Here is a 61,285-nt window from a genome sequence, read left to right as displayed (position 1 = left end):
TTAGAAAAAAAATAGAATAACTATTCAGAATATGATTTTTTGAGACTTTATTAATTATATTGCTTGATCCAAGTTTAAGGACATTTTCAATCAATACATGTTTTATCATTTATAACTTTAAATGAAAGTCTCATCCCTTTAATAATAATGACATAACTGTATCTCTTTAAATGCAGAAAAATTATAAGTCTCAACATATCAATATACTACTGTCTTTAGAAGATATACATGTATGCACATAACATTAATAATTCCCAGTTTATATTAAATAAATATGAAATCCTAACATTAACATGCTTTTGATGACCTTACAACTGGTGAATTATATACAACAAAAATAGTATTATAAGTAATACCTTAGATAGACAGAAAAGGACAAATAATTTAGTAAACATGAGTTACTTCCCCTTAAAATAAAGAAAACCTGAAACCCAAAAGAACACCCTAAACAGCAAAATTATGAAATGCTGCAGGTTCAGTTTTATCAAGCCATGCAAATTAATGGTAAAGTATTCATAAAAAAATAGATGGCCATGTGTCAGCAGTAATTGCAGAAAATCGGATAGCTTTCAACATCCGGATACTGGTACACTTTGTAAAAACAACCATTCTGCGCAACAGATAAATGTAATAAGGATAATATCAATAGGATAATCGTTTACAACAGTTCCATTACCTATACCTATCCTTATACTCAATTGCAGGTGAACTTTCTTCTTGTAGGAAAATTTTGAAAATGTATAAATGAATGAATGAACTGATACGGCCTCAATCTAGACCACAACGATATTCGAAATCCGGGTTTTAGTATTGTCATTAAAACTAAGGGACAAGCTGTTAAACTTAACCTGCAATTTCGGGAAAATAATATCACAATGCACATGCTTTTTACATAAAGTTATTAAATACAAATATAACAACACATTTGTTTACTTGATTTTTACGAATCAAAATAAAACTAATTAACACAACATGAAATTAACTGCTAATAATAACAGCTCCTTCCATAGGCAAAAATAAAAAGCGTTCCATAATAGACGACGCCGCTCACCGGCGTCGCCAATGACTAGCAATTATTGTTTCCCTTGGTACAAGTCCAGCAATCAGCAATATAACACAAGTTCATACATTTTCATGTTGAATATCATTATTTTCCCCCAACCAGCCACATGTCTAGACCTTAAAAACCATCGTAATGATTTTATATGTTTCCATGCTTTATGTATTTGTCCCTAAGGCCAACTTCCAACATTCTTAACAGAAAAAGTTAGGAGATTTCGACAGTTTTTATTCACATGAATATAATATTTTGTATCATTTAAAACTACCAAGTAAATGCATAATTATAGATATCCAATGATAAATTTAAGTGCAGAATTCTTTATCTACATTTAGTTACAATACTGCAATAACAATTTATGTTTCTTATCAGTCAAATAAGAAGAAATTGTGAAATTTCAATAACAAATCTTTAACATAACAAATATTCTTTTTTAATATTTTTGTACATTATGTAATGTTAAAATTCTGGAAGACGAAGTTCATTTCCTGACTGTAAGTTTATTGTCGGATATCTGCATACTTGCATACTGATTTATTTCTGGTGGAGAAAATGGAATGAAAATTCTTTTATGCATAAAACAATGTCAGGCATATGGTTTCGTTCAATATAGGATTTTAAATTAATTTCATTCAAATTCAAACATGTTTTACTAATGAATCTTGTACAATTTTTTTGGCATATTTTCTAGGATTTTGAGTAAACCAAATGCAGCAGCTGATAATGGAACTTTCTTATCTATAAAGAAATCATCAAAACATACATGTGAGTGCATGTGGTATTTCCTTTCATTGAATCAATTTCAATAATGATAACAGTAGAATCTGGGAGAGAGAAAGACAGTAAAACAACCACATTCAGCTGGTGTTATTAGAATGTCAATATAACTTCAGGACAGAGTTAACTAGAAATTACATTCTGTTTTGATGATCAAAACTTACAACAACAGATACAATCTGTAATCTTGTTGATAACTATAGAGTGCAAGACCCATTGCTCCTTTTGTTTTACATAATCCAATTAAAACACCAGGTTACAATGTACATGTCATGTCTTATCTTCTTTAATTAGGTGATTTTTCTTGGATTTTGGTCTTTACTGACTACTCAGGCAACTTTGGTGTAAATCAAGATGTATTCAAAGCCAGCTTTGATAAAGATTGGTTTCATGCTAAAATCCACAGTATTACCAGCAGGGAGAAGTTCTGACACTGTCAGATGATGAGGGTACCCCCTTAGTTTTTGTACTAGGATAAGAAATATCATTTATTTTTTTCCTTTAGAAAAATTTCTTTATATATAAATGTATAAATATCATATGGATAAATAGATAGATCAAATCAACGTGACAAGCACCATTGCTCATGATTCCTGATGAAAACATAAAACTTGCAAATCAAAACTTATTTAAAGAGAAACATTTTAAACATTCAAAAGCATTGAATGACCAGCTAAACTACAAACAAAATCATACAAGTACTATAAAAAATGGGGAAAAAAACACTAGATAAAAGATTAAGGACTGACAAGGAGAAAATATTAATTTTGTTACCTCATCAAAGAGAAATGGAAGAGGATAATATTCATTATGGTCACAGAAGAATGTAATAAGAATGTAATGGAAATATTCATTTTGTTAAAAGCCCTTCTTTATTCTATAAAGATTATAACTTATAGAGCATCTAAAGAACCCACAAAGAATGGGTCATTACATTATGCTTGCAAAATCTTTCTGTTTCAAAGCACCAAAGTCATTTTGATTCTTGCCAAACCTACTGGTATCTAATCAGATATTTCTTTAATGTCTCCATGATTATTTAAAGCATAATGTTAAGAATCTCTCTGATCAAAAAATAAACAATCAAGGTAACCTGTACAAAATGATAGTGACTAAAAATCTAAGAGGATATCTAGAAAATTGATCATTTAAGTTGATAAAGTGGATTCAAAAAATGAATCATTAATAATAATAACATCATGACTTTTATGTTCAACACAACTTCTAAGTGGCCAGAATTGCACTTAGAAACCACCATAATTCAATTACAAGAAGTGTATAAGATTGTTAAAGATCTTGATAAAGATAATGATAAATCACTATAAAAAAGAAAAGAAGAACATTAACACATTTTAATATTACAATGTAACAGACCCCATTACTGATCACTTTCCTGAACAAAAATACTTTTTAAAAATATTTAGGAAAAGGTTCAGACATCCAGGAAAAAAAACCCTTCTATCATCATATTGTGCTTGTGCTACTGACAAAATATAAAACATGCCAAAATGTTCGTCAAATCTTTCCAAATTTACATCAATGACTCACATTGTTTCCATTTTAAATGCCAGCTTAGAAATGTTAACATAAAAAAGTTTAATATACTTACCACAGAAACAATGAATTATAAACTTTCCAAACTTTTTTGCCACAGAAAACTTTCTGTATATCAAAATATCAAAGGGATCAGCAATTGTTTAATCTCTAAGGCACTTGAAATAATCACTGCTCCCTGGTGTCTGTGATATTTAAAATCACCATGAAGAATTGTTAAAAGAACAACAACAAAATATTCTTTTTTTTTTCCACACAAACTTCTTAATATACTGATGTTTTTATAGTGATATAACTATCATGTAATAAGATCCAAAAAATCAAACAAAAAGAGTTATGAAAGCAGACGGCACAGTAAAACAGTAGAAAGTCTGTTGTATGCTAAAAACAAATGTTTACGAGCTTTACAAAGAGTTCCATTGGCACTCAGGCACTGTTTTGTGAATCAACACAACATATACTGTGAGTTTTCAGAGTGGAGAGTAGGAAATGTCTATTTTTAGTAACAACTTTTACATACAAAGTCCCTTAGACTTGCTCCAGTCATAAAAATTTCCCTAGTAAATTTTCTAAACCATTTTCTTTTAAAATATTTCTTGTTTTTTTTTGTAGGAATATTAAACCACATGTTTTGGCAAGTCATATATCTTTTCTACAGATGGAGGCATACAGTAAGTTTAAGCATTTTCCATGATTTATTTAGTTTCCATCAAAGATTTGGGTTAAATAAATTCTAAATAAACAGATACAAAGAATATACAAAATATATATTTATCTTCACAGGACTTAATTCTATGTTGTTATTGAAGTATAAATTTATCTACTCTGAAATTTTGCTCATTTGAAAACAGAAAGGCAATAAATATAAATAATTTCTCCTAAATATGCATTGATATGAAAGAGAATTTAACTGTAAAACAATAAATTCTGAACCCTTGAAGGGCTCCACTAAGGTTTAGCCCTTTAAAGTGTTTTGACATAACATGCAGGACTGAAATACTTTTTGACATATATTTTACCTTTTGATAACATTTCAGATAATTTACTCTCACTCTTTTCTTTCCAGAATAATAATTTCTATTGTAAGTGTGAAATGGACAAAAACTGATAAGCTGTTTGACTTAAATCAGAATCACACAAAATTTATTTTAGTTTTCATTCAGAGTGTTTTTTGTGTTTTAGGTGACCCAGTTAATCTATGAAAGAATTTTAAAATTCCTGCATTAACGCTTTTGGACCTCAGTGAAAGTGTAACAAGCATAAAAACTTAACCATTAAACAAGTATAAAATAATATTACCAATTAACATTCAGTGTAAAATCATAAACAATTGTAAAAACATAACCAAAAAATAAGCGTATAATAATAACCAAGAAACAAGTGTAAAATAATAACCAAAAATAAGCGTAAAATAATAACCAATAAACAAGTGTAAAATCATAACTTACAACTAAACAAAAGTAAAATCATAAACAATAAACAAGACTTTTAATATCAATAAATCAAAAACCAATGGACAGGAAAATCATAACCAAGTAAACTAAACTAAGCAATAGATAGGAGTAAATCATAACAAGGAATTAATTGATATATCAATATAATAGTATAAAATCAGAATAGTGTCACAGGGTGAGAAAAATGTGCAGCCTGACCGGGACTCGAACCCGGGACCCTCGGAATACCGTACCGCGGCTCTACCGACTGAGCTATCCGGCCGCTTACACATCTTCTCCCCTAAATAGTGAACAGTTCTGAAGCGTGACAATAGTACAAAGTTTTAAACATCTAACAAGCATTACCATAACCATGTCAAACTTTAAGTCACACCTGCACAGTGAAGGTCATAATTATGTTGACTTCCCAGCTTTACTAGTGGAGGAAGTCATCAAGTGCCCTTTGGCCATTATTTTGGGCTCAAGCAGGCAGGAGCAAAACAACCAACATTCCAAAGAATTCAATGTCTCCGACAGGATTTGAACAAACAGTGGTGAAGGTCAAGTCATTTGAAGTTAGCTACCGTAACCACTGAGGTCCCATCACCATCCAAGTTAATTTATCCTTACATATATATTTGACATATTTGTATTGCATTTATGTAACAGTAATTTCCATAAAAATTAGATAAGTAAGTAAATAAATAAGCAGAATCCAACTTGACTTTAAACCATGAGGCTGGAGGGATGGAAGGCAGTGCTTTACTTTGAGGTAGGAATTATTGAACAGAGGGAGGGTTTCACTTCTAATCAAAATCTAGAACTATATATCTCCAAACATGCTACAACTTTCATCACGATGGTTCACCGCTTGTCAAATCCTAAAAAAGCATCATAATGTCTATCTGACAACAGAACTGAAGAAAGCAATGGATTTGGAAAACTCTGAGACTGATGAATAATGGTTTTTAATAGACAATGAAAGCCAATTGGCCTGCTGTCAAGTTGGTATGCTGGTGTAACAAGAAAATGTGCTTCCAATTTTTTGATTCCCAGATGCAGCTTTATGCTTATTATGCAGCAAAAACTCCATGTTTATAAGATCATTAGTTGTCTGTCAATTAAATTAACAAGAAAGAAGTAAAAACAAATAATAGGTGTTTGTAAACGATATAGACTTTTACTTTTTTCAATTATCTACTTGATTCAGCGACTTCCTCTTTTCTCTGAACAAATATTTTATTTGGAATAGGTATTATTTTTATTACATTACTGTTTGGTTTCTGAAGACTGATATTCTTTAAATTTTGTACTTTTGTAACACTATGAACTTCTTATACCTATTTAATACTCAGAAATAAGTTTTGAAATGTGATCCAAGTTTAAACTATAGTAGGCAGCAGAGGGAATGAAGGTCCATATTATTTATATCATCTGCAGAAGGAATAATATTCTATGTTACTACCCCTAACTTTTTCCATAATGATAATTTACGATACGTCACTGGGAGTTATTCAATTATACTGTGAATGCAAGTGTACCATGTGACTAAGAAATTTGTACTGTAACAGGGTACCAGTATTTTTAACAGTAAAAAATCTGGTCATTTGGTCTATGTTTCTTAAGAAAATAAAATAAAATGGCCGCCTTTTTTTCTCGACTCAGTCTCAGTTTGACATTAAGTTGACAATTTGAGATCATCACGGGTAATGCCTCGGATAACAGTATTTTCCTTGGGATGATATTTTTACTGTTGTGTTATTTATATAATGCTATAAACAGTCAATACTTACTTTATTGGTTTTGTCTAGCTTTGAATCTGGGACATAATCTTTTTTAAGTTTAAGTTATTTTAAAAAATCAAGTGGCCAACAATATATGATTTGGCTGGGCTCTAAACAAGTAAAATTGCAAATAGATAACTGAGCATGGCCATTGCTGAGACAAGCTTAAAAGTCTTCATTTTCTTCTACAACTATATCTCTTGTTTTCTGCAAGTCATACTATGGTAAAAAGTTAATTTTAAGCACTTCAGTACCTTATGAGATATAATTCTGCAGCACTTGCATAATCAGGTAAAAACAAACAATACTTGCCATTACTTATTGCATAAATATATAGTAAACTAATTACTACAGCATTTTATTAAGCCATCACTAATCCCAATTCTAAAATGGTCCACATTCTTCCACAGTGCATTGTCCTAGGAAATATGTCACAGAGAGACTGTTTAGGTAGCCATCCTCAAGCAATGCACTATTCAATCAACATCTTTAACCCCTTAAGAGGTACCTTAGGGGATGCAGCCCAGGTCACACTCCATCCAGAACGACAAGGCACCGAAATCAGAATCAGATGAGGACACAAGGGCTGCGACAGGTGGGGACGGACATGTAATAAGTGAAATGATTAGAACTAAAAGGGGCCGATATGGGCCGGTATGATACCAGTGCCATTCAGTTGAGGCAATGCAGGTTGGATTGGTCATTGAAATGTGTCTGCCTCTCAACTGAGACATCTTGGGTTAGACATAGTTAGTTCACAGAAGCAGATTTTGGATTAGTCCAAAATAAATTCTAAGGTTAAATAACAATGAAGCTAAAGTAAATATATTTCGTTTAAGAAAGTATATTAGTTATTATCTTGCTATATGTTCAATCTTTAAATGCACCCTGTTATTTACTTAAATTTATGAAAATATGAAGAAATTACAAGTCATAATTCATCCTGCAGTGTGACTGGCAGAATTTGAGTGTTTGTACTATTTCTGTCATTACATTAAAGTTATTGCTTCTCTTAGTCTAAAGGTAAAATAATAAGTTTGCCCCTTTCCAAAAGCTGGTTTAATGAACAGTAGATAATTGAATATTTTCATGCAAATGTCAATATTAGCTTTAATCAAAAATAGCATTTCATACTTTTAGGAAAATTTATGACACCTGTATTGATTAAATCTGTACTTTTATTACAAGCATAGGAAAATCTATTCATTTAGACACAGGAGTGAATATCAAACTTAAAAAGTTATGAATAGAAAATATTGAATTTATTAAATATTTCATTGAGTCAAGTCCTGTCAGATCATTAAATGTTGTGCATTTTTTTCCTCAATTGATTTCATACAAAGGGTTTGGGTATTAACACAAGCCAGGGGATCAAATTGTCGTTTAAAAGCTTAAATGCCTGTGAAACGACATTCATTTTCAAAAAGGGAGATGCCCATAAAGTAGACATCGATATGAAGTTTGCATTATTATTTATGACAGTCAATTTTCATTGATCTCTTTTTAAGTATTCACTAATTTTACAGAGAGCCTTGATCTGTAAGGTGGAATTCACTTACTAGTAAAAAAAAATATTTAGAAGTCCTTGAATGATAATAAGGTATGATATCACTGATAATGACCTTAAAATTAAACATAAAACTGAAGAGACTTTTTAGGAGGTAGATGTATATTTCAATCAAAAGTATTTATTTATGGCTATACTAGACTGGCCTTTTCAGCTACAGTCTCACTAACATCCCGACAGAGCCCTGGTAGACGTCCGGGGTGATCCCGGAACGACCGGGGTACGACCGGGAACAACCGGAGTACATCCGTAACTCTACCGGCAACGTCCGGGATGATCCAGGAACATCTGGCATTCGACCCCGGATGGAATAAAATATTTAATATCACCGGGGTGGTCTGGGATGATCCGGGAAGGTATAGCTTTGCCTGCTTCATCCTTAGCTCTGCCTGGAACAAACAGGGTTCCACCGGGGAAGCACCGTAGCTCTGCCGGTACAAACCTGGGATGATCCGGGGCATGATATAGCTGGTAGAGCTATGAAAGAGCCCTGGTGAATGTTGGCAGAGCCCTGGTGAAGGCCCACAGAGCCCGAGGAATGCCTGCAGTGCCCCGGAGGATGCCAGGAGAGCCCCGGAAGATGACAATGGAGATACGGGTTGATCCCGATAGAGCCCCGGCAAAGCCTGGTTCATTTCAAAAGAATCATGAAAATTTGCGATGATATCACTTGTTTGTATTAAAACCCTTCCCATTTTCAGAAAATCATCATGAATTACTGTTCTGGAACAATAGATATAAAATTAAATAAAAATTATGTATCAATGTAATCATTTTCGCGCGGTTTAAATCCACCGGAGTTCTACTGGGACTCTGTCTGGATCGTCCTGGGCTCTGCCGGGGCTCTGCCTGGATCGACTGGGGCTCTGCCTTAGTCAACCGGGTATCTTCCAGCGTCATCTGGGAACGACCGGGGAAGCACCGGCATAAACCGTAGCTTCACCTGGGCTCTGCCTGGATTTTCCGGAGCACATCCTTGGTGGTTAGTTGGGAATTACTGTAGTGCAGCCAGGGTAAGTGTGACTGCAACAATAATTTCACCCCCGATCGTCCCGGATCATCCCGGTAACTTATCGGGGTGGTCCTTGGCTCTGCCGGGAGTAAGTGAGACCGCAGCTTTACTTCTGTAGGGTTGTTGACCTCACTTATTTCATATGGAAAAGCTTGCAGATAGTTGGTGGTTGTACTGGGGGTGCCTTATTTAGTCTTATGATACAGTAACATCAAAGGTCTTTCTTCATCAGTCTAGCTGTATAGTCAAATAATATTATTTTTTAAACCTGCCAAATATCCAGGATGGACTTATCCAAAATTTCAGTTTGAATCAATGACCTCAACTAGAACACATTTATATGCAGACTGATCTTGCTCTATACTTGGGTAGCAGATCACTTTTGGTTTTCAGCATTATAAAGATTAGTAGTGAATATGACTTGTGTCAAAAATAAAAAACTTGAATCATTATTAATGAATATGATATCATATCTAGTATAATTATATTTCTTTCCTAAAATCCATGCAGTGTCATCACTTTTATCGATGAATCTTGGTTGGTTTATAGAAGAACTTATACAGCAATCAAAATATTTTTTTTCGTGCCTTATATTTCATTGCTATACCATCTTAATACTAAAATAATGACCATGACAATTTTTTTTATATATCTATCAGAAAGTATGTGATATAAAACAGGAATGGATGATTAAAGATATACATCTCTCTCTTTGATCTCCTATCATTTATACTATCAAATTATTTAGCAATCAATCTTTCAGTGTGTTTTAGAAATACCAGATGGCTTACTTCTCCCCCCCCCCCACACACACACCTCCCCCAGAACCTCTCCCAAATTCCTCTATCCATTCTCAAAGCAGTAAAGTTTTGATTATTTAGGTGTTTCTTCATACAGGGAGCAATTCTTTCAGGGGGAGCAAATGGTCCGAGGCTAAAAGGACATTTTGCTTATGCTTCAATAATTTGGTTACGAATAAACTAAACTCATAAATTTTCTGGTTTATGATTACTAAATTGGTATTGCTTCTTATCACATTACTATTTCTTAGCTCAATTAAGTTGTCATCTTATGACAGTGCTTTCAATCACAACCAATTTTAAATTTCCGGGGTATATATGTACATTGTATGCTGTTTCCATGATGTGATACGATTATAAATACATCATGAACGTGACACAACAATAATGCTTCCATTTTTCAATGAAAAAAAAAAAAATCTCACATAAACTTTAAGCCTTTGGAAAATAATGTAAGGTACTTTGTCAATTCAGAAAATTTACAGCTTTTTGTGTATCATATCATCTTTGTGCTGTAGTATAAATAAAACAAACAAAGATAAATCATGTAGGCGGCATAAATTGCAGAGAGAAATAAACATAGATTAATATAACATATCTGTAATTGCATGGTCCTCCTTACATTCACACGCACCTTACCACATTATAATGTTAGTTCTTGACTTTTTATACCCTCAAAACGAAGTTCGGGGTTGGGGGGGGGGGGTGTATAGGAGTCAACCGGTGGTTGCTCGGTCCAACGGTCCGTTGTATTTTCCTTGTCCCGAGCATAACTTGAATACTAATCAGTCTAATGGTTGGAATTTAATACAACTTCATACAATGGTCAAGCACATTGCAAGGAAGTACAGTGCACAAGAACCATAACTCTATCTTGACTAATAACAAAGTTATTGCCCTTTGTTACTTTTCCTTGTCCGGAGCATAACTTAAAAACTAATGGTTGGAATTCATAACAGATTCATACAATGGTCAAGCACAATATGGGGAAGTGCAGTGCACAAGAACCATAACTCTATCTAAAGTAATTACAGGGTTATTGCCCTTTGTTACTTTTCCATTGCTTTCTTTTGTCAGGAGCATAACTTGAAGACTAATGGTTTGCAATACAATTTCATACAATGGTCAAACACATTTAGAGGAAATGCAGTGCACAAGAACCATAACTCTTTCTTGACTAATTACAGAGTTATTGCCCTTTGTTACTTTTTGTTGTCCAGTGCATAACTTGAAAATTAATGGTTGGTATTCAATGAAACTTCATACAATGGTCAAGTGAAGTGAGATGAAGTGCAGTGCACAAGAGCTATAACTATATTTGGACTTATTACATAGTTATTGCCCTTTGTTACTTTTTTGTCCAGTGCATACTTTGAAAACTAGTATTTAATGAAGAGCACTATCACATTCTATCATAAAATACCTTTAGTAAAATAACAAATATGACAGCTCAAAAAATGACAACATAAATGATGAAAACATATGGTCAATTTATGATACAAGTAAAAAATCTTCCATATATGACCTCATGTTACCTTTAATGACATGGTTTATTAATTATCCAATCAAAATATCACCTGACATATTTGAGTTGAGAGACCTTACTGTCTAAGTATCTCATTCCTGCATTAATCACAGGACAAGTAATTAATGCTCTAACATTACAGTGTTACTTTACACACTATATTTTTGGAGAATTTCGATTTATTTTAGAAGGGTTACAATTTATTTTGGAGGATTTCTGAGCATTGTTGAATTACAAAGGCACCCACCCCCTACATCAATTAATGACATGGGTAAGCTTAAGTATACCCATCTAATTTTCATGTATGTTCAAAAAGAGCCAGCCTCCTTAGCCACATAGTGCAGACTTATTTCTTACCTGATAAGGGTTTGAACTTTGAATGTTAGTCTTTTATTAGGTGAAGCCATCAAGATGGGTAATGGATGGGTTTTAAGACACACCACACATTTAAAGTCATATTGAGAATTTTCAGGTTTACTGGTGGAAAAAAGTGTAAGAAGGTGTCTATGTACATTATTTCAGGCACAAGTTGGCGCCTGAGAAGAACTACCAATGTTTCATAAGCTGGCCGGATAGCTTTCTCACATGAAGGAATACGAAGTCCCTAGAAAAATTTGAACCCACAGCAGTGTAATTCGAAGTATTTTTGGATATTATAAGTAGTTTCACCAAGATGCCCTTATTATTTATTAAAATATCTGCACTGAGCATTGAGAATCTATGAAGCCCCTTCATGCGTTATTTCATGAAAGGTTCCTGCAGTTTAAAGAATTTATTGAAGTGTACTGCTGGCAATTGTACATGTAAAATGCCCTCTAACTTCATACAATGTCCAGCACACCTACAAAACTATTCTTCTCTTACAAGAAGCTGGGTCCAACTAATGTGCAAGTTTAATTTAAAGCTAAATCATTATAACGTTATGCAACCTTGCAAAAATAAAAGCAACATAACAACAAATGAATAATATTTATTACATACAAGGTCATAAAAAGAAATTAACTACATAGAAATCTTTTCTCTTACCTTTGGTAATAAAGAAATATCACACACAGATACAAAAATACACAGATATAATAATATGCAATTAATATGTTTATAGTATAAAAGACATAATGGAAACAATGACAAAAATGTTTTGAATGTATCAGATATTCAAACTGGAGTCTTCTTTTAATTTTAAAGGTATTTTCTGTCTGGTAAAATTAGGTAAAATGGATTTGTGCTTTGATTTAAGACAGTAGTATTAACTGACAAGAAAATTTGATACGTTTTACTACCAAATTCCTATAAGGCCATGAATGCACATAGCTAAGATCTTTAAAAAATGTGATTTAAATCCCTCAATTAAAAATGTATGGTGTGCAGTAAGGGACAAGTCAAAACTTTTTTGTTGTTAAAGCTAATTAGTAATTAAATTCTCATAAGACAGGACTTGCATTAAATTTAGGATACTCTTTCGTATCTATATAATAAAAGACATTGGTTACACATTTAATTTCTATCCATCTTAAATATTTGTCTCATCAGCATCTCCAAAAACTACTGACTCAGCACTCCTTCAGTATATGTGCACCCTTTCAGTATACATGACAAAATTTCATATGCTCCAACAATACTTTCACTAAAAGCTTTGTAAAAAAACAACAAAGTAACAAGTTCATTGTTCTCCTCTATATCAAACATTCAACGTTTATCATCTAATAAAGTAGTTCCTATTACGGATTATCAAACTATAAATTCAAAAATGTTAGAAATGTCAGAAAAATTATCACTCATAATAGGTTGATGCTGAGATTACTTGTTACTAATATTCTATATCCATACCATGTTCCTTGCCAATTTAATCAGTTATATTCATGATGAAAATAGAATGTGAGAAGATAGCTACAGAAACAGAAAATGTATATGATAATAAAATGAAAATGGAATTGCAATTGCAGACAATGCTCTACATTAAAAGTTATTTTATTGTTAGTATTTAGGTATTAGCCTAATATTAGCAATGATCGAGTTACCACAAATGGGAATTAAATATCACTAATGACAATTTTATTCTGCAGCAGTCCTTTTAATGTGCACCAGTACTTCCTACCTGGACCAGTATGTTTGTACCAGTACTTACCACATGTACCGCCTCCGTGATCGAATGGTTTGAGTCGATGACTGCTAATCCAGTTACCTCTCTGGCGTGGGTTCGATCCCCGGGAGATGCTTTGGTAGTTTAGCACGGAGGAAGGTAGTCTAGTACTGGTGTAACTCTCCAGGAACGATGGTTAGGAAACTACCCGCCTATATGACTGAAATACTGTTGGGAAAAGGCATAAAATGAAACAAACAAATACCAAATGTGCCAGTACTTACAACCTGTACCAGTACTTACATTATTTGTACCAGTACTTACCACCTGTACAAGAACAGTCATCAGGTAAGAGTATGGCCAGTTCAAACATCAGTACAGTCTGACCATGATTTATACTGCCAGTAACTCAAATAAAAATTTTGAAACTAATAACCCATTAACTAATTACTAATGGATTATTGAAATTTAAAGCAGGGAGAGATCACTACACAAATTAAGGAAGGTAAGGCTTAATTAGCGTATGTACTAACTTGTTGTGGCCCCTCTCATACACCATACATTTTAACAGTAATCAGATACAGGGTGTAGTAGAGATAATAGTTTGGTGTATCTGTGTCAGTGTTTATCCAAGTCATTGAGCCCCGGGGTTAGAGGTGGTTACGCTCATACACATCAGTATCTTACAAACTTACTATTGTTTCAATAATACAATGCTAAATTACTATTGTAGTGTATAGCTGAAACAATACCTAGTATTAGATATCAGTATCTATTCATATTCTATATAGTGTTGCAATAATAGTATTCAAGGTTTTACAGACAATTTTCAATCTTCTCTATGTGAGTGTTAAATAGCTATTCTTATGCACTAGTCAATCATACCCTCAGCCCTCCACCTCAGGTTGTTAGGGTGGATGGGGGGGGGGGGACATCACAGGGGACAGAAGAGCAAATAAGCTGAGTTTTCTGTCCCTGTTTTACCAGTAAATGCATTGATTTGTATACCAACCTTGAAACATGACTTAAATGAAAGCAGGTAAAACATAACAACAAGTAAATTTTCATGTTTCAAATCATATTAAAAGCAAAGATTAGAATATATATCACAATATCCAGTGAATGTTGACAAACTGAACAGATACTGCAAGTTTAAACTCAAGGACAATTTGTAACCATAGTAAAATATAAGGAATCTGTGTAAAAGTTTGCATTCACAAGGTATATAATACTTTTGATAATGAGAAATATAACTCATGCGGAGATAGTAGGGCCTGTTACCAAACAAATCCTTTCAAAAATCAGGTGACCCCATTAATTTTGGGTGTCACATTCTTTCTATCCCCCCATTCTGATGATAAATGGGTAAGATAAAGTTCTCCATTATAGTTTTGTTTTACAGATGAACAATTATAGCAAAAGATTAGATTTCAACATAGTAAAGTAGGGTTGTTTTCATAATTTTTGTTTTGTGTAATTTTTTTTAACAACTTTGCAACTCTGAGCTTATTAGGCATGTCAATGCTGTACTTAAAATGCTGTAATTGTATAAATGCAACATTCTGTTCTTTTTTCTGTGTCATTTTTTTACAACTCTGCACTTATGAGGCACTTCTATAAATGTAACATTCTGTTACTTCAGAATGCATTTAATGTTAATTTATAAAAAAAAATATCAAACAGTTCTCAGTCCATTATAAGTGATTGTAATAATTATTATAATTTATCATTTACATCATATACAAAGAAAGAAATAGCAAATCATTAAAACATGCTGCACCAGTGATGTATTGGGACATAGTTGGACTGTAACCTACTTATTTTCTTAAATGTACTTGTCTGGCTTCCATTTTTGGAAAAATTCAAATGGCAATTTCAGGGATATCAAGATGAAAATATAAAGATACTCAACTTGGACTGGATAAGTGTTGATATAGGACTTAATGACATATTGTGTTAAGTATAGATGCAGAGTAACTCCATAACTTGTACCCCACCCCATCCCCTCCGCATGTCCAGGTAAACATCAGGTACTTTTGAATGCAGAGACATTCATTCAGTCAATGCCACATCCCATACATTTGGAGTTGGAAATATCACCCAGCTAAACTGACATGCCATTGCCATACAGAAGGGAAGGTAAACACTTGGATCATTACCCTAACCCCTGGCACTGCTTTGGATGTTTCACAATATAATATTTAAGATTTTCATACTTGCCACCATGTACTATCTTAGTACCACCTAGGTGTAATGTGAAAGCATTCCTTGTTTATAACTCTACATGAAAAATTCTCAAGTAGGATGATAAAACATATCTATTACAGAGGTCTCAATACCAGTTCAATATCAAACAGTTAAGCTTGTATTCTTTTAATGACTATTCAACATATTAAGTTAACAATAAAGGTAGGGTAATATTTGCTTAGATTATCACATCAAAGGAATGGTAATCTGTCATATACCTTTTTTCATACCAAAAAACTTGAAAACCAGTGAAAATTTGTTCTCATTTTGTGTAAATTTTATTGTAACCCTAGCTGATAAAGACAGAATTCTTTACAAAACTCTTCATTAAGTTCAGTTGGTTATCTTAACACGAGTGCCGCTGTAGATATGCAAATAGATGAAAATGAAAACAAAACATCCTCTTGTTAAAAAAATACTTGAATATAAAATAAACAGTGACGATAAGTTTCTACAGTTTTTTCTTATCTTTATTTTTCAGGGGCATATATGAGGAACGTGTCTGTGTGTGTGAGGGGGGGGGGGGGGACTACATGCTATGAATTTTGCTCTCCCTTGTTTATCTTTTCTCCATGAAACATGCAATATTTGATTCTATATAAATAAACAAGTTTTAAAAACAATTTTAAGAGTTACTAAAATTCAACCAAGAAATCATTAACTTGTGGCCATTGAAATTATGATGAATTTTTTAAACAAATTTTGTTTTTAAATAATTGTATCAGTTTCACTTCGGTTTTAGATAGACTAAGTTACAGAGTTAGGCCCCTTTGTTTTTGTTACACCTTTTGTAACATTAGATTGTGATTCTTTTTGTGAAATTAATCTTTTTGAACAAATAATGGGGCCAGAAAATTTGATTTTTTTTATCAAAAGAAGTTTCCAGTACCATCTGCATAAATGAATCTGCAGATGATGTATCATTAATTAAAACTTGACAATGACTATTCTATATAACCAATATAGATCCATTGCAGTACAGTTAATAACCAGACTAGCTCTGAACTGTTTGCTGCTTTATCTCTGATCATTTTAATACCAAAATCTCACAAACTAATGCATGTATAAAACATGTCAAAAATTCAAAGAAAGACAAGTCTGTTAATGTAATTCAATATGAAAAAAGATAAGGCAAGAATTTGTTACATTTCTTTGGATAACATGTGATATGACAATGGAACAGCTAGACAGTTACCATTTTTGTCACACTGACTCAAAGTAAGTTATAAGAACCTTGAAACTTGCTGGCATTATGTCTCATTCACCATTGCTAAAATTGAACTTGTGTGAATAATAGTAAATGAATATAAATAAAATTATGAATAAATATATTTATACAACATAATATAAGATTGTTTTGACCCACAATAAGATTATCCGGCACATACATATCTATAAAGTATTACAGCTGTCATCGTTTTTAAAAAAAAATCAAATTTACAAAAAATTGTTAAGTCTAATTTTGAATGAAAAAAAAGTAATCAAACAAAAGCTCAATTATCTATGAAAAAGCTTGTCAATTAACAAATCATTAACACCTTATTAATGTAACACGAGTAAATTTATCTTCCACAAAGATCTTGTGTTTACCGAACATTTTCATGCCCTTGATCAGAGCAGATCATATCTACATATTTATCTATAGCCACAATCTGTATTATGTAGAACTGTATAAATAATCTATTACACAGATACACTATACAATAAATAATCACCCTATCTCATAATGTTCATTGTTCAAGAAAAGTCTTAAAGGCATTGATGGCTGAAATATTTATATAATATATATTTTTTTCATAACAATTTGTTACTTTACATCTATTTAAGTAAGTTATTCTTTCTACTTAACATCTGTTGTTTAACATTTATCTTAAATGACTACTTGTCCATCTTTCAATCTGGACAAAAAACATTCATCATCATTAAGGTACATTTTCAAAAAATTATATACTGACTGGACATCATAGTGTCATGATGAGAGGATATTTGGTCTGAATTTAGTCACAAGTTAGTCACATTAGGTAGATAAGCAGGCTTAGATTTACTATGATACAGGTTTTGTATTTCAGTTTCCTGATTAATACTAAATTTGTACTTGACTGTGACTGTCTATTTTCATATTAAAATATATATAATATATATACATTGTTATTCAATTTTCCCAGAACAAATATACAATGCCAGCAATTAGTATTGTATACAGCTATTCAACTGATAACCTCCTGGAGCGACAAAGTTTATTTAAATGGGTTGGTTAACACAGTTCACTTCTTACAGCTATTGGTATAAATATCCCTTTAGATGATGGCAACAAAGTTGTCCAGTCAGTATACAGAATGATGGTCTTTCAGTTAAAACAGCACACAAATGGACATTAAATGGACTTCGCATGATCATACCAGTAATTTAAAGTCCCCTTCATTATTGACTTTCATATACATGTACTTCACTATTCAAACCTACATATTAACCATTTAAGATCCCTTTCTGCTTAGCTAAAATTTCTTCTATTTATATTCAAAAATGCAATTTTATACAAAACAATCTTAATCATTATTTGTGGTACATGCCGTTAAAGTACCACTGAAACTTCCAATCGGACGTTTGATTTCTTATTCCCATTAACTTAAGAATTTACAAATATTCCTACAGAATATACCAATATTACTACAGAATTTACCAATATTTCTATCATGCTGTGAACTACTATGTTATGAACAATTAAAAATTTTGTGGCAATTGTGCTCATTCCTGTTGCTTTGAAAATTCAAATCAAGGAAAAAATATATATGGCCTCAGTGCCCTTGACCTTGAATCACATCCATGCATACCAAGGTCCAACAAAGTTACTTACACAGCAGTATATGTTTGATATATAGTCAATAAATTAAGGTACTAATAGACACAATGTGATGGAAGGACTGGAAAAGTTGGGACAAACTAGCAACTATATGTTCCGTTAGGAATTTCAGGGAAGCATAAAATATCCAATCAAATCCTGGATAAAAAATTGAAACTAAATATATTCATCAAATTACAAAGAAGTAAAAACAAATCATTTAATTAGTTTGACAAAAGCCAGTGTATTCAGATGCCATTCCCCATTAGGTGTACTTTTTTTATATAACTATATTGTATTGAACCTATGTCAAAAGCTTAATATCCACCTCAACTTTGTGACCTTGACATATGTTGCATTCAATATTTCTCAATTTCCTTTATTTTCTCACTATTTAAATTTTAAGGAGTTTTGTAACATCATCTTAAAACATCATCATTATATCAATATCATTTCTGACTTACCCCAATTCTTAACGGAGATGTAAACACAAAGTTCTGTGGTGTCAAAGGAGAGGTCAAAGGTGTCACCTGTGACCCTAAACCAGGAGCATGGGTCAATGGCTCCGGCTTCACTTGAAGTGCCGTCGTAAGCAATCGTCCTCCAACAACTGCCATACTTTAATTTGCAATAAACCACTCAAAAAAAGGAATTAAACGATATATGAAATATATCAATGTATTTCTGTGATTTTGTATCAATCACACATGATTTATATGCAATAAGGTATTCCACTTTATTGCAAAATACTATATTATGTAAATTCCTTACAGAAAACAAACAACTTCACAACATTTACAATATGATACTACAAATTCTTCATTAGAACATTGTATTGTATTTAATTTTCCAATATCATCAAAATAACCTTCAGACAATATCATTTACGACACACACGCTACACAATATTTCATTAATACATTATTTAATTGCTAATGATTTTTAAATCATTATCGGCTATACTGTCAAATTAAATCTGAGACACACAAGGGTAACTATAATCCTACGGTATTTTGGACATTTAAGTTATGTTTTGCTCTAAATATGATCTTTTTGAATAGCCCTTTTAACTTAATACTGAAAGAGCCCACATGAGACTGCAAGGCGGATGAAGATAGACCCTTTACCTACTATGATAAAAAATAATTAATAATTAACAGAATATTTATCAAAGAATTAGTTTTTTTGTACATACACATATTTATTTAATTGTTTTCTCTTAATCATTTAAATGGTACCAAATCATATTGTTGGGAGCATCATTGATGATTGTTTTTCTGGAAACATGCATGTGGAAATGGCAAAACTTACCACTTAATGACCTTCCAAAACACTGTAGCAATATATTGCAAGTTAGCTTGTTTAACTTAAGTGCTAGAATTTCAGGACACAACTGGTGTATTTACTTTATGTTCAGTGCTGATTACAAATTACCTTCAAAGACTGTACTATTTCTAACAGTATATATATGAGTTTTCACCTGCTGAGTGGGTTCAGCTTTGAATCTTGATGTTCTGTCCATGCCAGATGGGGCCTTTCCATGATTACCCTCATTAAAGGAGAAACTTAAATCTTTACCATAACCCTTGTCCAACTCCTCTTTAAAAAGCCATTACTTACTGATCATAGCTGTTCCTTACTGTGCTGTACAGGATTTAGTTGCTCTTTCAGGATAATCTTAGATTATCTTTCATTTATTAAATATATTATATATTTTAACAGAGATTAAGACATGTGGTTTAACTTAATTGCCCCTGGATTAAACTGTCTGAAGTCTAACACACTTAAGCCAATTAAGGTCTTTGATAATTTTTTTCTCCCTGTAATGCAAGTACTTTAGATAAATCATTATACATCTTTATATAAACTATATAAACTGTAGTACTTTATTCTAAATGTTTTCAATAAATTTAAGTGTTATTACTAAAAAGTATGTAGCTATTGAATTTTGATTGTTTGTAAGAATTCTAAATTAGTTTCTGTTGAAGATTTCTGGGGAGAAAATGGCTAAATAATTGAATACTTAAGTATGAGTGAAACATGAATTTCCATCAAGTTAATAAGACTAAGGCTTAAAGAATATTCATGAAACATGTGGATATATAAATGATTGTATTTTACCTCAATGATTTATTTTGAATTCCAATACAATGGACTTAATAAAGGATTGTATTTGGTTGTTTTAACATTTTATAAGAGATATTTCTGTGTAGGAATAAAAACCATAAACTTATTTACTTGCAATGAAGCCTTGCCTTAATTATTTGCAGTGACAATCTGCCTAAATAACTTATTTGAAGTGAACCCCAGTCCTGATAACTTGCAGAAAATCCAGCCTTAAATGATTGCAGTGAAACTTTAATTACCTGAAAGTACAAATTTGCAATAAAACCTGGCCTTAATAACTTGCAATGAAACATTGCCTTAATTACTTGCAATGAAACCTGGATTTAATTACTTTCAATGAAACATGGCTTTAATTACTTTCAATGAAACCTGGCCTTAATTTAAATTACTTTTAATGAAACCTGGCCTTTATTACTTGCAATGAAACCTGGCCTAAATTACTTTCAATGAAACATGGCCTTAGTTACTTGCAATGTCACATGGCCTTAATTACTTGCAATGAAACATGACCTTAATAAATTGCAATGAAACATGGCATTAATAACTTGCAGTGAAACATGGCCTTTATAACTTACAGTGAAACATGACCTTAATTACCTGCAATGAAACATGATCTTTATTACTTGCAATGAAACATGAACTTAATTACCTGCATTGAAACATGACCTTCATAACTTGCAACAAAACACGACCTTAATTACTTGCAATAAAACATGACCTTAAAATTACCTGCAGTGAAACATGGCCTTAATTACTTGTATTGAAACATGGCCTTAATTACCTGTAATGAAACATGGCCTTAATTACCTGCAATGAAACATGGCCTTAATTACCTGCAGTGAAACATGGCCTTAATTACCTGCAGTGAAACATGGCCTTAATTACTTGCAATGAAACATGGCCTTAATAACTTGCAGTGAAACATGGCCTTAATTACCTGCAGTGAAACATGGCCTTAATTACCTGCAGTGAAACATAGCCTTAATTACTTTCAATGAAGCATGACTTAATTACCTGCATTGAAACATGGCCTTAATTACCTGCAGTGAAACATGGCCTTAATTACTTGCAATGAAACATGGCCTTAATTACCTGCATTGAAACATGGCCTTAATTACTTGCAGTGAAACATAGCCTTAATTACTTGCAATGAAACATGGCCTTAATTACCTGCATTGAAACATGGCCTTAATTACTTGCAGTGAAACATGGCCTTAATTACCTGCAGTAAAACATGACCTTAATAACATACAGTGAAACATGGCCTTATTTACTCGCAGTGAAACATGGCCTTAATTACTTGCAGTAAAACATTACCTTAATAACTTACAGTGAAACATGGCCTTAATTACCTGCAGTGAAACATGGCCTTAATTACCTGCAGTGAAACATAGCCTTAATTACTTTCAATGAAACATGACTGAATTACCTGAATTGAAACATGGCCTTGATTACCTGCAGTGAAACATGGCCTTAATTACTTGCAATGAAACATGACCTTAACTATACGCTTTATTACTTGCAGTAAAACCAGGATTATAACTTGCAGTAAAACGCAGACTTAATTTTTTGCAATGTTACTGTCTCTTTGAATGTTTTATCCCAGAACAGAACCACAACGCTTAAGATTCAGTTGAAAACAAAAACAGTAAATTTCACAATACCCAACATTTGTCTTTCCATTATAAAGCCTGTTGGAGTGTTACTTCAGAGTATACAGTAGATAAGTTTCCTTTACTTCAAAATCCTGATAGAATGAAGTGACAAAAACTAAATTAAAGGTTGTATATAATAGGAAATATTGCTACATTATTTTCAACAGCTTCAACAAAAAAAACAACAACAAATTTCTTACATAAAATGTAAACACAAGCATATTGATACAAAATTTGTATATGAATAGCAGGCATTTTACAAGGTGATAAAACTTGTGGCATATTGTATTGCTCTCTGCTAGAGGAAAATGTAATTATCTAAATGTTGTCAGAAGTTATCAGCTATATCTACCATATGGTGGCACCAAACACAAATATCATTTTTTTTCATTTTAAATACATGTATATAAAACATAAATATAAAGACTGGATTTTTACAACTTGTCATGTACATTTTACTCAATTTTAGGGTATTTTTGTGAAAATAGAAAAAAAATAAATCCCTAAAGAAAGCCCAACATATCAAAATTGAAAATGTTGCAGGCTTGGTTTGATTGAGTCTGTTCATTTTGTTGGTTTGTTTATCTTATGACATGAAATTGAAAGCTGCATACAAGGAGTTCATTTAAAGGCCAATTAAGCCGCTGAAATGCTATCAGTTTTTCTTTTCATAAGCTTTTCATTTTTTATGTCCTATTATATTTTCCGAACAGTTGCTTATTGGCCATAGAGCTGACACATCCTTTGCTTCTTTTGCATATTCAACATTTTAAAACAATTATTTGTGAATAATTTACAAAAACCTACTCATATCTAAGGTATAATGTGCCTTTAAATCTGTATGATATATATTTATTTATAAATGTAGTTGGCATCTGAAACCCACATGAAATCTTTCCCATTTACAAAGACTGTAAGTCATCTAACTTTTAGGAGCATTGTAAGTGCAAAAAGAGCTGTCCACATGATAGTGTTCTCGACTATTCTCAGAGCTTGAAGGTAAATTAAGATCCTGTATAATGTAGAAGAATTTTCTTAGTTCAAAAAGGGACATAATTATGTCAAAATCTATGATAGAGTTCTGGTTCTTGGACAATGTCCTCCCATTATGCTCCCAAATAAATGTGAGGGTGAGTGTCAGGGTGATTACTATAGCTCTATCTTTTTTTCAAATAGTCATGAAGCTTAAAAAAGGATTTAGGATTCGGGACCATTCCCATTAGTGAAATGTCTTAAAACTTATTAAATTATGTTTTTACACATTTTTAAATCTGCTAAAATATCACCTATTATCATACTTTTCTTTCCTTTTGACCAAAGAATGAAGTGGCAAGTGTTTGTGTGGTTCTGATTAGGTAAGATATGCATGTACAGTACAATTGGGCAAGCAAGAGTGCATTTACTTGGAGCAAGGGAGGGTGCACTAAATACATTGGACAAGAAGGGTGTGCATGCATGGGGCAAAGGACTCACTGCTTCACTTACATTGGGCAAGAAGGGGTGCTTGCATGGGGCAAAAGTCTTGATGCTCCACTTACATTTCACAAGAAGGGGTGATTGCATGAGGCAAAGGACTCAATGCTTCACTTACATTGGGCAAGAAGGGGTGCTTGCATGGGGCAAAGGACTCAATGCCTCACGTACATGGGCAAGAATGGGTGCTTGCATGGGGCAAAGGACTCAATGCTTCACTTACATTGGGCAAGAAGGTTGTGCTTGCATGGGGCAAAGGACTTGATGCTCCACTTACATTTATAAAGTGGGTGTGCTCACATGGTATTATACGGTATACATTATGCCTTCTCTTATAAGTAACAGAAAAAAAATAACGTAAAAAATCATCTTTATGATGATTTAATAACATATGGGACAAATTGCATAATCATCATATTTTTGTGATGTTCTATTCTTGTGAACATCGTTATGTCTGCTTTACAGACTTGGCTTTACTGTCCTTGACAAAATGCTTTTTTGCGTCAGTTTTATCACCATCCTATGATGGAGACCAGACTTTGTCATCCCTAGTGTCAGACTGATGTATCTGTATGTAGATAAAAAGCAGATAGAATAGTCTGACACCAAGCGTGAGAACATGTTATATCCCCAACATATGAAATATAGCCATAAAATTGCCATAATATCAGATGAAAAGAGGTGAGGGCGTGGGGATAATAATCAATGCTGTTATACAATTATTAGGGTGCTTGTTGCAGATTAACCTTTATGGTTTCTGTTTAACCCTGGTGGAATAGTATGATTTAATGTTGCCTTTGCTGATCTTTGCTCTAATAATTTATTCCTACTCAATATGTGTGAAATGTACTCAGGGATTATCCAGAAGTAATGTTATTGATGTCACAGTTGTCAATCTAGAACAAATTCCCAGGGGGCCCTTCGGGCCTATAAACTTTTCAAAAGGGCGTCATTTGAGAAAAAAAGGGGGCCCATACTTAAAAGAACATCAAAGTCAAATAAGGTATTGTATCTTTTAAGTTACTTGTTCAGTACCATAAATAGACCAAAAACAGTTGTAAAATTCCAAAACAATCCACTCAATAAAAAAATTACATTATTTGAACCTTTTTTGAGAGTTCTGTTAGCGTTGATACAGGCTCAATTTTAAGAACTGATTGGTAAAGAAACGATGACATAATGTTTAAAGAAACATATGAATATTATTTTAATGTTACCAGGGATATTTTGATAATAATGTTCAGTTTTTTAATCAGTGCCCGATATATAAAAGAAAATCATATTTTGCAATTAGGTTTGTTGATGCAGAATATAAACTGACAATAGTCCCTAAAAACATTTACCCTTCTCAATAAATATCCAAGTGAAAAACAAAGTGTCAACTGAACAGGTGCTAAGACAATGTATATTGACATACCGGTACCTTTGATCTTTTGTCAGGGCAGCAGTTCTTACGTCACGCTTAAGATGTCTGCACTGATTAATGATATGCACAATGTTTTAGCGCCGACCAGCCAAAGACCAATCAAAGTTTATTTACTCAATTGTCAAACACTCCCTAGCCAATCGTGTTTGATTAGCTCCATCTTTAAGACTTTTTTAATTGGATGAAGGCGTGTTCGTAATAATTTATGCACACTTCTCTATAATTAACTTGCACTGTTTTCACAAATATATAGTTTTTTTTTCTTCCGGAAAGTTATGACATATTTATTTGTTTTGACCGTGAAAAAACTATAACTACACGCACGTATTGGATTATCTGTGACGATTTGTTTTGTTTATAAAAACTGTTACTCAAAAGTAAGTAATAGTTACGGTACAAAGAACAATTCTACATAGTATTTACAGACCCCTGCCGAGAGAGCGTAGCGATCAAGGTTTTAAAAAGGTTACCGAGTGCGGTAACTATCTTACCAACATGCTTTTGTTTTTCTATACAAACTTCAGTTTTGAATTCAGTATTTATTAATATTATTCACAAGAAACTTTTTTATGTACTTAATCAGGTTTAAGAAAGCATTCTAATGTCATTTAGGGCATTTTCCATCGGGCCCACAGTTGAATTTGTTTTGTGCCGGCGGTTTTTTCAGGGGGTCAATGGCGCAATGGCGCGCTCTAGATTGAACACTGGATGTCACATGGGAAACATATATGTAATATATATACATATATAAGTTATTATATAGGTAACAAAATCTCTCTTGCAATAGTTCCTGAAAATATTCTAAAATTCAGTGTATGGGTATAAAAATATCGGCATGCGTTTATATCAATGTACCAGCAATGATCACTGACATCTATGTCCTTTGACATGACCGTAAAAGTCTCACTCCTTTTCAATAATAATTATGCAAAAAAGCAAATCAGAGTTAAGTCACTTGTGCCAATCATGTAAAAGATTATCACAGAGAACAAGTGTGTGAAGTTTCAAACCATTTCCTTTAGTAGTTATGGATATACCAGCTTACACGCAAAACTTCTAAGTCGAAAAAAGGGGCATAATTATGCAAAAAAGCAAATCAGAGTTATGGGACTTGTGCAAATAATGTTAGATAATCACAGAGAACAAGTGTGAGAAGTTTCAATCCATTCCCTTCAGTAGTTATGGAGATACTAACTTACACACACAAAATTAACAACAGGGACGCCGACGCAGACAAATGGGTGTCTGCATTAGCTCTATTATTCTGTGAATAGTTGAGCTAAAAATAAATGTTTGATTCCTGACAAGTAAGGACAAATAATAATCTTACAGATTTTGAAGAAAAGCCATGCAAGCTTGCCAAGGCTAAGAAGAAGTCATTCAGAGTGAAAGATATTCCAGTGAATATACCACAAATATCATTATAACCCATCATTGTTATCTAACACAATTATTATTATAAAAGTCAAAAATACAAACTAATTATTAAATGCTCATAATAATAAAAAAAGATAACATTTGATCTGATATCTGTAACCATGAAAAAAACCAACACTAATTAATTATTTAAAGATCTGTCATTCATTTCATTTCTTTAATTTGTTTCTCCATATTTTATTCGAGGTAATGAAAATAAACATTGATTAATACCACTCATATTTGTCCCTATGGCCTTCAGAAACCTTATTCTGAACTATGATATTGTTGTTTTTTCTGCTCCATAACTTTAGTGGTATATTAATTTCTTTCTTTTAAAATTCAAACTGTGCAGTCCTTCAAGATCATTGATTCCAGCACTTTTATGTGTTGAACATTGAGTAACACTCAAGCCGATGCTAAGGAGACTATTCAAATTTACTAGTGGAGTGAGACCTTAGGTGCCCCTTTGTGCATGAACTGGCACCAGTGAAGGAAGACCTCAGGTGCCCCTCTGTGCATGAACTGGCACCAGTGAAGGAAGACCTCATGTGCCCCTCTGTGCATGAACTGGCACTAGTGAAGGAAGACCTCATGTGCCCCTCTATCAAGGTTCCCACTATTATTTCGGAGTGAATTCCAGGTCTTTTCCAGGTTTTTTCCAGGATTTTTTTTTAAATTCCAGGTTTTTCAATTTGAGAATTCCAGGTTTTTTCCAGACTTCCCACCAGCCCGTAAAGGGTGAAAACATAATATGTCCTGTTTTTTCAAACGGGCATATAAAAATATTCTTCATTTTACTTGCACGAATGACAAATCTTAATTCAATGGCCTGTAAGAGTTTTGTCATTTTAATGAATTCAGTATATATTTACAATATTGGCATAAAACTATTAAACATGAGTCGGTCATAACAAAACTTTAATTGTAAATGAGAAACGAGGCAATTATATTAAATTTTCAGCAAAGTAATTACAGTGGAGCCTTGCTAATCCAAACCCTTCTAATCCGGAATCCTTTCTTATCCGAACGAAGTGTCCGGTCCCGATTTTATTCGTTCTATTTTCAATAGTAAATAAGAGCACCGCTAGGCGGAGCACTATATGCCCGAAAGTGTTTTTCTTTTAGTAAGGATGAAGCATTTGTAAGACAGGGGAATTCGCTGTTCATCCTATAAAATTTTACAGCTGTAGGTTGATTAATACTTACGTTATTAATAATGACCTTAACCTTTGACCTTGTGACCCCAAAATCAATAGGGGTCTTCTACCTTATATGGACAATCATCCTAAGAAGTTTGAATATTGTGGGCCAATTGGAACTTTTATTATGCTCTAGAAACTGTTTTCAGTATTAAGTTAAAATTGACTTTGACCTTTGACCTTGTGACCCCAAAATCAATCGGGGTCTTCTACCCAATATGGACAATCATCCTATGAAGTTTTAATATTGTGGGCCAAATGGAACTTGGTTTATACAGAATTTATTTTAGTTTGATTATGTAGGAAGCTATAAGCTTATAGACACACTTTCGAATCCGTTCCTGGAACCAACCAGTACTGAGCAATGTGTGTAAAGTTTCTTGCTCAATGAAACAACTACTTGCCCCTGACAGGGTTTGAACTCATGCGGCTAGCCATCATTAGATTACTAGTCTGACGCGTTTACCACTCGGCCATGCCGCCACAAATGGAACTTAAGTTATGCTCCGGAAACAGTTTTTGATTTTAAGGTAATTGTGACCTTGACCTTTGACCTAGTGACCCCAAAATCAATAGGGGTATTTTGCCCAATATGGACAATTATCCTATGAAGTTTGAATATTGTGGGCCAATGGAACTTAAGTTATGCTCTAGAAACTGTTTTCAGTTTTCAGGATATAGTGACCTTGACCTTTTGACCCCAAAATCAATAGGGGTCTTCTACCCAATATGGACAATCATCCTATGAAGTTTGAACACTGTGGGCCAAATGGAACTTAAGTTATGCTCCCGAAACTGTTTCCAGTATCAAGGTAAATGTGACCTTGACCTTTGACCTTGTGACCCCAAAATCAATAGGGGTCTTCTACCCAATATGGACAATCATCCTATGAAGTTTGAACATTGTGGGTCAATTGGAACTTAAGTTATGCTCCGGAAACTGTTTCAGTATCAAGGTAATAGTGACCTTGACCTTTGACCTTGTGACCCCAAAATTAATAGGGGTCTTCTACCCAATATGGACAATCATCTTATGAAGTTTAAACATTGTGGGTCGAATGGAAATTAAGTTATGCTCCGGAAACTGTTTTCAGTTTTATGGTCATAGTGACCTTGACCTTTGACCTTCTGACCCCAAAATCAATATGGGTCTTCTACCCAATATGGACAATTATCCTATGAAGTATGAACATTGTGGGTCAAATGGAACTTAAGTTATGCTCCGGAAACTGTTTTCAGTTTTAAGGTCATAGTGACCTTGACCTTTGACCTTTTGACCCCAAAATCAATAGGGGTCTTTTACCCAATATGGACAATCATCCTATGAAGTTTGAACATTGTGGGCCAAATGGAACTTAAGTTATGCTCCGGAAACCAAATTGCTAACGGACGGACGGACGGACAGACAGACAGACGCCAGGGGGTATAACATAATATGCCCTTTCGGGCATATAAAAAACCTTTCGGATCCGGAACCTGTCTACTCCGAATTTCGGACGATTTTTTCAATTTTTGTTCTTATTTTACTCTAAAATTTACCTCTCGGATCCGAACAGGTTTTGCCAAATGTCACACCTTAATTCAAAATAACAAATAATCGCACATCTTGCAGGTGTAAACATACACCAAACTGACAAGTGTTATTTCGCCTGATTATAATGGGTGAAACGTATGATCTGCGAAGGTGTGAAAGTTACGCTTAGCTTGCCTTGATATCTTTTATAATTGCTTAATTGATGGTTTTTCGTCAGCTTCTATAAATATTTTGATATAATGCAATAGAAATATCTTTTAATACTTTGTATTGGATTCAATGATATGTGATTAAGTAATGAAAATTAATGGAAACTGTCAGTGAATTCAGATAGTCGCCGAATGGGATAAGAGTAAACAACAATTGACAAATGCTGGTACAAATATCTAATCATGTCTCGGCCTCCTGTTTAACATTGTAGGTTAACTTACCCTTGAGGACATAATATTTTTAATTATTTATTTATTTTTATTTCTTTATTTTTTTTCACATGTATTAAAATGAACGATAAAAGACTGTAAAAATAAAATATCTAAATTGCAATTTCAAATGCATTCCCGTTTTCTTTCCTTAAACTATTTTGCAAATAACATGAAAAAAAACATGTAAAAAAGCCTTCTAATTCGGAAACCTTTCTAATCCGGAAACCTTTCTAATCCGAACTTTTCTTCTGGTCTGGACGAGTTCAGATTAGACAGGTTCCACTGTACATATGATTTAGCAGCACCACAAGAAAACCAACAAAGTGCTTGTGTGATTAGCATGGATCCAGACAAGCTTGGCTATCCATGCAGTCACATCAAGATCCATGAAGTAAAAATGCTTTCAGATGTTAAAAATGTTACACAAGCTTTAGGCAGACAGTATGGATTCTTATGAGACTGTGCAGATGTGAAGGACTCATCTGGATCCATGCTTCAAGTGCTCCGGAAACAGGGACGTGCTTATTATTCTCATTCGTTTTCATTGTTAATTTCTAGCGAGGTTTCAAAGCCATTACGGCGTTTGCCGTATAAAGAGCTGAATTTGATTTGAAAAATGTTCAAAATACCAAAATAGCTTGTTAAAACAATCCTCAGTGGAAGAAAACATCAATAATCCAAACCAGGAAATGGATGTTGCTTCGGCGGCAGCCATATTGTTCAATATTGATAACTTTCCTTAGAGTTACTGACTCAATCCCGGACTATTCAAGGACTTTTACCAGACGGAGCAAATTCCCGTCGTTTTCATGACCGGGAGTCGCAATTTTGAAAATCACTGACTTTTCCTGTTTTCCCGGTAGCGTGGGAACCCCGCTCTATGCATGAACTGGCACCATTGAAGGAAGACCTCATGTGCCCCTCTGTGCATGAACTGGCACCAGTAAAGGAAGACCTCATGTGCCCCTCTGTGCATGAACTGGCACCAGTGAAGGAAGACCTCATGTGCCCCTCTGTGCATGAACTGGCACCAGTGAAGGAAGACCTCAGGTGCCCCTCTATGCATGAACTGGCACCAGTGAAGGAAGACCTCAGGTGCCCCTCTGTGCATGAACTGGCACCAGTGAAGGAAAACCTCATGTGCCCCTCTGTGCATGAACTGGCACCAGTGAAGGAAGACCTCATGTGCCCCTCTGTGCATGAACTGGCACCATTGAAGGAAGACCTCATGTGCCCCTCTGTGCATGAACTGGCACCAGTGAAGGAAGACCTCATGTGCCCCTCTATGCATGAACTGGCACCAGTGAAGGAAGACCTCAGGTGCCCCTCTGTGCATGAACTGGCACCAGTGAAGGAAGACCTCAGGTGCCCCTCTGTGCATGAACTGGCACCATTGAAGGAAGACCTCATGTGCCCCTCTGTGCATGAACTGGCACCATTGAAGGAAGACCTCATGTGCCCTCTCTGTGCATGAACTGGCACCAGTGAAGGAAGACCTCATGTGCCCTTCTGTGCATGAACTGGCACCAGTGAAGGAAGACCTCAGGTGCCCCTCTATGCATGAACTGGCACCAGTGAAGGAAGACCTCAGGTGCCCCTCTATGCATGAACTGGCACCAGTGAAGGAAGACCTCATGTGCCCCTCTGTGCATGAACTGGCACCAGTGAAGGAAGACCTCAGGTGCCCCTCTATGCATGAACTGGCACCAGTGAAGGAAGACCTCATGTGCCCCTCTGTGCATGAACTGGCACCAGTGAAGGAAGACCTCAGGTGCCCCTCTATGCATGAACTGGCACCATTGAAGGAAGACCTCATGTGCCCCTCTGTGCATGAACTGGCACCAGTGAAGGAAGACCTCATGTGCCCCTCTGTGCATGAACTGGCACCAGTGAAGGAAGACCTCAGGTGCCCCTCTATGCATGAACTGGCACCAGTGAAGGAAGACCTCAGGTGCAAATATGTTCATATTGCAAACTAGTGTAAGAAATATGGTCCTTTGTATTATTTTCATCATTTTTCTTTAATACTCAAAATATCACATAAATTACTTATCTAATATGGAAGAGTAATAAGTATAATATATACTCTCTAGTTATAAACTCTCTAATTATGTACTAACTAATAAATGAACATGTCTTATTTGTTAACACTTTTTGACACATTCCATAAATCATTCACAAATTTCGTTGCGAAATTTTTTAAGAAAACCAAAAAAAAAATTAAGAAAAAAAACAAGATACAACAATCTGTTTGTAATACTTTTTAAATCACTTAAAAATAAGGTTTTTATATCAATTAGAGCACAATATTTATAATCACCTGCTTATAAACTTGTGGGGGTAAGAAAACCAGCATGGAGCTTTTCTATCAGATTTAAAACCTATTTTAAGGGTGAAATAAAATATTTAAAAGATTTAACGTATCATGATTCAAGCTTGCATGATTGGAATATTAATTAAGATATATAAAAAACTTTGGTGCTGTTTTATAATCACCGTTTATGAATATTTCTACAATACAAAATGATACTCCAGTGATGGAAATGATGTTGGTGCATAAAGTTTAAAAAGAAATTCCCATACAAGATGAATTATCAACATAAGTTGATTTTTGGCACAACGATTATTTTGCCTTTGAACTGAGGGCTTGCAGATCTGGGCTATGTTTTATAGAACATCCTCAGCATATTATCCTAAGTCCAATGACGTAAGACCGACTTTAGGACTAACTTAAGACATTATTTAAATTCATTGTCCTGACTAAAGTTAAGAAACATGAAGGTCCACAGTTTATCTACCAATATGTCGATGTCCATCAGCAATGCTTATTTGGAAAGTGCAGGAGTCATAACATGACAGTCATATGTTAGGATGTTAAGACCTTCTAGGACCTGATATCAGACTTAGGATTTTCTATGAAACAGACCCCTGCTGAGCCTCACTGTATGATATCCGAGTATCATGACACCACTTCTGGTTACAACAAGACCATTAGTTAGTTATATGCTGAAAGTTAATTAGCTTATTCTAAATCAACTTTTCTAATTTAAAATAAACCAATCTTAATATTATTATATCTTGCCTCTTATAATATACCTGGATAAACATGTTTATCAACTTCTAACGTTTATTACCACTTAAAATAACCTTCAAAGATTATTAATAATCTAAAGATTGAATATTCTACAGTTATCTTACAAATGCTAGGCACATTTAAAGAAAAGCCAAGATTTTGCTATCTATTCACAACTTAAGTAGTTGACTTTTACCAAGTGCCATAAAGTTTGAAATCTTAGTCAACAATGTTTAATCTAAGTACTCCACCCTTTTAATATATATAATAAAATATTTAACAAAATTACAGAGCCAAATGCAAAGGATTCTCAATATTTTAATGACATTTCAGGGGGCATTATTATTTTGTTAGTTTTGAGTATAACAATTCAGGGGTTGTTATTATAATTTTGTTTGAAAATTATGTAATATCATTAAGAAAGGATGAAGCAAAAGTTCCCCTTTCAATATAGAATGAGGGCACAAAATGTTATTTTCCTGCCCTTAAAGTTAAAGATGAGGGCAATTTTTCCCAAACTTAGTCACAATAATTTTTTTCCATATAAGTACAAGATGAGGGCATATTTGCCCACAATTTTGAATAAAATAGAGAAAATAAGAATCTATAAAGAAAGCCCAAAACGGCAAAATTGAAAATGTTGGAGGCTTGGTTTGATTGAGCCTGTTCATGGACGTTTCTGTCAAGTCAAAACTACCGTCCACGCCCCCTAAGCACCGGCTTAAGCAGAATTCAACATTTAAACCTGAAATGTTAAAATTTTGGATTTAGAAACATCCCAAGATGTGTTCATATGGTGGTTATCATGGAACCTTCAATGTGACACTTCCATGCCATTCCATCAAAATCAACGTAATCACAATAATTTTTTGTCCTTCAAGTAAAGGATCAGGGCTCATTAGTTATCTGTTTTTTCTAGTAGTAATGAATTTCCCAAAATATAAGTACTTGGTTCGTTCTGCCAACAGGTATATATATGCATGTGCACATATTTTAAAGATGGCAGTAACAGTCACTTTGCTCACGGGTGTTCTTAATTGATCTTGTTTGATTGATGTAATCACGCTGTTCACATTTTTTATATGGCAATACTTTAAAAAAAACCAAGCTGCGAAAAATTTAAGTGATGAAATATGTTTTTTAAAAACTTGGTGTGATCTAATTTACTTTTTATTAAGTAACTCTTGATCTTTCACACTTCTATTAATGCTTGAAGTATCATACTGTGAAAGAAATTGTAAAAATGTAAATTTTTTATACAGTTTCATGGAAGCAAGAAATAATTGCCATGTTACAAATAACTATGACATCCATGGTGTCTGATTTTCTCACGGCAAGTTAATTATGATAATAAAGATTCATCATACATTACAGTCTTCCTACTAAAATTACATATGGTATGAAATTACAATTTTCATGGTTACTTTAACATGATTTTTAAAGAAAATATGGGTCCCTGGTACCAAACAACACATTAAAACACCATTACCTGCAGCAAAAATATCAAAACTGCAAAATGTTTGAAACATCCTCTCAAAAGAATGTACAATATTAATATAGGCTATAAGAATTAATGTTAGTGCCTGCCTATAATTCTTAACAGAAGGTGAAGATATAACATAAAACTTACAGAATATCACATCTTTATAAAATACTTGTGATAAATTGATACAAGTTTACACCAAGATAACAACTTAATAGGGGTTCGGATTACATCGACATATTAATCGGTCATATTGCATACCTGAATACCTTATACATTCTACAAATGGGTGTTTCAAAAATGAAAACAACCAACAGGTGTGTAATGTTTCCTTATTTCAACTTCCAAATGTCATACAAACAAAGTTATATTTTTCATTTTTTATTTTATTCAAGGAAAAACAAAAGAAATCTGGCAGATATGACCAGTAAAATAATCCCGAATCATGTATTATTTGACTGAAAGTTGACAGATCTTTACCATGCATCAGTTAATCATACAAACATTAGACAAACATCACATCCTATTGCCTACATAACACAAGATAAGTTACCATGAAAACTGTTTCAATATGAGATTATTTTCTGTCATCTTTTTATCATTTTTGGTAAATGGTCATGTATTATAATTTATGCTGATTCAGCATATTAAATTTTTAACTCATTCAGAGCTGACCAGTATATCTGGTCACCAAAGTGGTCAACACACACAACTGTCTAATCAGAAAACTCTTTCTGGATATGGAAAATACAAATTTCAATAAAAAAATTACTTTGTCACAAAAATAAATACATGAAAAAAGATTAAACCATCCATCTTCCTTTGCAAAATATATCTTTTGTTTTGTTTTTTAAAATAAATTTTCTGTAGACTTATAGAACATTTGTCAGTACTAAAATAGAAATGGCAACAAGTCACAAACTGGCTGTATTCCAGTATTCAATCTTAATATGATAAATCAAGAAACAGTTTTTTAACTTGTTAGTTACAATACTGTAATACTATTAACTGTACAAAATTTCACAGTTTTGCAAAATACTACACATCAGCATTCTCATAAATATCCTTAAATTAAAGGGAGGCAATTCAGTTATGACCATCTGTATTTGAATCAAAAGAGTGACCTTTCTTTACCAACTAGAAAAATAGTTTGACATTGAATGTTTTAAAAGAGAAACATTTATATATATCACATCATAAAATCATTCTTTTACTATTTTCTTTGATAAGGACAGAGTACTCAAATATTTTTGAAAACTTTAAAATGAAAGTATTTTTTATAAAATTTAATTGTGTCATTATTAGTTACCATGTCTCTCTCAATATAGTCATGCAATATTGTTACTATACTTATTACTCAAAATTCCACAAAATGCATTCATAAATATAAATCATGTCACTGTCCTGAAACAGTAGTGTATGCCCATGATCAAAACAAATTTGTATGAAAGATTCTGTAATTGCACAGGCTGCTCTCATTTTGCACAATTCTATGGTAACATTTACAGGAACAGGCCCAGACCCTTTTTAAATTTTTACAAATCAATGCCCTGTTGGGAATATATTTCTTCTCTCAAACTGTGTTACATTGAACAAGAATATTTAAAAAGACACCAAACAATACTAGAAAATGCAATATGCATGGCAGTAGAGGTCCTCTGAAACTGGCAATATAGATTAGATTGGAAAACCTCACATTTGCTGAATTCCTGATAACATCTATTTAACAACATGGGAGATAACTTATTCAAATAATTACTTACAGTTGTAGGTTGTGATGTGTAGCTGCCATATGCAGCTGGATCTGGCTGGCTACTGGGAGCGTACATGTTGTGTCCAGGCCACGACAGTTGAGGTGCTGGGTTTGAGTTTGTAGAAAGAACAGTTGGGGACATCACACAAGGGGACTGTGTATTATATTGAAGCTTATTCTGCTGAAATAGAATAAAACAATGCCAGTAAATATACTAAATTTGATGACTCATTTCACGTTATTTCATCCATAAAGGCAAGGGTGGTTGATACTCTTAGCAATTAGCACAATGGTTTACTTTATAAAGGATACCATTTAACACATCAACACTTCTAGTGCTGCTTCATTCAAATAGGGCACTGCTGACATATCAACAAATATGGCACCGTTGACACATTAACAAATACTGCATCATTGACACATTCAAACTATCTTATAGTGCTGCGTCATTGAAACAGGGCACAACTTACACATTAACACTAATTTATACTGCTGTTTCATTGAAATATGGCATTGCTGACATGTAAACCCAAACTTACAAACTATAAATGCAGTTTCATAGAAATAGGGCACTGCTGACATGTCAACTTATAATTGAAATAGGGCACCAATTACACATCAACACTAACTTAGACTATTAGTGCAGCTTCGTTGCAATAGGGCACCACTGACACATCAACACTAACTTAAAACTATAAGTGCTGTTTCATTGAAATAAGGCACTGCTGACACATCAATTTATAGTCTGGTCAGGCTGGATAATGCAGTACTGATCTTGTGTTAGTACTAGTTGCTTTGGTATAGTCACTCAACAACAGCATTCTAAGAGTTAAAGAAATTTTAAATGTTACATAGTGGTAAATAAATAATACTTAGTCTACTTCCTGTTTTCTACAAGGAATGTTCAAGATAAAATATAATTGCTCCCTAGATAGATACAGTGGTTAAAAGTTTTTGTTTGTTTGTTTTATGTTGCACTAAGACAGAAGTCCCTAGAGGTCATGTGGTGTCTTTTTTAGCTTTACTGACAGGTCCCCCTCTGTGTATTATTTAAGACACAATCAGGCACCCGGGTATTAACCACTGATGTTCCATACAAGTTAGCTGGCTAGTTTACTGATATGAGTATTGCCACTGATGTTCCATACAAGTTAGCTGGCTAGTTTACTGATATGAGTATTACCACGGATGTTCCATACAAGTTAGCTGGCCAGTTTACTGATATGAGTATTAACCACTGATGTTCCATAGAAGTTAGCTGGCTAGTTTATTAATATGAGTATTAATCACTGATGTGCCATACAAGTTAGCCGGCTAGTTTATTGATATGAGTATTACCACTGATGTTCCATACAAGTTAGCTGGCTTAGTTTATTGATATGAGTATTACCACTGATGTTCCATACAAGTTAGCTGGCTTAGTTTATTGATATGAGTATTACCACTGATGTTCCATACAAGTTAGCTGGCTTAGTTTACTGATATGAGTATTACCACTGATGTTCCATACAAGTTAGCTGGCTTAGTTTATTGATATGAGTATTACCACTGATGTTCCATACAAGTTAGCTGGCTTAGTTTATTGATATGAGTATTACCACTGATGTTCCATACAAGTTAGCTGGCTTAGTTTATTGATATGAGTATTACCACTGATGTTCCATACAAGTTAGCTGGCTTAGTTTACTGATATGAGTATTACCACTGATGTTCCATACAAGTTAGCTGGCTTAGTTTACTGATATGAGTATTAACTACTGAAGTTCCATACAAGTTAGCCCGCCAGTTTACTAATATGAGTATTACCACTGATGTTCCATACAAGTTAGGTGGCTAGTTTACTGATATGAGTATTAACCACTGATGTTCCATACAAGTTCCATACAAGTTAGCTGGCTAGTTTACTGATATGAGTATTAACCACTGATGTTCCATACAAGTTAGCTGGCTAGTTTATTGATATGAGTATAACCACTGATATTTCATACAAGTTAGCTGGCTAGTTTACTCGTATGAAAGTGGCAATAACCTTAACCAATCGGGCAAGGATGCACCATGTGGTCAGATGTCAGATTCGGTCAGATGTAGCAGTAGCAGATGCCTGTAAGCTCAACACATGGTACACATTTGATTGTATTAAGGCTTGATAGACATGTCACATGATACTGTGATTTTCTCATCCACTTTATATATGAAAATGTTTGACCAATGGTTATTTATAATTTAAAACAAAAGTCTAAACTTATTTGTCATTCAAAATTCCCTATTTTTTGATGCCTTATTGTCAAGTGTGCTGTCTTTCAAAAATAAAAATTTTGAGAAAAAGTTTCTATCTAAAGCAGTGACATCTTTTCTTGCAACTGCAATGACATTTTACCAAATCATTTTACTACATAAACCCTTGAAAAGCTAAAAGCATTACTTATTTATGTGTTTGCCACCCTGTACAAGGTCAGACTATACAGTTTGATCATTTCTTTACTGTGCTGTATAATTGAAACACATGAATACCCTGACAACAAGATTAATGCATTATTAAAACTCAGCATGAAAAGTACAGCTTAAATATTGAAAAACACATACATGTATAACAAATGTAACAATAATTATGACAAAATTACCTACTTTCCACAATTACAACTCACAATTTCTTTTGCTAAATATTTATCACAACAGTTAATGTTGAATATACTTCTCCACATAAGAAAAAGACATTTTCACAAAGATAAAAATTTTCCCAAAAGTAAACAAGTTGTAGAATGCATGTCATTATGTCCCGAAAATACTGGAATTTAATCTTGAAATATATAGACACCTTTAGTTGAAAACTGTGAAACGTCTACCTTACTGTCATTGTTTTTGCACTAAGAAATAAAGGAACCCAAATCCAGGGGTTACTTTGGATTGAAGTTAAAAGCCACTACCAAAAAATCCTCGGTTTCTAGCCGTTATTGAAGCAAATATTATATGAAATGTAAAATATTTATGTTGCTAAACAACTTGTTTAAGACCATCCCTTGACTTCAAGCCATTCTTAAATTTTTACTTTAGTTTAAAAGTTGACAAATAATTACCAGTATTTATTATAATACATAAGGGCTTAAATTATGCAATGCATCACAAATTTAAACAGAATCAAAATTTCTTGGGAAGTTATTTCAAGTTGCTAACATAGCTTAGTTGCTAAGGAATTTTTGTTGTTGCAAATTTTGTGCTGAGTGGACATATTATGTGCTTGTTAGCAAGATATAATTAATACATTGTCAAATGTTCTTCTCAGTGAGATTTTACAGTCGATTCCACTCATAACGAACTCACTTATAACAAATTATCGTTAATAATGAACTAAATCTGACATCCTCGACCGATTCCTTCTTTATTTTATATTAAATCTCATTGCTTTATACAACATTCGCTTAAAACAAATTTTTGGCTATAGCGAACCATTTCTTCAAGTCCCAAACGGCTTAAAACATGTAAATTTCCACGGTTAAAACAAACTGTTATAATTGAAATATCGGGATGCTCTTGATTTAGATCAGTACATGAATACCGCTATCCGATAATTATTCAATTGAGTGATTGCACAGGTAGGAATAAAGATTTTGATAAAATATTCTCACAACATTATTTCCTACTTGTTACGGAAAATTTATATTTGGCACCCTCAGTTGATAAATTGCTGTAAATACCCGATAATTACCAAATAACCAATTTTTTGTTTGCAATAACAAACAAATAGTAAAAGAATACAAATGGTAAGCACTTTATAGACTAGTAATACATGTCTAAATATATGTACCCGCATTAAATTACAGCTGCCGTACAATACCGGTAACCAGTGACAGGTTTTTCATGACAAATATACCCACCCAAACAAGTCAGCAAATTGTTGCTGCTTCGCTTTTAACAAACTTCGGATATAACAAAAGATATTTAAATGTCCCTAGAGTTCTTATAAGCGGAGTCAACTGTAACTATAAATTTTGATATATTCTTCTAAGTGGTATATAATCCAAATATTGCAATGATAGGTGTTCTATTCATTGTGACAATAATCTCCTTAGTGAGATATATTTCAGAGAATTATAACCAATATATTTTGACAGCTTTCTTAAATGATTTAATCCATATATTGTGCATGATAAGTGAGAAATGATCATTAAAATGTGACAGTATTCTCTCAGTAAGATAAAACCCATATAAAGCAATAAATATTATATTGTTAGAATTTTTTTTTTCAATTTAGACATTACATTTATTGTCACAATGTTTCTTTAAGTGAGATATAAATCTGATAACTGTAAATGATAAAAAATTGAAGTGAAATATAATGCATAAACTTTGCTAATAATCTTTTAAGGAAGATAATTATGATCTGTTACTTTCAAAACATTCTAATGTATGTATGCTTTACATAAATTACAACAAACAGTTTGGTCTTTTTTATGGAGAAAGGTAGGTTTTTTTTATGTAAAGCTCAACAAAATATTTGTTTGGCCTTTTCTGAAGAAGAAAAGGATATGTTTTTTTTTGTGTATAAAAATCAATGTGTTAAGATTTACAAGCACCTTGGTATCTTATCAATTATACTTTTAATTCATTGGAAATTGAGGAATTTATTTACAAAGATAAAATTTGATAAAGTACCCCTATTAACTTCTCAATTTTTGCACTTGGGGATTTAAAAGTTATTATTTTTGATATCCAAATATTCAGTACAGTATCAATAACAAGCATAAACACTGTCAGTATTTGTTGATATAAAGTTTGCACTTTAAAAGCAATACTGAATATTGGGCTTAATATTTATTTTTAAATTTTCATTACACACTGCTCCCTCAACAGAAGAGGAGAAAATCTTGGTGCATTTACTTAATATAGCCAGGTGTTGTAAAACTGTACAGAGTGTTACTTTAGGCATTGACTCTTCATACAAACATAGCAGATGCCCTATGGTGACTTTCCAGCTTTACTGGAGGTGGAGGACTTCATGTGCCCCTTTGAATGTGCAACTGAGTAGAACCACAGACCTCTTATTAATTTGCTTAATAGCTTCCTCATATGAAACAATCGAAAGTCTATGGGGGGGATTCAAACTCTATGCTGTGAGGGCCAAGTTGTTCGAAGACCACAACCTTAATCACCCACTGACACCCTTACCAGTCTACAAGTACTACATATTGATATTTATATACATATAGTATTTTGAAAAAAATTTGGCAGAAAAGTTATAAAACAGGAAATTTTGCTCTAGGTGAATAAAGGCAATGGCAAGTAAGTGGACAACCTAAGGTATCTATCTACATACCAAATATTAAAGGCATCAATCAATAAATAAAGATTATATAACAAGCATCATTAAGTATTGTAAAGGGAGATAATTCAAGCAAGTTCTTATAGTTCTTTTTTAATACACATTTTATCAAATTTAGTCATGTCTCAGTGTATGGTACACTTTACCAACTTTGCTGTATAACTTACCATTCATTACCTGTTTAGTAACCTGAACTACATCATCCTGCATGATGTCTGAATCTGCTGTGTGAGATAAATGACCATAAGTCATAACTTCATAGATTAATTGTCATGGAGTTATTCCTCCTTGGAACAACTTTTGTATAACAAATCTGATGCTCTCTCTCCCCCATTGAGCTTATTTCAGGTCAGGTTATAAATTACTATGTGATATGCTCTTTAATCTCCAGACAGGAGTGTGATGGATTGACCAACAGAATATCTGGAAGGACAGATGGACAGACAAAGCAGGATCTTTATGCATTCCATGTGTAAAATAACTTTGGATTAAGATTTTTTGCCCATCAACCCAGAAATACATAGGTTCAAGCACTATTTGTGCCATTGCCATGTTTGGTCATATGCCACCTGAGTACCAGTTTAAGTTCAGAGCACATACCTGATGTATGCATAAAGCCAGTAGTTTATGCACATGAATAAGTATGTCAGTAAAATGCTGAATAGTTTATGCTCTTGAATCAGTATGTCTGTAAAACCACATATGTAAGCTCTAGCTGGGTAGTTTATGCACATAAATCAGAATGTCAGTAAAACCACATATCTTAACTCTAGCTGGGAAGTTTATGCACATGAATCAGAATGTCAGTAAAACCACATATCTTAACTCTAGCTGGGAAGTTTATGCACATGAATCAGAATGTCAGTAAAACCACATATCTTAACTCTAGCTGGGTAGTTTATGCACATAAATCAGAATGTCAGTAAAACCACATATCTAAACTCTAGCTGGGTAGTTTATGCACATGAATCAGTATGTCAGTAAAACCACATATCTAAACTCTAGCTGGGTAGTTTATGCACATAAATCAGAATGTCAGTAAAACCACATATCTAAACTCTAGCTGGGTAGTTTATGCACATGAATCAGTAGGTCAGTAAAACCACATATCTAAACTCTAGCTGGGTAGTTTATGCACATAAATCAGTAGGTCAGTAAAACCACATATCTAAACTCTAGCTGGGTAGTTTATGCACATAAATCAGAATGTCAGTAAAACCACATATCTAAACTCTAGCTGGGTAGTTTATGCACATGAATCAGAAGTCAGTAAAACCACATATCTAAACTCTAGCTGGGTAGTTTATGCACATAAATCAGTAGTCAGTAAAACCACATATCTAAACTCTAGCTGGGTAGTTTATGCACATGAATCAGTAGGTCAGTAAAACCACATATCTAAACTCTAGCTGGGTAGTTTATGCACATGAATCAGTAATGTCAGTAAAACCACATATCTAAACTCTAGCTGGGTAGTTTATGCACATGAATCAGTAGGTCAGTAAAACCACATATCTAAACTCTAGCTGGTAGTTTATGCACATGAAATCAGTGTCAGTAAAACCACATATCTAAACTCTAGCTGGGTAGTTTATGCACATGAATCAGTAGGTCAGTAAAACCACATATCTAAACTCTAGCTGGGTAGTTTATGCACATGAATCAGTAGGTCAGTAAAACCACATATCTAAACTCTAGCTGGGTAGTTTATGCACATGAATCAGTAGGTCAGTAAAACCACATATCTAAACTCTAGCTGGGTAGTTTATGCACATGAATCAGTATGTCAGTAAAACCACATATCTTAACTCTAGCTGGGTAGTTTATGCACATGAATTAGTATGGTCAGTAAAACCACATATCTTAACTCTAGCTGGGTAGTTTATGCACATGAATTAGTAGGTCAGTAAAACCACATATCTAAACTCTAGCTGGGTAGTTTATGCACATGAATCAGTAGGTCAGTAAAACCACATATCTAAACTCTAACTGGGTAGTTTATGCACATGAATCAGTAGGTCAGTAAAACCACATATCTAAACTCTAGCTGGGTAGTTTATGCACATGAATCAGTAGGTCAGTAAAACCACATATCTAAACTCTAACTGGGTAGTTTATGCACATGAATCAGTAGGTCAGTAAAACCATAAATCCGAGCTAGGTAGACCCACACATCCCTCATCTGCAGGACAGTAAAGCTACATATCAAATGGCTAGCTAGGTAGCTCATGCACATGAATCCATAATGATTCAGTCATGGAGCTAAACCACTCAGCCATGAAGTGTGTTATATCCATATGGGTTTCTGGTGGCAGTCAAATAAATGATTCACCAACATCACACGCAAAACCACCAGCAGGTAACTATTACCTGAGGCACTATCATTCTATTCCTATCTCAACAGAAACATCATACAGGCATTATATAAATAATATGTTTTATGAATTCAATCACCTAGTGACTCAGAGTCATTCTGATGGCTTTTAACTATAAGTACAAAAAGGTCAAAAGTTAAAAAAAAGTTTGAATCAGATTTTAAAATTAAAAGAAATAACTCACCTTTTTATTTAACTTTTATTCAAAATCCTGAATCAAAATAAAAAGGCAAATGAATTCAGTTTCCACGGTAACAAAACATCAAATTTCTGTATTTTCACAATAATACAGTAATAGCTGGTTAAGTCTCATGAAAAGACAGTAAAGATGCAATTAATACTATAATGATGACTGAACCAAACTAAAACATACAAAACTTGAATATGGTGTAAGTTTTCATTCAGGGTTGAACAAAATCTGGACTAAAGGTTTGAAACTGGAGGGTAAAGTCGTGCTAGTGTTTAAATGGTATTTTAATAGTATAACAACTCTTTTTGTAAATAGTTTTACAATATGCTTTTTATGTGTATTCAGTTAAATATTACTACACTGCCTTTTGACTGCCTATATAATGTGGGACTTATAATGTGGGACTTTCAACTACCAGCTGCAGCAATTATGGCTCTTAGTGTAAATTTTTCAATTAACCTTTAGCCTGTTTGCAGCAACAGATTCGACCCATGCTACCAGTGCACCCTGACATCAGTCACATCTCTGCCTCTGCACTGTCTCCTATTCAACAGTACTAATTTTGAAATATTCTCTAAAAAATGATAAATAGTTTTGTCCAGGTTGAAAGACAAACATATCCATTTTAGATACTAAGTACGGTATGGATTAATAACTCTGTTAATCCAAAAATACAAGAATTACTGACATTTTACACATCAGCTGGATTAAGCTCCCTTGCATGTACAGTTGGGACTTGCACCCATGGTAGTGAGGTTTAAAGTGGATAGGTGTACAATACCAACTTGTTCCATTAGTATTTCAAATATTGATAAAAACAATAAAATTTTTATCATTTGGATTTTCTTATAAAATGCTGCTTGAAAAATTAATGTTGATAAAGTTAGTGATTTAGTAGACCATTTATCTAATGAGTAACATCTTGTTCTAGAACATTTATAATATATGCAATAACATATATCAGAAACTTGCCAACAACTTTCATGTATTATTCTTTTGTGGTTTGTTGTAATATCTAATACTAAATACTGTCAACGTTATTATCTATTTTATTACAGACCTTCCATTATAGACCAATTCATTTTAAATTTTTTTACTGACCTTACCACTCAGCCATGAGGGGGTCCACCACCTCCATGTTTCAGAGCAAAAATCTTTTTTTAATTATCCATCACCCCCCTTATAACAGTTACAGATAACATGGTAATCAGATAATTAGATGATTATTTAAGATTAATTTGAAAAACAGCAATGAATATAACTGAAAAAACCTTACCAGATAGTAATCTATATAATTTGTATTCAAACTGCAAGTATCACTGTGATATGTTGTTGGCATAAAAGGTTCAGCATTTATATTCATATCCAGTCACAAAACTCCACAAATTTCCTACACTTTACACACAATGTCTGTAATTCTTAGATATAAATCTCATGCCATTATTTTCCTATAGAAATTCCATAAAATCCAGTACTCATAATTATATACTTCTTCGCACAGAGAAATAAAAAATGACAAGAACAGCACTTATATCAAACTAAACACAACCCAAACACCAAAATTTTCTGCAGAAAATCTGAACCTCGTGTGGAAAAAAATCGAGATTTATATTGCTCGATGGATTAATTTTTTTTATGCAAGATAATCATTCGCTGGATCTTGTTTATAATACAACATTAAAGTAATTCCGCACACTCAAGTAAGCAAAAATTTGGAGATGAGAGAGAAGCTTATTTTCAGATGTAGACAGGGAGCTACAGGGGCGTATCTTGATGGTAATCTCAAGATATAGCAAGTTTAATTACTACATTTACCCTCTAAGAAGACAGTAATTATATTGTAGCAAGTAATTTATATATATATTATTTCTCTGAAAATCAAAAGGGAATTTACTATTGAAATTTGTAGTTACAAAAAAAAATCAAAGAATATCATTATGTGAACATGTATTATGTTTCAGAAATTAAATTCTTACCCTAATAGCCTTCCAAATTTGTACAGTGAATTTGGTTCCTATTTAATTTAAAAAACTGAAAATTGTTATTGATTATTAAAAGTGTTTTTGATTGAATAAAATATTAGTTTATTTGATTGGGTTTTTTGTCACACCGCCACAGTATAGGTCATATGGCGACATTCCAGCTTTACTGGTGGAGCATTCTTCTGAGCATTATTTCAGGCACGAACGGGCACCTGAGTAGAACCACCGACATTCCGTAAGCTAGCTGGATAGCTTCCTCACATGAAAAGAGCCAAAGTCCCTGTCTGGATTCGAACCAATAAGGGTGAGGGGCAAGTGGTTAGAAGTCAACAACCTTAACCACTCGGCCACAGACACCCCAATTAAATATTTGAACAAGTTGTAAATGAATAAATAGTCTGATCACTGCAAGAATGTGTACACAGACCTGGGGAATCTCAACTACTAGTATTAACATAGGAAATTACCATAAAAATATTTAGTGTCAGTTTTGTCAAACTGTATTTACCTGGGCTTTATGGACTCTTTTTATTATGGCAAGGTAACATGTTTGCTGTTGTTTGTGAGTCCATGCTGTAAGAATATTCAATCAACAATCAAGAATCTCGTTTTAGCCATCAATCTTCTATAATTGTGCTGGATAGCTTCCTATAGAAAAAAAACAACAGTATAACGGCAAGTATTCTAACTGAAAGGAAAGAAATTTTATATCAGCCATCTTAAATATTCTGCCGCAAAAAAATGCCCCTTCTTATAAGGTATGGGATCAAACCTTTATAAGCATGGCAAAAAGTGGTTGTTAAACAAAGTGTGTAAAACCTACTAATGAATCTCATCAAATAATAATCAAAATAAATGCCATGACAGCTAAGCCTCTTAAAATTGATGGCCAGCTACGTCCCTGGAAATTCTCATTTGTATATGCACGGAATCTCAAGCTGTGTGACACTCACGCATAATTGTACATCAATAACTAATATACATAATTTACATAAAGCAATGTGACTGTGAATATGAAATTGTTTTAAATATCGCAGATATCTAGATTATATATCATTCTGAATATAGTAGCATATATTATAATTATGGCCTTTAACCTGACCTTCAACAAAGCAAATGAAATACATTCAAGTTTAGACATATTATATTATAATATTACCTTAATACATAAATACATTAGTAAAAGTTGGTTTTATTTTATTCAAATTTTCAAACATGTCACTACTGTTGAAATACAATGTACATAGCGTTTTTTTACTATAATATAGGATAGATTTCACAAAGAAGTGAATTTTTTTTACATATTATCATGAGCACAAAAGATGCTAATAAAAAGAATTCCAAATTTTCAAAAATGTTAAGCAAAAGTTCTATATCTTTGCCCAGCATTACATTAATATATAATTTTTTACAGTGTTTATATTTAAATCATCTTAAATAATTTGGATAAACTTATCAAAATGTTCACATTGACAAATTAAATGTTGTTTTATTTACCTGCTCCAGAAGATACCATGTGATCTGTGAAGGAAAAGGTCTTTAGAATGTTATCTGTTTATGGCAGTTTCTTCTTTTTGTCCTTGAGGTACCCCATGATCTTGTCAGTCCTTGAGGTACCCCATGATCTTGTCAGTCCTTGAGGTACCCATGATCTTGTCAGTCCTTGAGGTACCCCATGAATCTTGTCAGTCCTTGAGGTACCCCATGATCTTGTCAGTCCTTGAGGTACCCCATGATCTTGTCAGTCCTTGAGGTACCCCATGATCTTGTCAGTCCTTGAGGTACCCCATGATCTTGTCAGTCCTTGAGGTACCCCATGATCTTGTCAGTCCTTGAGGTATCCCATGATCTTGTCAGATACTACACCTCCTGTGTGACACAGTCATAACATATCCCTTGCTATGACTGTCCGTTGACAAACTTTCCTAGGAGCTTGACTTCATAACATGCTTCATCTCTGTGTGGAGGTGGTTAAACTATAGAAGCTGAAGACTAAAAGCAAGAAACGTAATATAATCATTAATATGAAAAATGACCAAAGTAGTCCTAAAAATATAAGAAGAATTTTTACAAGCCCAAGGGAACTCTACTTGTTTATTGCTGCCAATCTTTATTAATTTAGTAATAATCTAGACAACTGACAGTACTGTATTTTACCTATATGAAATAAAAGAAAAATCTCAATTAGAAATTGACATGTTTCCCCTTGTTTCATTTGTACATTGGAATTGTTTATTTAATGTTCCAAGAATGTTGTTTCTGTCATATGATGTAGTGCAAGCAGATGTTGGTCCCAATGTAGCCGGTATTGTCTAAACAACTCTCCTATTCTTTTGACCCGTTCTCCTTTTGACCTTCAATACTTTTCAAGTTATTCTCAAGACAAGGATGTGACTGACCAACAGACGCAGGGTTTCTATTGACGCACATTTCCTGCGTCCTTGATGCAAAAATAGTAACCTAGGACCTTCAATTACTCTAAGTCTGCGTCCACAGGGACGCAAATTAAATTTTCCTCCGTAAATGTCATTTGGAAATTCCTTCCGCTTCTGTAAGGAAACGTAATTTGGTAGACGGGTTCTAATATTGAATACAGCAGAGTTATCTTTCTTTTAATTAATTACAGTTTAATACGGAATAAAACAGCACACACTAGAAATTAGTCGACCTTAAAAAAGCGTTCCAGTCTATGCGTTGCTATGAAATAAATCGTAAAACATGTCGGCTGCTCCCCCTAAAGAAATTGCATAGTTTTAATGAAAAGTGGCTAAGTACTTACCCGTGGCTCGTCCAAAACGAGAAGACCACGGGTATGAAAATTAATGCAACCATTGCGTCTCAACCAAAAAAAAGTAATCCATTTTCCGAGCCATTTGCCTCGAAAAATGGATGTTTGAACTTCCAGAATAGTACATTGGTCTGTCATCAAGAGTCTAAAGATCACTTGGATGCAGTTACACAATTGATAAAATTAGTCAGACCAGATGTGAAAGATCTTCACTTTCTGCAAGTTGCACAAACATTCAGCCAAATGAAAGAAAGGAAAAAATAAAAAAGTAACAATAAATGATGATTATGTCATTGTGAAATGTATTTCCTGAGTTGACAAAGCAAAAAAAAATAATAAATGGTTTATATTTTTTTATTTAATTTAACAAGGTCAATTAAACTGCATATGTAGATCTAGTTGAACAATGTATATAAATGTAAATAATTAAACCTAGACAATACATACAAGTAATACCTTACTTTAAAGTAGTAAATGATAAGGACCCTCATATTTTTCTCTGGGACCCTCATATTTTATGAGCACGAGTCCCTAGGACTCTTAAGTAGAAACCCTGCAGACGGACAGACATTCTAATAGGACAATACTGATGTAGCTTCCCCATTGGTTTTTTTTAACCAAATAAAGAAAAATAGCGACATAAGCACTTATAGAATGAATGGCATCGAAGACAAAGTACAGTTACCTATTGTTCCTATAGCAACAAAACTATGCAAGTGTAAGCCCAGACAGATGAACAGACAGACAAGGCAGTGACTATATAATGCTCTCCTTTCCAAGTCACATAAGGGGCAGCATGGCTGAGTGGTTAACATATCTGACTAGTAATCTACGTATACATATAGTTGGACATGTAGGTTTGGGATACAGTCGGGCAAGCCGTTGTTTCCTTGAAAAAATAACTACACATTCATTGTTTAGTACTGGTTGGTTCCAGGAATGGATTCGAAAATGTTTCAGTAAGTTTATAGCTTCATCATCATCATCTCAAGTTATTGCATCACTCCGCAAGAAGTATACTCGCAATTGGATAAATACTGTATATACATATGCAGCAGGCAGGACTGGCTGTTTTCCAAAATAAGAAATAAAAAGTTCCACTATTTACAGTTTCTATTAAAAGGGTAAAAAAACAACTCTGTGACTATTATTTTATATGTCGGCTGGCCAGAGCTGATTGGAAAGCATCCAGGCTGGTCTGGTCAACAACGTCTTGCGGCAGCTTGTTCCAAAGCACAGTGGTTTCAGGAAAGAAACTATTTTGGAAGATGGAGGTGCGTGCTCTGAATTGGCGGAAGCGTTAGTTGTGCCCTCTGATAGTCTTAGCATTGATAAGTGGAGGATCTGGTATAATATCCACAAGGTTCTGAAGAAATGGTGACTCAAAGATATTTGGCATGATCTGCAGTGTTGAGTTCTTTTCCGTGGATGCTATAGGTGTTGGTGATAGGTTTTCTTTTTGTGGAGATGTGGATGACTTCACATTTGTCTGGATTAAAAGCCATCTGCCAATCATCCTCCCAGTCAGCTTCGAACAAAATTGAACTAAAATTTGTATAAACTAAAAGGGGCAAATAATTTTAAGGTTATCTACAATTGTGCTAGGTAAACAAATGCTTTTGGGTCTTCTGACAAAGCTCCTCTTTTTGTTCGAAAAGTGAAGGTAAAAACTGTGTTAAAATAGTTAGCTTTACTTCACATGAGGTAAAACAAAAATTGCCTCTTACTTTCTAAAGGTAACTGGTCTAAAATGTAACAAGAGCCATGTTAGCATGGCCATTCACCGCCAAATGCGTTTGCTGATTGAAGAATGTATATGACTAGTAGAGCAGAATAATTCAAGTTAAAGAGGTCTTTTGGTAATGAAAACTGATGGCTGAAGTGAGTACAGATTTGAAACCAATGTGAATACTGATTGCTGAAAATAACAAAGGGCAATAACTGCAAAATAATGCAGGGTAGGGTATCATTCTTGTGCGCTGCACTCCTCCTCAATGAGATCTATCCACCTATGAAGTTTCAAGTTGATACCTCTAATACTTTTTGAGATAAGCTCCAGACAAAAAGTATGAAAAATAACAAAGGGCAATAACTCAAAAATTATTTAGGGTAGAGTTATCATTCTTGCACACAGCATTCCTCCTCAATAAGATCTATCCACTTATGAAGTTTCATGTTGACATCTCTATGCTCCACTCAGGTGAAAAATTAAGTATGAAAAATAACAAAGGGCAATAACTCAAAAATTATGAATGGTAGAGTTATCATTCTTGTGCACTGCATACCTCCTGAGTGAGATCTATGCACCCATGAAGTTTCATGTTGATATCTCAAAGGCTTTTTGAGTTATGCTCTGGACAAAAATTAAGTTTGGAAATAAAAACAAAGGGCAATAACTGAAAAATTATACAGGGTAGAGTTATCATTCTTGTGCACTGCACTCCTCCTCAATGAGATCTATCCACCTATGAAGTTTCAAGTTGATATCTCTAACACTTTTTGAGATATGCTCCAGACAAAAAGTATAAAAAATAACAAAGGGCAATAACTCATAAATTATAAGGGTAGAGTTATCATTCTTGCACACAGCATTCCTCCTCAATAAGATCTATCCACTTATGAAGTTTCATGTTAACATCTCAAAGACTTTTTGAGTTATGCTCCACTCGGGTGAAAAATTATATATAAAAAATAACAAAGGGCAATAACTTAAAAATTATGAATGGTAGATTTATTATTCTTGTGTATTGCACACCTACTGAGGGAGATCTATGCACCCATGAAGTTTCATGTTGATATCTCAAAGGCTTTTTGAGTTATGCTCTGGACAAAAATTAAGTTTGAAAAATAACAAAGGGCAATAACTGAAAAATTATACAGGGTAGAGTTATCATTCTTGTGCACTGCATTGCTCCTCAATATGATCTATCCACCTATGAAGTTTTCAAGTTGATACCTCAAAATTTTAATACTTTTTGAGATAATGCTCCGGACAAAAATGTTGGATGGAAGGACGGACCAACGGAAGGACAGACGGACGGAAACCATTTCTATATCCCCCGCCGCCTTTTGGCGGGGAATAAAAAAGTGCTTGCAGATATAAATCACAATTATAACATTAACTATATTGATAAAAGCCAATTTAATAGAAGCTTAAATCTCATGAAATCATCCAAAGATTTTGTGTTAATAACCTTCAGCCTTATAACCAGATCTTTATTACCCTATTATTGGCAGTAATTTTACCAAGATGATTGTGTTTCCATATTCAACACGTAATTAAAAGATACAGTACATTTTTTTTTGTTCATATATTTTAATTAATATCCCAGCAGATGCTATTTATTCTTGATATCTAACTCGTGTATACTAATTAATGCAAGCTGATTTACATCAGAAAATATCTGCTAAAATTTAATAACTAAAGTCAGAAATAAATTTTACAATAAATTAATTGAAAAAGCAAGGTTTACTGAGATTTTCTTTTTCAAGGAGGGGTAAAATAATATTAATTATATGATGTATCAACCTATTACTATTGCCATTTTACAGGATAATTTATTTTTCAGGTTTTGTAAATAGATTTGAATTTTCTAGCTTGACTATACAAGGTAGGGCTATCCTACACATCCAGGTGTCAGCGTTGGCGTAACACTTGCGTTAGAGTTTTGTATGCAAGATCATATCTCAACAACTACTAATGATATTTGCTGGTAACTTCACACACTTTTTTGAGAACATGGTAACTATCCAAGGCACAACACTCTAGCATGGATTTTGACAGAATTAATACCCTTTTTTGAACTTTGAAAATTCTAAGTTGAAGTTTTGAGTACAGCATCAATCTTAATGCATAATTCTGACATGGATTTTGACAGAATTATGTCCCTTTTTTAAACTTTGAAAATTCTTGGTTATAGTGTTGCATGCAACATTCTTCTTCAAAACAATTAAAGTTATTCACTTAAAACATAATAAATGATTACAGAATCATAATTGAAGTTCACTGTCCAAGCCTTGTAAATCTCTCATAGATTTTTCATAAAATCTTTCATAAAACTGCAGATTGTATTTACTTGAAACTTGCCTCATGCTTTTTGAAGTACAGATCATGGTCTGTGACAGGACCAAATTTGTCGCTTTTGGTTATTTTTAATAAAATCAAGGTGAGGTGTGCTGAACACTTATTGAAATAAAGGGATATAAAACTGCAACTAATCTTTTACTTTATATTTTGTAAGAATTGTCTCCCTTACCCGATTTATAGTTATCATTTACTATGTAGTAAGTGTTGTTCATTTGCTTCAAGTGTCAAATGGGCTCTAATGAGTAGTTATTTAACATTGTAGCCCTATTCCTATTATACAAATGTGTAAGATTCATATTATCTTTTTACTATATTATTATGTACAATATAGGCATACAATGTACAAGGGAATTGCCGATTCATTTTGCTATACGATATAGGATTGCTTTTAGTTCGATTTTCTTCAATGTATTTGTCTCATTATATGGATAAACGTGTCTAAAGTCAAAATAAAAATGAGTGATTATCTAATTATTTGTACATTACTTTTTATTGATCAATAAATATTAAAGATATTATATAAAAACGCTCACCTTCAACTGCAGTCATTCATACAATGGAAGGTTTGGTGTCTGTATTCTACGTTTAAGACGAATTTCAGACCACTTTGCAACAATGGCAGACGAACTCTAGTAGAGTCTGAAACACACGACACGTGAACATTGCCAACGAAAATGGCGCGGAACCGGAAGTCCCGCAGCATCAATTTACATTAATTCACGATGAGCAGTCGTTTAACATGGATGAGCAGCCGAATTAGGAATGTTAAGCATTTAATGTTTTTATTTAAAATAATACTGGTTTCCTACCCTAGCAGTTTTCCGGCCGTTTATCATTTTCGTCCAGTTAAGTCTGTTTTTACCAGTGAGGCATCCACATAACTTATCAATCAGAGAGACATTTGTTTTCTATGCTAAACAGCATTTAAAATAGTACAACGATTTATATGTTTTGAAGTTTTGCCAGTTATTTAAAGTTACATAAGAGAACTTGCGACTTTCAAAAATAAGCAACACCTGGAGAATTCTAGTTTGAATATCCATGGGCAATATACCCCATTTTAGGTAAATCAATACTTCGGAAAATATTTTTGCAGATGACACGGAAAAGGTTGGGACCATCTTAACATTGATTTATGGTACTGAATTATATTCAAAATAAAAAAAGTCCGGAAAACTGCTATGAATTTTGAATAAGGTGAAAAAAGGTGTTTCATTTCAGGCCTATATTCAAATTAAAAACTTTTTAAAGTGAAATGAAAGTGCAACATTAAACACATGGCAATGCTGGACAAAGTTTTGTACCCCTCCGTAGACTGATTTTTATTTTATTTCTTAAAAAAGTGCGATTTGTGGCCGGAAACTGCTAGGACACTAGTAGTAATTAAACACAATCTTAAGTACAGGTTAGTGTTCATTAGTAAGCATTTACAAAATTAAATTGTTCAAGAGCGGCGCAAATTAATAATGGAAATATACTGTCTATTGGTTATTATGTTCAAATTTAAAGCTGATAATTACTATACAGTCTATTTTTATGGTAAAATAAGCATCTTTTGAATACACAAAAAGAAAATACTCTACATGTAATCACAGTATGATCTCAAAGTGTCATTAAAAATGACAGTTTTAATAAGAATACAGTAGACTAAATTAATTGGACAAGTAATAGGGAATGCAGCTTCCGAAACATATACAGTAGTGTATGCATTGACGCATTCAAATTACACGTTTCAGAAAGAATTTACTAGATTTCAATAAATGTCTGCAATAACTATATTTTTTCCAAAGACTTTAAGTTGATACTTGATAGATTCAAATAATACTGTATCGGGAATGGAGAATCTCAAATTTAAAAGTACACTGGGGTGGCAGGGAAAAAAGACATATACGAAAACAAACTACCGGGAATTTAAAAAAAAATATTATCCTGTCTGTTAGAGTAGTGATTATGGTGCTTGTTTTGCGGCTTTTGCCTGCGGAAGGTCGTAAGTTCAAGTCCGACATGGAGTAATACTGCCATTGAAAGAAAAGTTAAATAAAGTGGGCGCCTATTTATTTATTAACATATTTTCCATGTTTTTTTATTTACGGGAATGCTGTAGCATATATTATAAGTTACAATTCAATTCAGCGGCGAGTTCGTCTCCAATGCCAAGTCAGTACATCAATAGGCGATCATCACACAGTGCCGTGGTGACAGACAACGCACCTTATCACATCATAAGCGATGCCAAGTTTCCAACGAAATCACGCACAATAAGTTTGATGACGTCTTTGTTACGGCGCCATAACGTACACTTCAAACAAACATGCTTAGGACTCACGTGCTCGAAATGAAATAGATGCTTTTTCGCTGCAAGCTATTGTGCCATGTGTAGCACAAATCTCAAATGAGTTGTATTAACCATGAGATGTGTAATTTATATGCATGACACAAGCACGAATTACCCATGCATTGAAAAAGAAATAATAAAGCAATGGAACTTCTAGAATTTGAACCCGCTTCAGAATGGTTAAAAGACAAGCGCGCTACCACTATACTACAACGTCTTATTGCAAAGACTATTACTATACTATCCGTACACACATTACTTACCTTTTCTGAAGTGCACTGATCCATGTTATATTTACAATGGTGCCGAAATAAATAAACTTCATCAGTACACTGGTTATAAACATGGCTGAGTTGCATTGTAGCAAAGACCTTATTGTAAAATTCGCGGATTATTGGGTAAATGCGCGTCAGAAATAAAAAAGTAGATTAAGTTAATTCCGTATGTACAATTGCCAGGTGGGTATTAATGTTTAACCCATTACTTCATGAGCATTTTGTGAAAAATGGCTGTTTTCATTGAAAAGTCTCCCGTTAAAAGTTCAAATTGCTATAATACTATAAAAACTGCTTCAACACTAATCAAACTTGGCACAAATGTTGACTGGACCATTGCCCTTGCAACAACATGCTCAGGCTTAAATTTTCTGTTACCATGGCAACGAGGGGACATCTCAAAATTGCCAAAAATCACTATTTTGCGTTGATTTTTTCCATCATAATTGATTTCAAAGTGCTGCAACTTCTCAATGGATTGAGATAGAGTCAAATGCTTTTCAGCGTTGGTTACACGTTACCTTATGATCAATCTGAGGTCATTTATAGCCTCTCACAAGTCCAAAATTTTCTTGGCGATGAGGGGTAACGGCGTCCACTTCAAACCCCCAAAACAGAAGGAAGCACATCCCCCTTCTGGCAACCCCCTGATGTATCTTTTGATTGGGCGCCGCGCCGAAAAAAGTGGTCACTTTTTTTAAACAAATTTTTCAAACAAAATAAGTGTTGGGAGCCTAAATAAGGCATTTTGTCACCATTTGAGACAACGAAAAGGGGGGGGGGGTGAAAAAGGCGTTAAAAGGCGTGTATATGAAGTAATGGGTTAACAGAAAATGATGAAAATACTTGAAATTACCCTAAATCGCGTTTTTCCATGTTTAAACATGGCCTGTCATATAAATTTGAAGAAAAATTGTTGTTTTGTAGATTTTTTTATTTTTCTTATTAACCCATTACTTCATGAGCATTTTGTGAAAAATGGCTGTTTTCATTGAAAAGTCTCCCGTTACAAGTTCAAATTGCTATAATACTATAAAAACTGCTTCAACACTAATCAAACTTGGCACAAATGTTGACTGGACCATTGCCCTTGCAACAACATGCTCAGGCTTAAATTTTCTGTTACCATGGCAACGAGGGGACATCTCAAAATTGCCAAAAATCACTATTTTGCGTTGATTTTTTCCATCATAATTGATTTCAAAGTGCTGCAACTTCTCAATGGATTGAGATAGAGTCAAATGCTTTTCAGCGTTGGTTACACGTTACCTTATGATCAATCTGAGGTCATTTATAGCCTCTCACAAGTCCAAAATTTTCTTGGCGATGAGGGGGACTCCGACCCCCTTCAAACCCCCCCAAACAGAAGGGGGCACATCCCCCTTCTGGCAACCCCCTGATGTATCTTTTGGTTGGGGGCCGCGCCGAAAAAGTGGTCACTTTTTTAACAACATTTCTCAAACGAAAACAAGTGTTGGGGGCCTAAATAAGGCATTTTTTCACCATTTGAGACAAGAAAAAAGGGGGGGTGAAAAAGGCGTTAAAAGGCGTGTATATGAAGTAATGGGTTAACAGAAAATGATGAAAATACTTGAAATTACCCTAAATCGCGTTTTTCCATGTTTAAACATGGCCTGTCATATAAATTTGAAGAAAAATTGTTGTTTTGTAGATTTTTTTATTTTTTTCATTAACCCATTACTTCATGAGCATTTTGTGAAAAATGGCTGTTTTCATTGAAAAGTCTCCCGTTACAAGTTCAAATTGCTATAATACTATAAAAACTGCTTCAACACTAATCAAACTTGGCACAAATGTTGACTGGACCATTGCCCTTTCAACAACATGCTCAGGCTTAAATTTTCTGTTACCATGGCAACGAGGGGACATCTCAAAATTGCCAAAAATCACTATTTTGCGTTGATTTTTTCCATCATAATTGATTTCAAAGTGCTGCAACTTCTCAATGGATTGAGATACAGTCAAATGCTTTTCAGCGTTGGTTACACGTTACCTTATGATCAATCTGAGGTCATTTATAGCCTCTCACAAGTCCAAAATTTTCTTGGCGATGAGGGGGACTTCGCCCCCCTTCAAACCCCCCCCCCCCAAACAGAAGGGGGCACATCCCCCTTCTGGCAACCCCCTGATGTATCTTTTGGTTGGGGGGCCGCGCCGAAAAAGTGGTCACTTTTTTTTAACAACATTTCTCAAACAAAAACAAGTGTTGGGGGGCCTAAATAAGGCATTTTTTCACCATTTGAGACAACGAAAAGGGGGGGGGGGTGAAAAAGGCGTTAAAAGGCGTGTATATGAAGTAATGGGTTAACAGAAAATGATGAAAATACTTGAAATTACCCTAAATCGCGTTTTTCCATGTTTAAACATGGCCTGTCATATAAATTTGAAGAAAAATTGTTGTTTTGTAGATTTTTTTATTTTTTTTATTAACCCATTACTTCATGAGCATTTTGTGAAAAATGGCTGTTTTCATTGAAAAGTCTCCCGTTACAAGTTCAAATTGCTATAATACTATAAAAACTGCTTCAACACTAATCAAACTTGGCACAAATGTTGACTGGACCATTGCCCTTTCAACAACATGCTCAGGCTTAAATTTTCTGTTACCATGGCAACGAGGGGACATCTCAAAATTGCCAAAAATCACTATTTTGCGTTGATTTTTTCCATATAATTGATTTCAAAGTGCTGCAACTTCTCAATGGATTGAGATACAGTCAAATGCTTTTCAGCGTTGGTTACACGTTACCTTATGATCAATCTGAGGTCATTTATAGCCTCTCACAAGTCCAAAATTTTCTTGGCGATGAGGGGGACTTCGCCCCCCTTCAAACCCCCCCCCCGACAGAAGGGGGCACATCCCCCTTCTGGCAACCCCCTGATGTATCTTTTGGTTTGGGGGCCGCGCCGAAAAAGTGGTCACTTTTTTTAACAACATTTCTCAAACAAAAACAAGTGTTGGGGGCCTAAAAAAGGCATTTTTTCACCATTTGAGACAACGAAAAGGGGGGGGTGAAAAAGGCGTTAAAAGGCGTGTATATGAAGTAATGGGTTAAGGAAAGTATAACTCCCCTCCCTGGTCGGTCAAATTCCGCTACCTCTGAAAAGGCATCAGCACTGTCAAAGCCATAGTTGATGAAGATGCAAGATATGCCATGGGTGAGATAAGTCACATATCGGGCCTTAGTGCGTCATATGTGTTTTCCATATTAAAAGAAAAGTTAAGTAAAGTAAGCGCCCGTTTTAGCATTTGCTAACTTCTGACTAGGAAGTGGGTTTAAAAAAGCTTCGGCCTTATTGGCTAGGTTCAAAGATCCTAGAAGCCTAAGAGAAATTGTCACAGGGGATGAAACGTTGCTTGATATTTTTTAAGCCCGATAATAAAGTCAGTTACAAAATGTTGGTAGGTGAAAACAACGATCACCAAGTTGTTGCTCGACGTAGCGGGAAAAGAGTTATGTACGCTCCGTGTTAGTGATGGAATAGTGGCCCGTGTTGCTATGCCTGACCATGTTTTCACTGCTGTAGTTAATCACTTCATTACAAAGAACCTAAGGTTCGGGGTGCGCAGGATCAAATTCCATGATAATGCACCTGCGCACCGATCAGCCTTGGTTAAAGCTGTTCAAGAGGAGAATTGATGTTTTGCTACATTCCGCTGTGACTTTTGGTATATTCATACATCATATCTTGCATTCGGGGTCGCCGGTTCGAAAACTGTAGTGCCGTCGGAAGCGCTCTTTACAAGTGTTTAAACAATACACTCGAGGAACAGCTTGAAATTTATTTTTGGAATGGATTCCGAGATTGGAAAAGTGTGTAGAGGTCTATAAGGGAATATTTTGAAGGACTCTACTAATCATTTTTCAAAGATATTACATATTCATAAAACGCGCTCCCGTTGCCACTAATTTAAATATGCCCCTTGTAATACTTAAGCAGGTTTGATAATCAATTATTTGATAAAAACTCGTTTGCTATACATTTTTCAAATGCCTTTGTGAAATAATCTCTCCTTATGCCTAAGTCACAAAAGACAAGCGGCGTCCATTTCTCAAAAAAAAATCGGCCGTCCGTCCGTCCACCGTGGCAATCGGACGGCAGCAGCTGAAAATTTTGCTCATCGGGCGCCGTAGAGAAATATAAAATTTGTTTACACTTGAGGGTTACTAGAGCCCAACTTAGATAGGACTGAACGTATCAAATCATTCTGGAGTGCAACTAGTTGCGAAGCATTGTTCTAAATAAGAAATGACCAGCAGAGGTCAGCATTACTGCAACGCTATAAAAAATACATGTATATCAAATTCGTAATCACTTATGCACAGTATGAGTTGGCAATCCTGGTCTAAAGCAATCCGAACATCATTTGAGCCATGTCACGACAAAACCAAGATAGTGGGTTTGCGACCAGCATGGATCCAGATCAGCCTGCGCATCCGCGCAGTCTGATATCAGTTTCTCTACTTATAATAGAGTTGGTAAGCGAACAGCATGGATCCTGATCAGACTGCGCGGATGCGCAGGCTGGTCTGGACCCATGCTGGTCGCAAACCCACTATGTTGGTTTTGTCGTGATACGGCTCATTTAATTTCTTTTTAAGTCAATAATAAAAACAAAATGATATGTTCCTAATGTTTCCTTGGACAGAAGAATCATGTGATGTAAGTTTTAGAAAATTAGCACCTATGTATGGGAAATTATATATTTTGAGTGATCCAGAAGTACTTGAATGACAAGTTGTTCAGATAACCTTTGTTTTAAATGAAGGCTTTAATATTTTCAATTGAAATACTTTGTATTTACTTTACATTATTTGTCTAATGTTGTGAAATAATCAATGTTTTCTATTTTTTCTGCATCAATATACAATGTCACCATTTTGAAGAAAACAAGTGTAATCGGTGTGACAATAATGTGATGTTTAAGAAAGAAATGACACCAATAACATGCAGATTATGTCATTTGAAAGGACTTGAAAATAACGTTTTCATAAGATTATTCTGATTGCCTAGACTAATTGTACGACAATTAATGTCTTCAATATTTTATGACAACTGTTGAAATTTTATAAGCCCGATCATTCCTGAAAAATGTTGTAACAATTTGTACTGCATTAATGGAATTATTTTAGCACAAGTTGAATTGAAGTTTTTCTTGGTTTGGCTTTTTTAGTGGCAGACAAAGCTGTCCTCGAAATTACAAAAATTAGTTTGCATAAAATCAAATGCGAACTGCTTTTCTTCAAACTCGGCATCATAACTTCCCAAACAATGTTAATCTTACATGATAGCGCGTTTATAGCATATTTAATAGTAATATTAAGCATACAGTTATGTAGTCAACATACAATTTAAAGAAAAGGCGTATCTGGACAACCGTTTTGTAAACTTCCATTTTAAATTTAAATTGCATTTTACGAACGTACTTATTACAAAACCATTTAAGAGACTTTTAAAAACCTTGCGTTTGACAGTAAGTTTTCAATAATATCAGGTAATTATATCTAATATATTTATAGTGAATATTTGTCTTGATGATATGTAGTCATTTATTGAAACCATTTTAAAAATTCTTATACAATTTCTTGGTGGAAAGCTTTACTGTACAGCAACGAAAGGGAAGTTTGGTCTGCAGGACTTACCCTATATGTACTAAAACTGTTCTTAGAT

General features: G+C 33.9%; 2 protein-coding genes across 2 annotated transcripts; one reads left to right on the top strand and one right to left on the bottom strand.

Moving 5' to 3' along the window:
- The first annotated feature begins 30,813 nt into the window (after window positions 1-30,813).
- LOC132737765 (uncharacterized) lies at window positions 30,814-31,407 on the top strand. Its single transcript, XM_060725107.1, has one exon. It carries the CDS (start codon window positions 30,814-30,816, stop codon window positions 31,405-31,407), a length of 594 nt encoding a protein of 197 aa, XP_060581090.1.
- A 4,665-nt stretch (window positions 31,408-36,072) lies between these two features.
- LOC132737764 (uncharacterized) lies at window positions 36,073-45,831 on the bottom strand. The gene is made up of 2 exons (XM_060725105.1): window positions 45,401-45,831; window positions 36,073-36,423 (listed from the first exon to the last, which is right to left on the bottom strand). Exons 1-2 carry the CDS (start codon window positions 45,485-45,487, stop codon window positions 36,073-36,075), a joined length of 438 nt encoding a protein of 145 aa, XP_060581088.1. The 5' UTR covers window positions 45,488-45,831.
- Between the last annotated feature and the right edge of the window lie 15,454 nt (window positions 45,832-61,285).

Source organism: Ruditapes philippinarum, unplaced genomic scaffold, assembly GCF_026571515.1.
Source record: "Ruditapes philippinarum isolate M1 unplaced genomic scaffold, ASM2657151v2 ctg24_1_1_1_1, whole genome shotgun sequence".
Lineage (NCBI taxonomy): Eukaryota > Metazoa > Mollusca > Bivalvia > Venerida > Veneridae > Ruditapes > Ruditapes philippinarum.
Note: the sequence above shows the minus strand (reverse complement) of the source record. Positions and strands in the feature narration are given on the sequence as shown.

Excerpts from the sequence above, each read along its gene's own strand:
- LOC132737765 (XM_060725107.1), top strand. The coding sequence starts at position 30,814 with ATGCATGAACTGGCACCATTGAAGGAAGACCTCATGTGCCCCTCTGTG.
- LOC132737764 (XM_060725105.1), bottom strand. The coding sequence starts at position 45,487 with ATGAATATAAATGCTGAACCTTTTATGCCAACAACATATCACAGTGAT. Across the intron at positions 36,424-45,400 it reads ATTATATAGATTACTATCTG|CAGAATAAGCTTCAATATAA; the intron begins GTAAGGTTTTTT and ends ATTCTATTTCAG.